Genomic DNA, 72089 nt, shown 5'->3' on the forward strand with positions numbered 1-72089 from the left:
GCAGGCATACGTTCAATCAGGTGCTGGAAGGTTTCTTGGGGAATGGCAGCCCATTCTTCATGGAGTGCTGCGGTGAGGAGAGGTATCGATGTCGGTCGGTGAGGCCTGGCGCGAATTCGGCATTCCAAAACATCCCAAAGGTGTTCTATACGATTCAGGTCAGGACTCTGTGCAGGGCTGTTATTGTCTTGTAACCAGTTCGCCACAGGCCGTGCATTATGAACAGGTGCTCGATCGTGTTGAAAGATGCAGTCGACATCCCCGAATTGCTCTTCAAGAGTGGGAAGCAAGAAGGTGCTTAAAACATCAATGTAGGCCTGTGCTGTGATAGTGCCACGCAAAACAACAAGAGATGCAAGCCCCCTCCATGAAAAGTACGACCACGCCATACCAGCACCGCCTCCGAATTTTACTGTTGGCACTACACACTTTGGCGGATGACGTTCACCGGGCATTCGCCATACTCGTACCCTGTCATCGGGTCGCCACACTGTGTACCGTGATTCGTCACTCCATACAACGTTTTTCCACTGTTCAGACGTCCAATGTTTACGCTCCTATACCAAGCGAGGCGTCGTCAGGCATTTACCGGCGTGATTTGCGGCTTATCACCAGCCGCCCGACCATGAATAAAAGTTTTATCATCTCCCGCCTGACTGTCATAGTACTTGCAGTGGATCCTGATGCAGTTTGCAATTCCTGTGCGATGGTCTGGATAGACGTGTGCCTATTACACATTACGACCTTCTTTAACTGTCGACGGTCTCTGTCAGTCAACAGACGAGGTCCGCCTGTACGCTCTTGTGCTGTACACGTTTCCACTTCAATAGAAACAGTGGAGCTAGGGATATTTAGGAGAGTGGAAATCTCGCGTACAGACGTATGACATAAGTGACGCCCAATCACTTGACCATGTTCGGAGTCCGTGAATGCCGCGGAGCGCCCCATTCTGCTCTCACGATGTCTAATTTTACTGAGATCGCTGATATGGAGTACCTGGCAGTAGGTGGCAGCACAATGCAAGAAACATGAAAAACGTATATTTTTGTAGATGTCCGGATACTTTTCATCATATATTGTAGCTAGGCACATTGTTGCGAGGTAGACAAAGGAAGTTCCAAGATGTTCGAAAAGACGAGACAGTGACCTAATGGTAGAGGATTACATGACGCGATCAACACGGATATTCATAGCTAGTTAATGTAATGCTTGGAATGGTCTGGAGGAGATCTTCATCCAGCAGTGGATGTGAAGTGAATGATGACTATGGTGTAAGTGTTGATGAAGAGTATTTTTAAATCGTTGTAGTCACAACTTAGGGACCAAAGAAAGTGATTTAGACGTTAAAACCATTGCGAAAAAAGCGTGGCGAATTGTCAGAAGGGAACACATTTCTGCTGCGTTATTGGTAACAAGTGTATCACAGCGTGTGAGTGAAATGGCACGGCAGGTGGAAACGTACTCCAGAGCTGAAGCCTGCGGGATATTACGACTCTTGTGGGCAAAACACACAGACTCACCGTCAATTTCTGGCAGTGTATGGACCATATGAAATGACACGTCCAGCCGCTATGATTGGTGCCAACAATTTGACCAATGTCTCACAGATCAGGGTGACGCAGACTGGGAAGGAAGGCCATCGACATCGACCATAAAGCACAATCTCCAGCCAATCGAGGAAGAAGACCATGAGAAAAAGAGATTTCCTAACAATGAGGTTCACGAGTGGCTCCATGACAAAGACGCGGATTTCTGTCGTCGAAACTGGTAGAACGTTCTGACCACTGTTTACACTGTTTAAGACTTCTGACAACGTCGGAAAATAGTGTCACTTATGTGTGTCACTGTGAAATGAAACATCCAATAAAAGTTACGTAGCTTGCAATAATAATGTGCACCTTACTTTCTGAAGTCCCCTCGTATGACTGCATACGACATCTCATAAAGAGAATATTAATGCTGCAGATGTTGAGCGTAATCTTCACGCATGACTTTTGACGTACTTGTTATCGCTAGAAGATGTCCCTTAGATTGTTAAAATATAGATACGAAACACGTCTTTTGTGTGAAATTCTGCCCATAGCCCTCGTTTTTGCTTATAGTCAGAAATACTAAGAAAAGAATGTTCTTCATTTTGATAACACTAACCAGTGACAATTTGGACGAGAAGTTTGAATACCAAGAATAATTGATGCGATGCTCTCGGAACAAATAATGAAACAAAAAATGAATGTAGTGTTCAATACACTTTAGTTCACTATAATGTTGATTTACTTGTTCTCCTTTAGATTCAAATTTTGTGATTCGAATATATTGTAGAAATTTTCTCTTGGGTGTTTCAGTTTTGCAGTCATGGTATAACCTTTGACACAACACCCCATAAACATCTTTTGGTGATCATATATAGTCAACAGACCCTGAATGTTCGCATTAAGTTAGCGTCATTTTCAGCTACGCCAAAAATGGAAATTGTTTTCCCATGTATAAGGAAAATCATGAAGGAAAGTTCTGTCTAGCTCCAGATGAGAAAATAGATATTGACTCTTAACTGACAGAAAATCATAAAAAGAAATGAAATGTGTAATACAGAATGAAACTCACCAAATTCCTGACACGATGACCTTACTGCACCTCCTACCCATGTGCAGATTCTCCCTGTCTCCTTTCCAACATTTTAATTTTGTATGCACATCATCATCATCATCAAAGATCGACAAGAGCGACAATTCCTGTAATGAATTCTATTTGTGACCGCTACATTTATTCAGAAATTCAGTGTACAGAAATGCGTCTTTCATTTCATACAATCTGCACCATTGTCAGAACAACAGTTGTTGACTGGGCGTTTTGACAGCTATAGTCCATAGAAAGTAGGAAGAAAAATAAAAAATGAAATTAACATGAATCATTGCAATAAAAGTTGCGTCATCTCTTAAACTCATATCCTACCCAGTTATAAGAAAGAGATTTTCTACCAATAAATTATTCTTGTCACCCACCTTGACTGATGCACTGCGTCAGGTGCCCAGATTTTCATTTTTTTGTCATTGGCTCCTCCAGGAAATATAACAGAAAGACCTATGAGTTCTTGGTACTGTGATCAATTTTCATCATCATCATGGAGTACGTTGCACAGCCTGTTCCAGAAATCATCCTGTCCACGCGTGTTCAAAGTAGGTGGCTAGGAGCATTTCGGTCCACTCTGCATTGTTGCCAGAATTCCGCCTCCCCATATGACATCATACACTGTTGCCTGATTTCTGACAAAGGCCATCTGTCCTATTTATAAAATGGCGGGGAATTCAGATTTTGGTGCGAAATTAAAAAAAAAATGACAGGAAATTCAAAGACATCCCAATTGTGCTACAATATTTTCCCCCCACTCCTATGACATCACTTTGGAAGTAGGGCTATCATTATTAGTATACCTTGGTGCGAAGTTGAAAAATCCAGGATGATGGAAGTACATCACTTGTGCTGTGTATAGAATTCAAGATGGCTGACCTGGAATACAAGTGCAGTCTGTATTGTTGCCAGACTTACTGCATTTTCTCCTGAAGACAGAGGATGTCTCTTTCTCCTACATGTCCACACCTGTACTTTTGGAAGAACGGGAAAGGTCACCCCCTTTCACCGCTGTACAAGTTCTAGAACTTTGCAGATCTAGTCCTGTCTGTTAGGCGATGGATGCCAATCTGAGCCTGAAGATGGTTTGCAAGCTTCCGGTTCTTTCAATTGCAAACAAGACTTTAACAAAATGGCAAAGGCAATGTAAATCAGAACACTGGGAGGAGTTGTGGTCTAAATAATAATTGATTTATTCATTCTTAACATCACATGACAAAAGATGGCTAAAGAAACACCTCACAAACATTTTTATCTGACAAACGCTTCCAATAAAATGCGGTCTATGGTCAACAAAGTGATCAGCTGGGGATGAAAAAGCCACACTAACCGGAACTAATCGCTTTATTTGACTACATAAATGTGAATCTGTGGCATGGCCCAAAAACTATGCCACTCTCAAGCATCTATACCCTACTATTCCACAAAGAAAAATATGGTTCGAAAGAAAAGGATGCTGAGAAGCATATATTGGAGGCCTATACTGTAACAGTGAATACTTTACTCTTCTGCCAGTGAGGCCGGCACAAGATGAGGTGCTCGCCGACTGCAATCATGGACAGCAGCTATCTGTTATCAATAACGAACACACAGAAATATGCAAGAATGAGGTCTCATGTTCGGCTGATTTGGATTGCAGATCCTTACCTCTGAGCCTCTGAAAAGCCCGTGGATTCCAGTGTGCAGGTGTGATGGTTCAGGTGGTGACTGGCACAAGCTCTAAGTGGCACACTAGCAAAGGACACAAGTCTCACCATATAGGTAAAGACCTGTCATTCTTTACTAGCGAAGCGCCAGTAGAAGAGTGTTTTTCTATTTCTCTACAGCTTTCCTCTGCAGCTTGGTAGCATAGCACATTTGCATGCTTAGACTACACTCACTTTAGTACAAGCCAATCACGAGCTGGAGTTCGGCATTCGAAGCTGGGAGACCGTCCCCCTGCTCTGTGTACACAGATTTGACCAATCAGCAATTTTAAAAATTAACTGGGAGAAAAGGAAAAAAGATTCAGGTTCACACTCTCTTTCCCACATATTTACACCGTGTCTTTGCTAAAAGCATGATTTGCATGGGACCGCAGCCCTCCATAAAAAGATCATTATCTGCCCTGTTGCATCCATTTCGAACTTTCCAAAGAATGACCATAAACTCGCTAAAAGCCTCGTGCCTTCACAAATATGTTTTGTAGCAGAGTCTGGACGCCTGGGTGCCATTGCCCTATTCCACAGAATTCGCAGAAACTCTCACCTGTCTCATCCGACCTAACAAGGGCCCATGGTCTGCTTTATTGGCAGCCGTCAGATCTTACAGTGCCCCGCTGGTGGCTGCAGTGACTCCTGGCGCTAGTCAGCCTACCTGGATGTGGCTGCCGACAGACCAGCGCCACCTAATGTGTCTGCACAATGAGACCGGGGGACTTGGCTGTCAGCAAACTTTTATCACCAGGTTCCACGGAGAAAAGCTCCCTTTAGCTCTCAGCCACCATACGCTTTTACTGCAGTCAATTAACTCGGCACCCTCTTCCTTCAAACACAGGTAAACCATACAGCTATGCCTTCAATAGAACACACAAGCAAGAGCGTTAACTACTTCCAACCACTTCAACATACAAATGAAGTCAGATGGTATCAAATATAGCAACCAAGTAATAAAGTTCACCTTACCTACGAAAATTAAGCAGCATGACACTGAATCAAATGTGAGAGTGCCCTGCAATGCCTCACGTTTTCATCCTACAAGTAGGAACCAGTCAGCTAACCTACTTTCAGTGACATGAAAAACCACGTAATATGATTTCCCCCCTCAGCTATCATTCATTCAGATCACTTGTTCTAAGTAAGTATAGAATTGAAGATGACCACCAGGTTCTGCCCTGACGTTACTCACAATCTGCCCCAATTAAAGCCCAGCTGTTAAAAGTTTAAACAAATGGCAGCACCCAACTGAGATTGCAGCTTCGACAGCTAAATTTGGAGCTGACTTGCTGTAAGTTTCATTCCACCCAGCATACTGCTAACACCTCTCAGTGTAGCACACTGCCGGCCGGAGTGGACGAGCGGTTCTAGGCGCTGTAGTCTGGAACTGCGCGACCGCTACAGTCGCAGGTTCGAATCCTGCCTCGGGCATGGATGTGTGTGATGTCCTTAGGTTAGTTAGGTTTAAATAGTTAAGTGCTAGGGGACTGATGACCTCAGAAGTTAAGTCCCATAGTGCTCAGAGCCATTTGAACCATTTTTTGTAGCACACTATCAGCTGGGAGGGGCGCAACCGTTAACCCATGACAGCTGGCTGCTTTCACGTTTAGCCACACATGGCTGGATCAGGCGGTGGGCTCTGAGTCCCACTCTCCCTGGAGTTGCATCCCCATCTGCCAGTGACAGCTCCATCCACACAGATGACACGCTCCTATTGTTGAGTAAAATGCCTAGCATGAAGTGGTGGATAGAAGTCCTGATCTTCGCCACTACTGTACTGTTTGTGTTAGTGCTGCAACCACACATGACACAAATTAAAATGACGCCAAATATGGAAAGTGCAGGAAACAGACATGTACTTTAACCTATATTGCAGAATGATGGGGATTCAAAATTCGTCTTAGTTAGAAATAACCTGTGACCCACACATATGTTCTGCAAGAAAACTGAAAATCAAGACATGCACATTCGTTGTCCTGATGTAGAAACTTATGCACTGCTACAAAACCAAAGAAATAGGTTCAGGTACTATGTCTGTAAAATTCACTACAAAAATTTGTGCTTGTATGCATGTGTGTGTGTGTGTGTGTGTGTGTGTGTATGTGTGTTTGCGCGCGCGCGTGTGTGTGTTTGTGTGTGGTACGGATGGTGGTTATGTCAATAACCAATCCCACAGATGTCTAAAGGAATGGCATTTTTATGAGAGGAATGCTCTGTAATGTAGTTGTATGCAGCATTTCAACGTGAAAAACTAATAAGATCGTATCGATATGTAATGTGCAAGCTTGTGGAGCAGTTCTTTAACTTAAGCTCTTTGGCATGCCGAGAGTGCATGTTGTTGCCAGGCCCCCACAACAGCACGAGTGGTCGACTGTGAGGAGCGGACAAATTGAATAGCTGGGCGGCGGCCATTAGAGTGGTAAACTGACACGCGGAGTTCGAATGTTTATACATCGCTTTTGGTTATAAAATGCCTTCCCTTGAGTTAGGTCACAAACATAATGCCTCATTTAAATACGTAACTACAATATACTTGTCAATTTATGAACAAACAGCAACTAGTCACTGTTTATGAATTTATCTTACGTACTACATGGAATCTGCCGTTGCTAAAAGTTATGTACTGGACCCCTAGCATTTTTCGTAGTTCATTTACGATAGATGTACGCAAAATGCATCAAAATACTCGAAGATTTGCCCACTATATTAATAGATATTTTCTGACTCTACCTTGCTTTAGATTTTATGACGAGAAGTGCTTTGGCAACTCACGACCAAATTATCAAGTTTCAACCTAACCTAGACCATGAAAACACTACCGATCAGCCAACTTTCTTAAAAATGATCAGAACATATAAAATGGTATTCTGTCGGTCGGAAATCTTGCCTCCTGACAGCGTGTAACCATTTTTGTAACAGCTGTGGTTTTGAGAAAGGAAACCTGCAAATAGATGCACAGACATTATGCTAATACCGTGTTACAAAAACATTTATTAAGCAAGTGAACTGACATACAAAACAACTTAAAATATCCACATACCTGTGAAATGTAATATTCGTTCCTTTCTCGAATTTATTTGTACAATTAATCGCTGCACAACTCTTCACCATTGTACTTCTTTTGATTGGAACGTACAGACAGTAGAATTACGAGTAACAAATATTGTATGTACGCCCCAACAAATATACAACGTTGAATCAGGGTTTTCATAAACAACAATACTACACAACACATTAGACTACGACCACTATATTGGCGTCCAGCCGAAGGTTCAAATTATCCCGCGACTGCAGCGCCGTAAGTGAGTCTAGTTATTTTTTACAAGGTTTTTGGTTGTTGCTGACAGCCGGTGATGAGACTCTGCACCAAAGAAAAAAAAGTAGAGAAGTGTTTTTCGGCAGTCTCCATGGCTGTTCCGGAATATTTGATATGATGGAGCCAGATTTTAATTCTGCCACGAATGTACTTCACTGAAGTTTATCTAGTGCGAGGCTGTGTGGCAGTGACTGATTACCTTCATATAATGGAAGTTAATGGTGGGCTGCCATCTGATATATTTCGATTTAGTAGATGAACAAAGTGAATGAACTCAGGGATGAGATGCCATGCTGACAGTAATGGAGGGAGTTCGGCTACCTAAGCACAGAAGTGGTCCTCGTTTAAAATTTCCAAAAGGGAGCTTCATTGGTAGCTTGCGCGTGCCTTTACTATTTCTCGTAACTGTAACTACGCACTGGCTGTATGGCACCTTACATTAGGCTGTTTTCGTGCTTAATCCTCTGTCCTGGCTCTGTTTGTTTGATAGATGCATTTGCGTTATTAAATGGTAAATGGAAAGGGCGCAGAATTAGTATCTTATTTAAGATTATATGTATTTATTTAAAATACTGTTTTATATGTTATCTTTGTTAACTTCCTGGTTTAGAACACTAAAACATAATTGTGTTCTATCCACACACAATGGTGGGAACAGCCTCTGGCTTCCAAAGCCGAATGCAAATATTGGGTTTTGATCAAGTTTCCAGGACGAGTCTCGGGCTGCCTCTTCAGTAAACCATGGGTCGTAATTCCAATTATTTTCCATTACTGGTATTTTAAAATAATTTCTGCTAAGTGGCCACAGCTTCCTTTAGGGGAGCATTTAAACAATTCTCAGTCTTGTGATTGGCACGTCTGAAACTATTTTGTATTACTTGTGTTCTTAAAATAAATTTTAAGTAGTCCAATCTATTCTCGAGGCCTTTAAATAGTTCTTTGACATTGTTACTTAATGGAACCTCTGAAATTATTCTGCATTTTAGTAGATGGCCTAATCAATTTTGGGCTTATTTAAATGATATTTGACATATCACTTATTGGCACCCCTGAAGAATATTGCAGTATTTGCGTCTTTAAAATAATCTTGCTAAACAGTCTAATTGTTTTGGGTACCTTTAAATGTTTTTGATATTGTCACTTACTGGTGCCTTTGAGGTATCTTGACATTACTTGCGTTTTTAAAACAATTTAGGTAAGTGGGATAACCGGTTTTGAGCGCATTTAAATGTTTTTTGTTTTATGTTATCACTGATTGGCAACGTGAACTATCTTGTGTTGGTTGTGTTTCAAAGTAATTTTGACAAGTGGTGTAATCTATTGTGCACATTTAAATGATCCCGTGTAATGTCCCTGATCGGCGCCTACGTAATATTTTGGTTTTGGAGCGTTACAGTGCGGTAATTCTGTTAGTTTAATAAAGGGGCCCAGGTTACGAGTGTGTGCTTGATGTAAATGTATGATACTGAAAGTAATTATTTAATTTTTCTGCTGAGTCTGTGCACAGTAGTTAGTCACTCCCGGATCCCCGCATCACAGTAAACCTTCAAAAGCAGGCAGCAGTTCCAGGTGCTAGACCGAGACACTTCTTGAAGGAACAGAAGCATGACTATGTAGGTGGCCCATCGCGAAACAATCGCTCCTTAAACGATCGCCTCAGAGAGTCAGGTACCTGGAGGCTCCATTGTGCAGCGCCACCTGCGGGCCGTCGGGACTGGCGGTGTTACTATCTGCATGAGGTGGAAGCAACGTAAACACTACACCCTGAGAGTGCAGCCAGAGGCCTAAGGCCTAACGGGAAACCACGTGGCGATGTCATGAATCACTAGCTCAGTAGAGATCTCCTCCATGCCGGTGCGGGAACTGAAGACGACACACGACTGTACGGCGTTCGCGCTTCGTCGTATACATTGCATGGGGGCTTAATTAAATAAAATGCAAATATTTTTAGTAGTTGTATGTCCGGTTACGAAGTCTCGTAACCGGTTGGTCCTGACTAGTATTAGCACGCAATCTGACTGCATAGAATAACAATAAAGAATGAAAGGAAATTTCCGTTAACACAATGGATTAATTAAGTCCCCAGCAACTATAAAAGCTACGAAACAACAAAGCACAAGTGTAACTGTTCTGTGTGTGGAAGTGTGATTCAACGTACATATCTGGCACGGTTCTTCCTCAATACGACAAGATATTTTAAACACCATTTACAATTAAGTAATTAAAAAAGCCAGAAATACTATAATTACACATATAAACCAGAATTACAGTCTAATACATGAACACAACCCAGATGCTTTGTTGACTGAACCTGTGACCAAGAGGCATTGTTATTTAGGAAATTTGAAATAAAAATTTTTTTGTTACCTTCATATATATTGACGAAAAATACACTGTGATCATTACAACATCCCCAATCGAACAGCACCTGCTGTCTCGTCCAACAGAACAACTGCACACGACATGCCCTCAACTAATACTGCTATCAACATCCTCTCAACAAGCACTGCCCACGGCAACCTCTGAACTACTGCTGCCCAGTGGAGGCGGCAGAATAATCATGGAGGTAAGAATAGAGGGTGACGCCGTGACGTCACAGCTGCGAAGCTATGTGAAGCCTAGGGTAGCCATCTTAATCCGACCAAAACATTGCTGCTGTAAGCTTGTGTGCATAGGCTTGTCGCTCGCTTTTGGAAGGATTTTGCGCTATTATGGTGACTTGTGTGGTATTCGGATGTACGAATCGTTCTGATTGTGATGCGAAATCGAAGGGAATAACATTTCATGTGTAAGTTGTCTCGTTAAGTGTGATTTTACAACTTCATTGTGAACGAACGTGTGCTACATCTGTACGTGTACTATAGCGTATTTTTCTCCTGTATGATTTTAGATTTCCTAAAAATGAAAGTCAGAAAGGTCTGTGGGAGAATGCCGTGAGGAGGAAGAATTGGCATGCGTCTAAATGGAGCACTATATGTTCTGAGCATTTTCAAGAAGAGGACATAGACCGAACTTCCCTTTCAACAGTAAGGCTGCGTGAAAATGCTGTGCCATCAGTTTTCCCTACACACCCAAAACATTTGCAAAATATATGTTAATTCAAAGAATTAAATTCTTAGTTTTCAAGTTCACGTTTCAGTATAATACGTACGTATCGTCGATAATCGAAGTGTTGAGTAACTCACTTTGTCTTCATCATGTGCGAAATTAAAAGCTAACACTACATTAACTGGCGTAAAGTATAGGCCTAAACAGAACACTGTGTAGATTTGCCATTCTATGTACCGTATTTCAGTAAATATTGGTGATAATGAACAGTGTTTCCCAGTAGTGTAACGTAACTGAAATGTTCCAGTACGTATTACAAACAAGATGTACTTATGGGGCTTTGGAGGGAGGGTATAGCTAACTTAGTTTCCAGTTGCTATTATTTAGCTGCAACTCCGAAAGTAATTGAATACACACGTGAAGTAAATATTATCAGTTATGTGAATATTTAAGGCTGTAGTTTGTGAACATCTCACTTTGTCTGGTCTACTGTGTTGTACAACATTTTTATTGCACTGTCTTTGCTAGTTAATAGCAGTTACGTTTTAGGAGTAATTGATACAGCTCTAGTTTTACTTACATATGTTGATTTTGGGAGGATTCCTTCAGGTAATTTGAATACATTAATTTCACTTTCCACCTCATTAGGTCCTTACACATAGCTTTTGCCTTGGAATGATTCCATGCTGAATATAGAATTTAAGAGGGGAGGTGCTGGAACACTGAAGTGTTTCTGCAGCTACACAGTATGTTATAAAGAGATAATCTGGCTCTCCACATTGTCATGTAGAAACAAATTTATGAAATTCCTTTTTGATGAGCATCAGCCTCTGCACACAAGAGAATATTTGAGAAGAAAATTCAGGTTCACTGTTTAGATTATGAGACTACTGAAGCTAACAAGTTTGTCTGGTATAATTATTTAGTGAAGTCACAGAAATTAACACTTGGGATGTGTTAAATATAACTCTGTATTTGGGTTAAGCACAGCAAATGAACATTTCTTTTGTTTGATGCACTATTCATTGACATTCTCCATTGAAAGGTATCATTATTGATTAAAAAGCTGTGGCACTACCTTCTTGTTAATATTATCCACTACTGTGGAACATTGAATATGCACCAACCACTAATGCAAAATTAGATATAACACACAATTTTATATCATTAACTGTTGGATCAGTTGTATTGAGAACTTGTTAACTGACAGCACCCATAGCGATACAGTGTGATAGTTAAACAAGACACCCCAGCAGAAATATTTTACATGTTCAGAGTTTATATTTTTTCAATAAGTGTGTATTAATTGTAGCTTCGCACATGGGAGGCATTTCAAGTTGCATGCTGAACACAACAATGGTTTTTGTTAGAGTAATGAGTATTTTATGAACAAGATAAATAGTTTCTGGAAAAATAGAATTTATATTTCTGGAAAGGACTAAGAATAGGCGTAATTAGTGGGCTATAACATGCTGTTCATGACAAAGACTGTAACACCTTCAACCATCTGTTAAAAACAGTTCTCAATGTTTTCCATCCGTTTATTTCACTTAGGGAGACAAGAAGAGAAAGCCACCATTGCAGAAGGAGAACTCTTCCTTTCCATCTTCAGTTTTGGCTGCCATCAGCAGAGTGCAGGATGAAGTAGTTCCTGCTCTTGTTCCTGATTACACTGCAGGACCACCAGAATGTAGTCAGACATCCTCTGAAAGTGATGAACTGAAGACGAAGTGTGAACACCTCATAAGAAAAACTGATCAGTACAAAAAACAAATTAAAACTCTTCAGCAGTCTAAGCGACGACTTAAGAAGAAAGTGGCTTCTTTGAGTGCTGTCATTAAGGTACTGAAAGACAAGCATCTTGTGGATGAAAGTTCACTAAATATACTAGAAAGCATACCTGGAATGCAGAGAGACTTGCTGCAGTGACAAACTGCGAAAGCTGGGGCACAGGCTGTACCTAGGTCATACAGCCCAGAACTGCGCTCCTTTGCCTTAACACTGCATTTTTATTCCCACAGGGCGTATAATTATATTAGGCGCTGTTTTAATACATGTTTGCCACACTCCTGAACATTAACAAAGTGGTACCAGTGTGTGGGTGGAGCACCTGGCTTCACATCAGAGGCGTTTAAGGCAATTACGGCAGAAGCTTGTCACCGTGAAACAAAGTTTCCAACTCTATGTAGCTTGGTAGTTGATGAAATTGCCTTCAGGCAACATATAGAATTTGATGGTACATGATATTACGGTTATGTTGACATGGGGTCATCTGTAGACACAGATAATTTGCCCATTGCCAAAGAAGCATTTGTGCTCATGCTTGTGGCTATTAATGCTTCTTGGAAGCTCCCAGTTGGGTATTTCCTGACTGCTGGTATAACTGGTAAGCAAAAAGCCGAGATAGTGAAACACTGCATTGATCTTGCCAATTCAAGTGGTGTGAAAGTTGTTTCACTCACATGTGATGGTTCAGCTAGCAATTTGTCAATGGCTAGATGTTTAGACTGCAATCTCAACCGTGAAACTTCGAAAAGTACTTTTTCAGTTGAAGGGAATGATCATGAAATTTCATTTTTCCTAGACCCACCACATATGTTGAAACTTGTGCGCAATGCTTTAGGAGATAAAAAATTTCTTTGGGATGAGCAAGGTGGTGTCATTTCTTGGCACTTTTTGGAATTGTTACATAAACTGCAGGTCAAGGAAGGGCTCCACATAGGCAACAAGATCACTGCCAGTCACCTTAATTTTTTTTAAAATAAAATGAAGGTGAAACTGGCTACTCAGCTGCTTAGCAATTCCGTGGCAGATGCCATACAGTACTGTTGTGATATGAAACTCCCAGGTTTTGAACAGGCATCTGCAACAGTAAAATTGATACGCATTTTCAGCTGTGTCTTTGATGTCTGCAATTCCAGAACACTTTTACAAAGTGGTTTCAAGCAGGCATTAAATACAGCAAATTTTAGTGCTGTAGAGGGATTGCTTTTAAAGGCACAGAGGTACATCAAGGAACTCACTGTTGGTCCAAATCCTCAAGCAATGAGAGTTGTTGACTCAAATAGAAAGACAGGGTTTATTGGATTCCTGGTGTGTATATCCAGTGTTTTACACATGTATAAAAAAAGTAGTGGGGACACAAACTCCTGCTCCTCTATTGAAGTTTCTACCTCTTTACAAATGTTCTCAGGACCACTTGGAAATGTTTTTAGTGCCATCTGAAGTCGTGGTGGTTGGAATAACAACCCCACTGCTCGCCAGTTTGTTGCAGCACAGAAGAGGCTACTAATTCATAGTGAGATCCGTGGATCAGAAAGAGGGAATTGTATAACTTTGGAAGATATTCCCATTCTTACTTTCAGCAGTTCCAATGTTGAAGATCACATAAATAACACTTTGGAACGGTGGCAGTTACTAAGCATGGAAAATAGTGCAGCGACAACTGACAACGACCACGATTACTTTGCTACTGGAACTTATCTCTCTGAAGTGGCAGTCCATATCGTAGTATATATAGCTGGATTTGTGGTGCGTCACTTAGAAAAAACCTTAAAATGTGAACCATGTTTATCCGTCCTGAGAGGGGATGGTAGCCATGTTGCTTATTCTCTCATTCATAGAAAGAGTAGGGGATGGTTGGTTTTACCATCGAATGATGTTGTTGACATCTGTGTGTCTGCACAAAAAGTGTTCAGGTGCTATACTACAGGTAATTCAAAAGTTCCTTTGAAAAATCAGTTTTCCAAATGTGTGTCTGAGGTGCTTAGTGAATTCATATTGAAGCCAGTGTTTAAGGAGTTAGCAGACCACATGAAAAAACAGCATCCCTTGGACAATCATATGATACTGATGATTAAAGCAATTGCCACACGATACCTCCTGACACAGCAAAAACATGCAGCCAAGAGAATAAGTGATGCATTGCATGAAAATAAAATCAGGACAACCTATACAAAACTGGTACTCTTTAAAGGTCAGTAACTGATATTTGTACACAGAGGTCTAGTGTGTGAGGCATCTTGTATAAAGCACTCATTATATTGAGGCAAACTGGGAATGTAACCTTATTGTAATTAATAAATGATGCACATTCTTCCTTTTCTGTTATGTCTATGTTGTTATAACCACCTACAAAATGTTTGTAATGTCTGTATCTTAAAACTAATAGTACTAGCATATTCAGTGTATCTATGAAAATTTGTTCCTGGTGTGTGATGGAGTCAGACAATTATAATTTTATGTGTGTGTGTAATACCTTTCAAATATATCTTCCTCAAACATACATTTGGAACTACATTATATGTAGTGTTTCCAAGTGGTTGATACTCCACCATACCAGTATGCAGTACTAGTTCTGCAATAGCTTGTGATCTGTGTGCTTCCAAATGGGACATACATTTCTTTTTGAAATATTTAGCCATTGTTTGGCAGAGTATGCTGTAGTATGTTCTAGCCAGTGTTGTTAATTAAGTTTCCACGATTGACAACATATTAATGAAAAACAGAATTGCCTCATTTTGGGCACATTGAAATGCATTCCCATCATTGTGTGGTATATTACGGTTTTTGCTTGTGTGTCATTACAAATTATATTTTTTTGTGATCTAGCCTGACAGTGGCTTATCCTTAAAAAATGAGAGATAGTAGTGTTCGCAGGTGAGCATTATTGGTTTTTCACTACTTCATTGGGCACTAAATTTTCTAGCAGTCTCTCCCCTAATCCATTGAAATGCAACCCATGTGTTGTACAGAAACTACAGCCCACAACATTTATATCTGTAGTAAGACATTTTATAAACGATTGCATATTTTCTTACGTTTGTTTACTTGACTACTTTCCTGGTTTATGCAAGACCACTGTGATAAATCATATGTATGTGGAATGGTAAATAGTATTACATTTGTATCAGTCAGGCGACTGAGACATTTCTTTCATTCTCAACAAGCAATGATGTGGACTTGTTACAATTTCATATAATACTTTTTTTTTACATAGAACTGTGTTATTTTTAAATTCCACAATATTGTGAAAAAGTCAGTTAACTGAAAACAGTCACATTGTAATAATTTTCTGTGTACCTGTTACAAGCAATTCAACAAAGTCGATAACAGATCAAGAAAAGCTTTTTTGCTGGAATAAAATTCTGAATATAGTACCTAATATTTATGCTTTATTTTATTCCCAGTTCCCATACTTTTTATGAATAAATAAGGAATATATAGCCTATATTTTTATTAGGACAATTATTTCAAAAGCAAATCCTAGTTTCAATGTTAGTAAAACTTTGTCACTGGCAAGCAATGAAGCTTCTGCTTATTGATTGAGACATTCCACACTTCTCAAATTATGATGTAGAGTTTTGCTTCATGATCTGTCGCAATCCCTCATCATTTCATTTTGTGCCACTGTAAATACCTGTCTGCTTGACAAGAAAGGTTTGCATTTAAAAGAATGAAAATTATAAAATAGGGAATGACATAAAAAAAAGCTCAATGTAGAATGGTTTATGTCCTGTTAAGAAATCTCTTCCATACCAAAATAAGAAATTGGAACCTAAGGTAAGTAAGCAATAAGTAGAACTCCTTACTAATATTAAAATGACTCCTATAACAGATGAAAATTGGAACACTGTTATACTGCTCTGGCTAACAGGCATGTCATGTAAGTGCTGCTGCCGCAGTTGATTTATTAGTTACTAAAAAAAGTGCCCTAGTCTCATACTAGAGCTGCTGCATACCACTTAAGAGAAGAAATGTGGGTATGTACTGAAGTGTGTATGAACTGTATGGCAAAGTGTTTTGTTTTCTTCCTCGGGGTCAATGTTATCCAAACTAAAAGTACCTTTTATGTGTATAACAAACACCTAAATTTATATTTCTTGGGATTCTCTGCAGTTCTATTCCACTTGACAACAGAATGAAGTTGTGCACAATGTGACAGGTTGTTGGCTAAACATTAACTCACATAGAGTTATTTTATCAGACTTATTTATCTGCTGCTTCATTGTTTAAATAAATAACAACACAGACAGATCATTTGGTTACCTCTTCAGATATATGTGGTGGTCAGAACCACAATCAGTCTGTTACACATTAGTAAATAGCTGCTACAATACATCATTCTGAACTCAAACAACTGAAAAGTTTTGGTTTGTATGTCACGAAAATCGGAAAAGACGTCATCACTTTTCGTAAATCTGGCATTGCTTCGTCCAATCAGATGGTTGTATCAGATGATCATAAGAATAAGTAAAGAAAAAACCCTAGTCTGTGATACACGTTTATTACTGAATTAACGAAATTGTATCGTTTACATTGAAGACTAGCTATTCGTAATATTACCTTAAAAACTATTTTTAATCAGAAGAAACGCGGAATTTCGCCATTACGAGATTTTATTTTAAACAAAAACTTTGAAACAACCAATTTGATGATGTTACATGCGTATATGGTTCAATTAGCGACTTTAATACATACAGCGCTGTAGCACACTGGCAATGTTTTGGTCAGAGTGTCATGGCAGCGAGCCACGCCCCCATGGCTTCAAAACATAGTACGGCTGGAATACGTAGCGCCACCTTATTCTTACCTCCATGAGAATAATACCGTTTGGCGCAATCTCTGGCGCTGTGACTCAGTGTAGTCACGTTTCATATGCCCCTCCTCCATGGGCTAGAATTTGATGGTATTTTTGCCAGCATTGGTGGTGAAAATACCACCAAATTCGTCCAAAAAAAATACAGACAAAAATAAAAGATAATATTAATAAGTAAATATCATATAACTAAATAAATTTTTGGCTTTGCACTGACCCTTCAATAACCTAATATATAAAATACAGTAAGGAATACAAATGCTTGCATACATGTGATTTACATAATAGTTTACACAAGTATCATTCAATCAATGGCACCAGCAATGACAAATAGATGTAGGTAAGAGTCTCACAACATTTCATAAACAGTAAATACACAAAAAATCTGTTTATACAAATATTCACAAAAAATCTTTTCAATAGTTCTATAAACAAGTAGCACTCCTCAGAGTAGTTGTCAGTTCCAACAGTGGCACCCAGCAATGGTCAACAGGTGCAAATAGCAGTCTCATAATATTTCATCAGCAGTATTTAAACAGCTCCAACAGTGGCACCCAGCAATGGCGAGCAGGCGCAGACACCAACAAGTGACATTATCTCAGTAGAAGCAGTTCCATCAGTGGCACCCAGCAATGTTGAACAGGTGCAGACACCGACAAGTGACATCATTTCAGTAGAAGCAGTTCCATCAGTGGCACCCAGTAGTGTTGATAGGTGCAGACACCAACAAGTGACATAATTTCAGTAGAAGCTGTTCCATCAGTGGCACCCAGCAATGTTGAACAGGTGCAGACAGCAACAGTTCATAATATTCACTATCACTAATCAGACAGTTCATAAGAGTTTATCAGCAGAAATTAAACATTTCCAAGTGGCACCTATCATGTTGAACAAGTGCAGGTAACAGTCCATAATATTCACTATCACTAATCAGATAGTTCATCAGAGTTCATTAGCAGAAATTAAACATTTCCAAGTGGCACCCATCAATGATGATAGGCGCAAGCATGAACAACAGTTTGAATGCACACATAATTGCTTTTACAAAATTATTATCAATGCTCTTACACTAAAGATATAAATTACAATAAACACACAAATGATATGTGATAATTGTCATATTAACTATTATAAATACACAAATATCAGTAAACCTATAATATTTATGCATGTCAGTGCAAGCCACAACAAACAAGTAAAATAATATTTAGGAGGTAGGTCGGTACCAATTATTTGGGATTAGGAAAGGAAAACACACTCACTCATCTTTCTAATTGAATAGTGTTAACTGTGTAAATGCAATTCTGTCAAAAATTTGATGTTCAACATGTGTATCAAGTAGTAGTGGCAGCAGTGTATAACAGTCAATAATAGTTAGTCAACGTCATAGTCATCACATTGAGACCAGTGTTTGCCAAGCCAAATCAAATGTACGGTTGCTGAACAACTGTCAGTGTGCCAAGATATGCAAATACTTCCTCTCTCCAAAAAAAAGTATATACTGCTTATTGATTTAACAAAGTGTGTGTGTAGACAATCTTCCTTCCACTTGAGTCTTCTAGTCTGCCATCTTCATCCTCCTTGTTCCATATAAACCAAAAAAAAGCTTCTCACTTACTTTACCTCTTATCCACCAAAACTCCAATAATCATCAGCATCATATAATCTTAATACTTCAATAATACCTCTTACGTCGATTCATATAAATCTTATCATCAATATCATTTACCTTACCTCTTGTCCACCAAAACTCCAATAATCATCAACTTCACATAATCTCAATACCTCAATAATACCTCTTCAATACGTCGATACATATAAACCTCACCACCAATGTCATTTCATTTCCATAACAACTCTTTCCTCTAGTCAGTCTCCTCGAACAAGTACAGATAAAATCCCAGTGCAAACTTCAATTCATCATCCCATACAATCCGAAGACGCAATGTCCACACACAACCTCTGTGTAATCCATCTGACCCAAATCTTCTACTCATTATGAATTATGAAATACATTTTGGTTACCTTGTCCATCATTAAATAAAAGAAATGCATACATGACCTCTAACATCCTTTAGTTTCAATAACTTTCAATAAGTGAGTACGAGTATGGAGTGTGAATGATCGTAATATTTCACAGTGTGTACACCACTTCAAGAATCATGGGAAAACAGAAGCAAACACTTGTGTCAAGTGTCACTTGCTATTTCAATTGCTCACGAAGAATGCAGTGTAATAACTGGCAATGGTCTAAACCTAGTGTTGGTATGTCATGTCGTTAGCTTCCTTCCTATTAGCATAAATTTATACAGCTTCAATAAAACCTCCAGCTCATGTGACTTCAATGACGTTTCTTGTACCAATGTCGTTCGTAGAATTATAGCAGTTCATTTTCTTATCTTAAAATATAAGGCACTGAGCGTAAGCAAAACATGCAATAGCGAGTAAATATACCAGTAGAGAACAGAATATTAACAAGTGGATGTAGCACAATCCCTATAACGAGCCTCTGCCAAGCGAACAATCTATAATTAATACCATAGTGTGACTTAAACCCCATGTTCGTACACCGTATATCAGCATTTCTATATACCAAATTAAAGAGTAGTTATGACAACAAAACAGAAATGTGTAAATATGCAATCCATACGCAAAGCAGCAAATATATATCTTACATAATGTACAGGTCATTAGCATCATACCAGCATAAGCAAATAAATGTTCATATGTAATCTTAATAAGTAAACATGAAGGCGCAAGCAGATAAATCACAAAGTATAACTTACGTACATAACCATATCAGCACAACTAATCAGGTGACAATTATAATTTAAATAAATAAGCACAGCAGGCACATAATAATAAAAAAAATGTGACATCAGTGAAAAAGCAGTGCAGCCAAGCGATGCATAATATACATAAGTAACAACCTTTTCATTAATCAATCATTGTCAAAATCACTTAACACAAAGTATGAATCATGTAATCGCGTGCAGCAAATTAAAGTACGTACCTAAGTGGAAATATGTTACCTGAAAAATAAACTCAATTAATAGTTACCATTTAGTTTATTACTTTCTTCTTCGAAATTACATTCTTCCTGGAATTTTCTCGACAGCAAGTCCTCTTAACGTCGGACACACACAGAATTTACCTAAAGTTCTTAAATATTTTATAAAACTGTATCCGGAAAAAAACTGAACGTTAATAACATAATTTATCAAGTCACTATAGCTTTATACTGAATTTAATCAGAGAAATTAGACTGAGTATTTGATTACGGCTGTCAGCTGTAGGTACGCGTGACGTAGGAAGTAATTGTTCTGGGGTCAACGACGACTGCTTTGTGCGGCGCGCGGACTTCACTTTTGCTTTGAGTATGTGCCGCCGCCAGAACACTGCGTGGTATCCTTATATTCTCTGCGTGTTTACGTATAACTGTTAGTTTCTCAAAAGTATGCCATTCCACAAAAATTTTAACGTTCGATATATGATATATTCTCTTAGAGCGCCGAGATTTAAGAGTTTCTACTTCGACAATGTTATCATGAATAATTTTGTGAACTCTATATGGACCGTTATAAAGCAGAAAAAATTTGCGACACAAGCCTTTTTCTTTGTGAGACAAATGGTGAGACTTAATTAACACCTTTTGACCAACTGACAAGGTTTTTAAACGACCATGACATTTAGCTGATTTCTCTCTTCTAGCAGCCGCAGATGCAATATTTTGTAGAGCCAGGTTGACAACTTCAGAATGCCGCAGTTTCCGTGAAGGCGGAAAAGGAACGATTTCAGAAATGCGATTTGTCGGTGCTTTATTTTGTAATATCAATATAGGCGGTTGTTGTCGTTGTGGTCTTCAGTCCTGACACTGGTTTGATGCAGCTCCCCATGCTACTCTATCCTGTGCAAGCTTCTTCATCTCCCAGTACCTACTGCAACCTACATCCTTCTGAATCTGCTTAGTGTATTTATCTCTTGGTCTCCCTCTACGATTTTACCCTCCACACTGCCCTCCAATACTAAATTGGTGATCCCTTGATGCCGCAGAACGTGTCCTACTAACCGATCCCTTCTTCTAGTCATGTTGTGCCACAAACTCCTTTTCTCCCCAATCCTATTCAATACTTCCTCATTAGTTATGTGATCTACCCATCTAATCTTCAGCATTCTTCTGTAGCACCACCTTTCAAAAGCTTCTATTCTCTTCTTGTCCAAACTATTTATCGTCCATGTTTTACTTCCATGCGTGGCTACACTCCATACAAATACTTTCAGAAACGACTTCCTGACACTTAAATCAATACTGGATGTTAACAAATTTCTCTTCTTCAGAAACGCTTTCCTTGCCATTGCCAGTCTACATTTTATATCAGTTATATCAGTTATTTTGCTCCCCAAATAGCAAAATTCCTTTACCACTTTAAGTGTCTTATTTCCTAATCTAATTCCCTCAGCATCACCCGACTTAATTCGACTACATTCCATTATCCTCATTTTGCTTTTGTTAATGTTCATCTTATATCCTCCTTTCAAGACACTATCCATTCCATTCAACTGCTCTTCCAAGTCCTTTTCTGTCTCTGACAGAATTACAATGTCATCGACGAACCTAAAAGTTTTTATTTCTTCTCCATGGATTTTAATACCTACTCCGAATTTTTCTTTTGTATCCTTTACTGCTTGCTCAATATACAGATTGAATAACATCGGGGAGAGGCTACAACCCAGTCCCACTCCTTCCCAAAACACTGCTTCCCTTTCATGTCCCTCGACTCTTATAACTGCCATTTGGTTTCTGTACAAATTGTAAATAGCTTTTCACTCCCTGTATTTAATCCCTGCCACCTTCAGAATTTGAAAGAGCATATTCCAGTCAACATTGTCAAAAGCTTTCTCTAAATCTACAAATGCTAGAAACGTAGGTTTGCCTTTCCTTAATCTAGTGTCTAAGATAAGTCGTAGGGTCAGTATTGCCTCCCGTGTTCCAACATTTCTATGGAATCCAAACTGATCTTCCCCGAGGTCGGCTTCTACTAGTTTTTCCATTCGTCTGTAAAGAATTCGCGTTAGTATTTTGCAGCCGTGACTTATTAAACTGATAGTTCGATATAGGCGGTAAAGAAGTCGAATCATTAGGGAGTTCATTCAGAATGTTTTGAAAAATATGAAGATACTTATCCCACGTTCTGTGATTCTGATGACAATAAAGTCGACACAATTTATTGATTTCCTTCATCCATCTCTCTGAAGCGTTAGATTGAGGGTGAAAAAGTGAAATGAAAATTGGTTTAATCTTACGACGCCGTAGAGTATTAAGCCAAATTTTAGAGCGAAACTGTGATCCATTATCTGATATAACCTTATCAACATGACCCACTTCTTTAAGAAAATGTTTGATGAAAGCATTAGATACTAAACGAGCTGTTGCTTTGCGTAAAGGTGTAAAACACACATATTTTCATGTCAATTCCACTGCTACCAAAATGTACGCAAAACCATTAGTAGAACGAACCACTGGACCGAAGAAATCGACTGCAGCCATCTCCTTTAATTTCGCTGGAATGATAGGAAACAACGGTGCTCTGTGAGAAATAGTTGGCGGCTTAGCCTTTGACATAATTTGCATTTGGCAAGAACAGATCGAATACGTTTTTCCATATTACTGAAGTAACAATTTTCTCGTAATTTATGGAAGCATTTTCTGGGACCAAAGTGTGCATAACTGAAATGTGTGTACCAAATCAATTTATTAACCCACTCATCAGGAATGCAAACTAACCAAACAGAGTTGTTGACCGATTTTCGTTTAAAAAGAATATCATTGCGAACTAAATAATACTGTCTAATCGCTACGCTTTCCTTACTCCTCCACTTCTCCTTAATGTCCTTCCAGATAAGATCCTTGTTTTTCTCCTTAGCGATGTCCTGGAGCGAAGACGAAATAAAATTTTCAAACGCAACACCTTGAATATACATCAAACAATAATTGTTTTCTTTGCAGCACTTTGTTTCAAACCCATAGGTGCACGTGATAAATCATCAGCAATAATATTTGAAGAACCCTGTATGTGAACAATACTAAAATCAAATTCCTGTAGATACAGCGCCCATCGTGACAATCTTCCATGTGTTAATTTTGTTGACATAAGAAATTCCAGAGCTCTGTCTGCCATACTAAAATATGCAAAATTTTGTGAAAACCCAAACAAAAGCCAAGGCTTCAAGTTCCGTAATCGAATAATTCTTTTCTGATTTAGAGAGAACACGACTTCCAAATGCAATAGTTTTATGTACTACAACGCCGTTTTCTTCTATTTCTTGAAATAAGTGCGCACCTAGGCCTTTGTATGATGAGTCCGTCGCCAAACAAAAATCTTTAGATAAATCCAGATGTGAAAGAAGTGGAGCAGCAACTAAAGCATCACGAAGTTGTTCAAATTCTGATTGAGCTTCCTCATCCCAACACCAATTAGAATTCTTTCCAGATAGTTCACATAAAGGAGGTGTGACCAAATTGTCCAATCTAACAAAGCGTCTAAGAAAATTACAGACACCAAGGAAACTACGAACATCACGTTTTGTAGTAGGAACAGCATAATTACGAACAGCGTCTAGTTTCCTCTGGATCAGGAGGAATACTTTCTGTAGAAATAATATGACCAAGAAATTTCACCTGAGAACGACCAAATTCAGATTTTTCCAAGTTCACTGTAATGCCAACTCTTGCAAAAATACGTAATAATGAATCAAAAATTTTGTTATGCTCACTCCAAGAACGTTTAGCAATAAGAATATCGTCAACATATGAAGTAATATTGTCACGAAGATAAACAGGTAAAATTTCGTTTAAACTACGAATGAATGCTGCAGAAGATATAGTAAGTCCAAATGGTAATTTCCGAAATTGATAACAGTTACCAAAAGCTAAAAAGGCAGTGTATTTTCTACAATCAGGGTGGAGTTCGATTTGCCAAAAACTTGCGCGCATGTCAATTGTGGATAAAACTTTAATTCCATGGAAATGTTGAAGAAGTTCATCTAAATTTTGTGGACGGTCTGTTTCAGGAATGATGATATTATTTATCTGTCTGGAATCCAGAACCAAACGAATTGACCCGTCCTTTTTAAGAACGACGTGTAATGGGCTGGTACAAGGACTGACTGCTGGCTCAATAATGCCTTGATCTAACATGCATTGAAGTTCACTTTTAACCTTGTCTCTATAAGCCAAATGAATAGTGTACGTTTTTCCGCGAAATGGTGTGTGTTCTTTTACTTTAAATAAATATTGTAAGCCTTGTATAGTTCCTGTGTGATGAATAAATACTGTAGCATGTGAAGTCAAAATTTGGTGCAGTTCTTCTCTTGCAACGTCATCTGGCACTTCAGCTTTGTTAACCTTTTCATTAATTAATAATTCGCTATTAATTATATCATCCATCCCTTCTCTGTATCTATTGTCGTTGTCATGAATGAACACAATGTCGTCATAATACTCAGCGAAAACATCAGAAGTAAGAAACCTTAAACATTTTGTGTCTGATTCAGATTTCGTTAAACACTCAAAAAATTTCAAACATATCGGCATTCCGGCAACAGCCAAGTTCACACTTCATTCCTTTAAGTTTAAAATTGACTTATGTGTGTTAAGAAACTCCATATCTAATATAATTTGTGTACTGAGTAATGGAACAATAATAAAATTAGCAGAAAATTCATATCCTTGACAAATGAAATTTAAGTTGGTCTGTTGTTTGACTTCCACACTTTTTCCAGAAATAGCTCCTCGAATTGTAGTTTTAGAAACAGGTAACACAGGACAAGCAATAGTTCTTACACATATACGAAAAACTGATTCACTGATAACATTCAATGGGCTCCCAGAATCTAAAACCGCAGTGAACTCATGCTGCATAATAAGACTATGTTTGACTCTGTCTTGCATGTTTTCGGACCAATATGCCGATAGAAATGCATGATAAAAATCATTTAAATTATTACAATCTCTAATAAGTGCGCGCATCCGCGTCTCCGGTTCGTTTTCTAAATATCCACACATAAATTCCAGTTTGTGACTTAGTGGCCAATTTGTTGGAAGTGCGTGCGTAAATTGATCTAACCATGAACATGGATGTATGTCATTCTTAGAATTGCGAAAAATCTTAAATTTCCGAACAGTTAAAAAGGGTTTATAGTCAAAGTTTTCGCCTCGTGGCGACAAAGACCTACCGCGTCCGTCCCAGTCCGAATGTCGATTATTGTCAAGTTCGCGCGCCTGGCGCTCTCTTATTGCATCTCGTAAATGAAATAAATTATTTCCTTCAAAACCCGCTGCTATCTGTGATTCTAAATTTCTTCTACTGTCTTTTCCTACGATTTCGCATTCAATTTGTTTGACTTGCTTTCGTAACGCCTCAAATTCCTTTTTAAGGCGTTCATTAAATTTTCCCTGGTTTTCAACATGTTTATTTATGTTCTGGTACTCTTCGGTTTCTGCAAATGGCAATGGAGCTGTATCATTTGAATCCCTGTCCTCATTTAAACTAAGACTTGTCAATTTATCTGAAATCTCCTCAACTCTTTCCGATAACCCACCTATTTGTTCTTTCTGTTTATTTACGTCTTCCGTAAGTGTCGTGACTCGGGTTTCAGTATTGACACATTTAATAGTTAACTGTTCATATTGTTTGTTAGGTTATTTATTCTGTCATTTGGTACGGATTCCTCGATTCTTTCAGATATTTCTTCCTTATCGTGTGCACGTTGTAAATTTAACTCTGAAAATTTTTGTACTATCACGCGATCTCTTTCTTCCTGTTCTCTATCCTGTTCCTTTTGTCTGATTTCTATTGAAATTAATCTATTATTGTGAGCATTCAAAATCGTTCGTACTTCTTCTCTAATTTCTTTTTTTAATTCATCTTTCATGTTTTTGAAACATGACCCTATTCGTGAGTCTAACCATGTTTCCATTGTTCCCATATCAGTTTTAATTGTTCTCATTTGTGAGTCTAACCGTGTTACCAATGTTCCCATATCAGTTTCTAACCGTGATCCCAAATTTAATATTGCACTCATCAACTGCTCCATATTAACTAGTTCGAAGTTCTTTTCGACCCTAACATTTCCTGTAAAACTAACTTCCTTCGTCATAGCTGTAAAGCTATCTGTATTCGATACTATTCCAGAATCTTCTGTCGTTAATTTCGTATTCTGAAAATTTTTTGATTGTGAGAAATTTTGAACTGGTTCCGGACTATTTTCCCTGCTTTGTAAATTATTTTCTACTTCATTATTCATCATACTGTTCTCCTGTGTTGGCGAGTTCGCCATGTTAACAATTTCGTCATTCTGACTATCCATCATTTTTGCCTGTTTCATCGCTCGCGTAATCATTTACAAAACATACAAAACTCGTCACTATACGAAAATTACACACAATATAACACTTTATCACCAACAATACCATTAACACGAAATGCTTCCCGACAAACACACCTAACGAACAATTAAAACCTACTCAATTGCACAAAATTGTCAAACCCGTATACGACTCATCAAAAACTTAAATTCCACAAAAATACCTTCAGAAGAATGACAAGACAACTACAAATGTTCAATTACAAAATCTATACGTGCAATATAGACTACAATTACTAAACTACAAATCACTACAACAATCCTACTGTCTGCTATTTTTACTATCAAAAGAATTCCAAGGGACGATCCGAAGCAGCGGTCGCAACGTGCATGGGGGCTTAATTAAATAAAATGCAAATAATTTTAGTAGTTGTATGTCCGGTTACGAAGTATCGTAACCGGTTGGCCCTGACTAGTATTAGCACGCAATCTGACTGCATAGAATAACAATAAAGAATGAAAGGAAATTTCCGTTAACACAATCGATTAATTAAGTCCCCAGCAACTATAAAAGCTACGAAACAACAAAGCACAAGTGTAACAGTTCTGTGTGTGGAAGTGTGATTCAACGTACATATCTGGCACGGTTCTTCCTCAATACGACAAGATATTTTAAACACCATTTACAATTAAGTAATTAAAAAAACCAGAAATACTATAATTACACATAGAAACCAGAATTACAGTCTAATACATGAACACAACCCAGATGCTTTGTTGACTGAACCTGTGACTAAGCGGCATTATTATTTAGGAAATTTGAATAAAAATTTTTTTTGTTATCTTCATATATATTGACGAAAAATACACTTTGATCACTACAACATCCCCAATCGAACAGCATCTGCTGTCTCGTCCAACAGAACAACTCCACAAGACATGCCGTCAACTAATACTGCTATCGACAGCCTCTCAACAAGCACTGCCCACGGCAACCTCTGAACTACTGCTGCCCAGTGGAGGCGGCAGAATAATACTCTTTGGCGCAATCTCTGGCACTGTGGCTCAGTGTAGCCACCTTTCAACACGGTTGTCATCCATCTCTTTATAGTTACCTGTAGGGTGTGGAGCATCTAGTGCTCTTGTAAAATTTGAAATTAGTGCAGTGATATAACAGGTTGTTAATGATTATTGCAATGAAAATTGTCGAAAGACATAAAACGTGATCATCAAGACTACAGTTTCTTCATCTGCGACAATGTAATACTTTCTAATGAAACAATCGGACGAAGTAACGAATACGTATGTGAATTTTCACGCCAGTTTTATGCTAAAATCAACGAATATTTTGCGTTGAACATAGTATAGTGAACATAGTATCAAAATCAATGAAATTTGTAGCTACAGAAGTGTAAAGTCCCTCCCCAAGTGTATTCTTATGCTTTTGAAAGGAATATTGTACCGACAACACTGAGTTTCTCGTTGAAAACAGCGAATATAGCGTCGAAATCAATGAAATTTGTACCTAAATAAGTCTAAAGCCCCTCTCTACATGTTGTCTTATGTTTTTAAATTGAATCGACAACAGTGGATTTTGCCTTGAAATCTGCGAATAAACCACCGAAATCAATGAAATTACTACAAAACCATTAAGGACAACATACTTTGCTATGAACTTTTCAATCACAAATCAGACATGCTCTTCAGTATTTTGATCATGTGGTGACATCTAGGTACACTATTTAACACCGATCATAAGTCACGAACACGTACTTTATGTTCCAACGCATACTTCACGATGGCATCAAAGAGCAGTTTAAAATATGCCTATCATAGACTGCGTCTTCCCTGTCGTACAAGTTCATAACACTTGGACGATTTAAAGTTACATGACAGAGAACACCCAAAGTACAAGGCCACATAATCATTCACCCATTACTCCATTTGCGAGTAGAATAGAAAGGGGAACGACCAGCAATGATATGAGATATACTCCATAAAGTGTTGTATGAAGGCTTGCAGAGTGTACATACTCGCTTTTCTAAGGTTTGTAGCTTAGTACAAGCATCACGAAAGCCTTTAACTTGGAATAATACAATAATTTCACATACTTCAACATTAAACTTCAGTCAGCCCGCCTATAAAAAGAAAGCGATTTATTGTACAGGCTATTTTACACTATTCTACACATAAATTACAAGTGTTTCACGCTTTACGTAGGACATACAACACCTCTGGCGGATTTATTAAGGTATGGTCTTCTGTGGTTTAACATCATTTGGACCTGTGAGCTATTGAGCTCAGTGTTATCATAAGGAAGATGAACACAGGTGCTTCACAGATAGATATCGTGAGAGCATATCTGCAGTTTTTGCCTCCTGCCTGTATCCGCTGAGAGCTACATTCCGTTTTCGAGGAGCATCACTAACAGAGTTATGCTGCAGTTCCTCGACAAGTGCTGCAAATAGATGATTCGTTAATGATGTGTATTTTAAATCACTATAAGTACCGAGGATGACACTTCATCCCCCTAAACAGATTTTTCAAACATGCTTTGGTTTTAACAATTGTCTACAGTAAACTACCAGCTTTTCACAGTTTGTTACCTGTTGTATTTACAAAAAAATGGCTAGTAAATATACACATTCAGTAGCCAATATGATGAAAGCGAGCTTCGTGCTCGAAATAGGCAAGTGCAAGGCATCAGCTTTTCACATCCGGATTCACACAGTATAGCGCACTACCGTCCGGAACAAGAACAGAAGAGGACTCTACATCACCACAACCTCTCACCGATGTAATAACTGTCAAGCAAATCATCAGAAAAACGTACGGGTAGAGCTGACTGAGCCTGACCACTGGCTGTCAGTGACTTAAAATCGCTACAGCTATAAAACTGAACGACTCTATTTACATCTGAAATTTGACAGGGAAACAGTGTACATACTTCACATCATCCCACGTGCATCTTAATTTGTGGACCCTAACGTCTACAAGGATCCAACTTGATTTTGGAGTTTTGTGTCAGAAACAAGTAATTCACTTTGAAATTGGTTTTCCAGCGGATTGTATGTAACCTAAAGCAAACGCAGTCCACGTAGTCGCTTTCTGAAGTTTCAGTTTTTGGCAGAACAGTCCTTTTAATATGGACATTGAATGTCCTATATCTCAATATACATAAACGACTGACACGTTTCTGATAAATTTTAAGGGTGCTTGTACAGGAAAATGTGCTATAATAGTTCCTACAAACAAGTGGGTCAACGTGGCGCACTTGGTACAGTACCAGTAGTTGTAGCAGAAGTAGCAGATTCAATAAATTCAAGCAGTAGGAGCCACAGCGAATTCAGTAAAGTAACAGAAGCAATTTTATATTATAGATTGCAATAGGTTCCCAGGTAGCTGTAGGAGATTCTTAACCATGGACTCTCAACCTGCGCACCCTTTTGATTAGTGACAGTAAAATTTTTTAACCAATACTGATTTTCGCTGTATTTTTGTCTTGGTGTGATAGAAATATCACAGTAATATAAAGGTTTAACTGCAGCCATCTTTCCTATAAACATAATTCGATCTGTTATCCAGACTGCTACTGCATTTTTAAGTGATCCCTCTCATAAATTACAAGTGATTTACGTTACACATATAGCATCTAATATTTCCAGCGTTTTTCTAAATGGTAACAGATGGGGTGATCTGAAGTTGTGAACGATATGACAAATATGCTCGTGATTGTCTAAGGGGTAGAGAGACTTCTATAAGTAAGAATACATGCTTCCATAGGATTTACAAATCGTTTTTCAGTGAATATCTGTATTAAATATTTTCTGGAACATTGTTCTAGGAAAACAGTGATCTTAGATATATCAGTAAAATTTTATACGACAGCCTTGATCGTGTAAATGTTTTATTTAAACTGGTTACCAGTTTCGATCTATTGTACGTCGATCACCTTCAGACCTTGTAGTTCATGATGGTGAGAGGAGCTCGGCTGGCAGAGTAGGCTATTGTGGAGAGATGAAATCGGCTCCCTAGAGCAGTCTACTCAGCCAGCCCAGCTCCGTTCACCATCGTAGAGTGTAAGGTATGATGTTCATCGAAGAACAATAGATTGAAACCAGTTACCAGTTTAAATAAAATATTTACAAGATCAAGGCTGTTTTAGCAAAATTTTGTTGAATATCTTATATTCCCCCAACAAGGGCTCTTGAGCAGGAGGTGTTTCTGCTGGTCACGACAATGGGTGTCATGTGATGTGAAACTATCCTGTATGTGTGTGGCCTTGGTTAAATTCTACAAGCCTGCAAGGGTACAGGGCACTGAAATATGTTCGACTGTGGTGAAATCTTTGAACCTAGAGTTATTCAAAGTCCTGAGGAGCTTGATTTCATAAGGCTATCCTGAAATATTTTGGGTGATATTTGGACTTTGAGTATTCTATATGAAGTGGGAATATGGTGGGCAATTGGACAATTTGTATGCTGCACAGTGGAGTGCTTTATCCCATATACGTATACGTTTCAGCAAAAATTATAATAAAATACCCTCCAGAACTGTCCTCAGTCATCTTGACTGACTTTTATTCAGTCTGCAGATAGCGATAATGACGGAAATGGTGCAGCCTACACGGTTCCGAGTTTAGAATTGAACACGATAATCGAAGATAACGATCCATGACATTATTAGTGATATATTCCAAAATGGTGATCCAAGATTGTGGATCTAGGGATAAGAGCGTACCCTACAATATTACAAGTCCAAAATAATTCTTCCATTTTCCATGGCGTTGCAGTCGCCTACCCCCACTACTCAGCTTAGTCCCAGGCTTAAAAGCCGTCAAGCAGACCCACCATTTATGCGTTGTACTCCATAGCGAAAGGTTGATCATCACCATGAAGTATCATCAAAGATGTACCACCTCCAACACAAAAATGACTAGTGTGGTCGATTTAAGTATTAAACCATTATTTGTTATGTTACTTTGTTTTGAGACAGATATCGAGTTCGTTAGCTACATTTTCCATGGATCATTTTGCATGATAGATCATAAGGATGTGGAATGAGTCATTTTATATTCACAGTGCAAATTAATTTGTACATACTGTTGCGTTCTGAACATTTCTAAGGTGTTTTGTTTTTATTTATCACAAAAGAAAAAAGAAACACAAGTCTTTTGTTGCAGTCTTGTGCACCCCTTTTTTAGCTAAAGACAACCTTAATGTGGAGTAATGATTGTCATTTTTCCTTCTGGTATTGTAATTATGTACCTCATTGTTCCTTTTGAAATTTAGTGTATTATTTACAACAAAATTGGCGTGGGAATAAATATACTATGAAGCAGTAGTCAGTAAGCCCGACTCCTTAAACAGATGACTATAAGACGATCGTGAGTGAACACCACATATTATTCTTCAGCACCTTTTCGTGCAATGAAAACTTTCTTTCTTAAAGATGTGGTATCCCAGAACACCATTCCATATGACATTATTCAATGAAAATATGCAAAATCTGTTACCTTACTGATTAGTCTTCCCCCAAGATTAACAATGCTTCTGTGAGCAAATGTGGCTGTACTAACTTGTTTTAGGAGTTCCAAAATGTGTTTTCTCCAATATAAATTCGCATCAATATGGATCCCTAAGAATTTTGAAGTTTCCATCCTATTTATTATTTCCTCATGATGTTTTATACTTATCATTGGTGTGGTGCCTCAAGAAGTGTAGAACTGAATATGTTGTGTCTTTTTAAAATTGAAGCTGAGACCAAAGGCAGAAAACAAGACAATGATACTTTTAAGAAGTTTTTTACCATTTCTTCTGTTTCTGTATGTACGATTGAATTGATTACAATACTAGTGTCATCTGCAAAAAGAACTAATTCTGCTTGTTATGTCTAAATGGAAGGTCGTTTATATATATGAGGAACAGTAGTGGACCTAAGATTGAACCTTCGGGAACCCTACATGTGATTTCTTCCCAGTAGGAATTATGTCCCTGGACTATATTGCTTGAAATACTTTCTGCATTTTTTGGTTAGAAATGACGTTATCGATTAGTTGGCTGTACCATCAATCCCATAAAACATCAGTTTATCTAGGAGAATATTGTGATTCACACATTCAAATGCCTTAAAAAATGTGGCAGAAAATACCAACTGGTGCTATTTCATTATTTAACGATCGTAAAATCTGTCGAGTGAACGTGTAAATGACATTCCAAGTACAGCAACCCATCTGAAACCCAGACTGTGATATGCTAAGGATACTATTGTTGCTAAGGTGAGATACTATTCTAGAATACATCATCGTCTCAAAAAGTTTGGAAAATGATGTCAGCAGTGAGCTAGGTTTGTAGTTACTGACACCTCTCTCATCACCTTTCCTAAAGAGGGGTTTAACAATGGTATACTTCAGTCGCTCTGCAAAAATACCTTGAGTTAGTAATGTATTACATATTTCTCATAAGACTGGGCTTATTACACCGGAACAAATTTTTACGACTCTATTGGAAACAACATCAAATCCAGATAAGCTTTTAGTTTTGAGAGAATTTTCTTAGTTTCAGAAGGATAAGTTGGTGATACATTCATATGATTGAATTTTATGAAAGTTGCATTTTCAACATACTGCTGTGATTTTACTCTTGAGCTGTTTGTTCCTTGCTTTCTACTATATTTAAGAAATGATTGTGATTCATCATTTATAGCCCTCCCATTCAGCTCAATAGTGATAGGAAAGGCGTCTAGCAAGTATCACGTAAACAGCAAAAACTTGACCATGTCCATGATGTGATGGAAGTCTCTAGCTGCTACAGGAGGTTCTGTGTTTTCCATGGTACTTGTTTGTAAACATACTGCTGACGATAATAGTTCAGTATTTTGCAATGACTATTGCTGTGTTTTTGGAACCCAAAAGCTCAGTTTTTTAATTTTTTTTAACAAAATAAGTTTCCTGTAACATCTCCAACTATTTCTGGTCGCTGTCATGTATCAGATAAACGTTCACTTTTCATTGTACTGACGGCAGTTCGACATCAAATCAATAAAAACGCCAGAAAGGCACAAAGTGATATTTTTTTTCTTTTTTCATTTCGTATGGTTATGGTACAACACCAAGGTTTTATAGAGGAGGAAAGGTGTATGTAAGGATAAAAGTAGGCTTCTGCGACAAAAAAACACAAGAGCTTGGTATTAAAGATGTTTACAGTGCTCTTTTGATAACGTTGATGTAATCATACGCCTATTTCTGTGGGACACAGAGACATGTCTAGTCTCATTCCTCTAGGGCGTTTGGGACCATCAAATGCTTTACAGCTGCAGCTCGGTAGTGGCAGATCTTGATGTAATGCATTTTTTATGTCAGCACCTACAGCTGCCGGAATGGCTGCGATATCCCGGGTGATGGCTCGCACGGCCCCATCTCCATGAACGAGCCGCCGTTTCTCACGGCCGTACACTTTGCGAGACGACTTTACGGCGGGGACCGCCCCATCACAGGCCGGCTGGCTTTTACAGTCGAGTCAGCTACCAGGGAACAGGTAGCGCCTCTCCCTGACCTATCCTACCCTAAAGCCGTCGGCACACGGACCGTGTATCCGAACGTTGAGCGTTGAGCGGCCGAGTTTCTGACGTCATAGCGCGGAACAGCACGATGGGAAGTCTTTCCGAACGTGCAGAGCAATATCTAGGATGTCAGATATTCTGAGCGTGCGTCTGAGCGTTGACCAATGAGACGACACAACGCCACCTACGTTACATGCACACCATCTCCCTTCAGCACGGAGTTGTGAGACGCCATATTGCATTCAGTTCAAGCCTATACGTATATAAAGGGTGAAAAGTATTTAAACCGACAAACTCTGTGTGGTTGTACGGGACATCATACAAATATTTTTCCCTAGTGTCATTTTTTCCTATAAGGAGTATTTAAACCGGTAGAGGAAGATTTATCTGGCGGCAAATTAATTAAACCAACAAACACTTTTCCATTTTTTTATGACCAAGAGTCAACAACAATGTAGCAGATACGGCCCAATAAAACAGTCTCCAACAACACCGTCGCACACATTAACGAAGAACCACACTGTGGCATGTGGGTTATCCTCACTCCAAACACGCGAATTGTGCATGTTGAAGACTCCATCACGCCCGAACGTTGCTTCATCGGTAAACAACACAGAGGATGGAAATGTAGGATGCATTTCACACTGTTCCAGGTACCACTGCGAAAACTGTGCTCTGGGTGGATAATCAAGTGGTTCCAGGTTGTGGACACGCTGTAAGTGAAATGGACGTAACAATTGCTTTCGAAGGACTGTTCTTACATTCGTCTGATTCGTCCCCATGTAAAGTGCAATTGCACGAGTGCTGATTGAAGGATCCCGCTCCACATGCTGCAAGACAGCTTCCTCACATTGCTGCGTTCTTACCGTGCGTCGGCATCCCTGTACAGGTGATCTGCTAAATGACCTGGTCTCACGCAGACGTTGGTACACAGCATCAAAGGTCGTATGATGCGGGATACGCCGATTAGGATATTGTTGCTGATAAACCCGCTGTGCAGCTCGTCCGTTGTGGTGCGCTGTGTAGTACGCACAAACCATATCAGTGTACTCACTCCAGGTGTATCGCTGCATTAGTAAACAGAGACAATGCACTACTACACTGGTGGACAGCAGTTCCTACAACTGAAGAGCGTAATACGGACTCCAACGGTTTATATAATCCTCGTAGGAAAAAATGACATTAGGGAAAAATATTTGTTTTGATGTCCCCTACAACCTCCCAGAGTTTGTCGGTTTAAATACTTTTCACCCTGTATGGCGTTACTGAGCACCAGAAAATTGAGAATCACTCGAAAACACGTTCTTAACTGTGTGATTCATCGCAATAAAATAATGGGAAACAACATATTCGTGACAAAAGAAGTATTGTAACTTGCGTATTATGAGAGTATGCTATTTGAAGCCAACGACACACTGAGGATCCACCTAAACCGAATTGTTTCTTGGTACAATTTGTTATAATTAAATTACAATGAGTAATGCCGGCACGGTAGCTCAGCGTGTTCGGTCAGTGAGCTGGCTACCCTCTGTAATAAGAAAAACTGAGTGAAAAGATCAACAACGAGCTTCTACGGATGTCATGTGACGTCCGCTGCGACGAAATACAACGAACCATAACGAACAGAAAGGAAAAAAAAAAAAAAGCGTAGTGAGTAGCGTCACTGCTCCCTGTGAAGAAAGGTAATAGGACCGTGGTATGCGTCTCGCCACATCTAATTTTTTTGCTAACATTTCCATTTTTTTTAGGTTCTGATACTATATTATTAGTTGAATATATGTTTATACTATAATATTTGATGTTATGTGTATAGGTTAACCCTTTTTGAGGAGTGAGTTTGTTCCATTGGCTTAATGTACAGGACAGCTTGCTCTACTTGTATAAAGATTTTTTGCTCCTTTTTCTATTACGTTTCGTAATTCACATGTTGCAAGGATTCTGCTACTGGGTAGGAACAGTGATCAAGTAAGAGTGACCTTGGGGCTTTACTAAAATGTGGGAATGATGAAATAACGTTTATCTCATGTGGAGAAGTATTGCAAATTTGTATGGCGCTGTTTGTAATGGAACTTTTATAAGCCTGTGTTCTTACTGTTTGAACGTGGTACTTTCCTTTTCGTCTTAAAACATGTACATGAATATTCAAGTTTTTATTTGTGTATATTACATATAGAACAATGTGACTAGCATATGGACAATGGATGAAATGAGCGTTTTAATAGAGCTGACGCGGTTTTTACTCGCGCCCGTTTAGTAAACAGTGTGATTTACGAACTAGAAATATCTCGTAACTGCCCCTAGACTGCGTTGTGATCGCGTATACCACGTTGGGGCGCTTGTATCGTATATACAAGTCGCATCATTTCTGAGCGTTCAGCAGCACGTTGACGTTCGACAGCATGGTCCGTGTGCTGACAGCTTAAATCGTCTCCCTCTGTAGTTCAGTTCACCAACCATTCCCAGCTGGGACCGCTCGCTCAACTTCGCTTCGTACAACCGATTTGACGCAAATATGGATGCTGAAAGACGTATACATTGCCGGCGACGGGCGAGGCATGACAGAATCTCTGACCAGAGAGTAGTTTATCGTTAGCTGTTGCTAGTCTGCGCTTGACCGCGCGAGTCGACAGTAGTAGCAGTCAGTCGACAGTAGTCGTCAGTCCGTGCTAGTCCGTGCTAGTCGGCGGGAGTCGGCATGCGTCGGCTGTGTGCTCTGCACGCGACTGTGGTCAGGACTCTGGAGGATAAATATTGTTGTAGAAGGTAAAGAAGCAGCCTTGCGCATATTTAATAATGTATGTTAATTGTAATTTAATTTGTTCAAAGAAATGCCCCAATAATAATTTTTATAATATAAAGCAACTCTTTTAAAGAAAAGCATTCATTTCAATTTAAAGACTATTTCAAATGCATGATCATTCCTTCCAATAATAAAAAAAAAAAAAATACGTCAGCAGTGCACGAAGCTGTGTCGAAAAATTTCAACTTAAGAGCAGATATAATTGCGGTTTTTATTGAGGTAAGAATTTTTGCTTTTTTATTGAGAATACAGGGCAGAAGGGCAGCGCTGCTGTCCTCGTAAAATTTATCAGGTTACTAAACTTTTTTATTATTGTTGGTGTTTAGGAATTTTTCTATTCCGAACTTGAGATTAAATGAGAAAAGAATTTTGTGGGAATATTAAGTGTGAATGCAGTCTTTGCACAGAGACTATAAATGGGAGCCAATTTTGTTCAGAGGTTACATTAAAATCAATTTTGTTCAGAGGTTACAATATTTAAAAATTCATTGAATTGTAAGTTATTATATTTTGTGGGAAGGTTACTCATGGCTCACATTTTCACACTCACATTTTCATTATTTTGTGGGGAGGTTACACTTGGCACATTTTCATTGACATTTTTCTTTGTGGGGAGGCTACGCTTGGCGACCCTGCCAGGATTGTATTTCTTTGTGAATCTTCTGAGAAGTAGTCATACATCTGCTCTTATTTACTTAATGTAGTTTGCATCTGGCGCAACGCATTTACTAATTTATCACTTTTTCTTTCACAGATCATCGGCAATTTGTTGCTCTTTCTTATGATTGCATTTGTTGCATTTTGCATTGTCCTTGTTCCGTTTGTGCTTAATTTTGATTTGTGAAAAATGCCGCAAAAAACTGTAACAGTACATCGCGATGTACAATGAGTGAAATAGCCGACTCAAATAATTTGACCGATAGTACTTGCGACACTCAGTGTAATGTTGACAAACCTCCATTTACAGACAATCAGTGCGTACCGACCACTAATATTGACTTTGATCCTAGTGACGAACAAACAAATTCAATTGTGTCCTCTGTTAATCTAACGACAATTGATGACGCGGCACATTCCATTACAATGAACACTGCCCAGTTTGACACACCCGGTTTGCAAAATTTATGTAACGAGCAGACAAATTTTTCTAATGAAAATCAACAATGTACTCAAAGTACGTCAAATTTCTTTGATTCGGATGTAGGGACCAACAGTGCACATCCGATTAGCAAACATTTTCGAGAATCACAAAATGACCAAATGGTTACACAAAATGTGACAAATGCACATACACCATCACACAGCACAGAGAATGCAGCAGCTAATTTTGGCACGGATCGAGTTGTGGTATTATTGGTAAATGAAAAACAAGATAACCTTAATGAATCGAATAAACCACTTAATGAAAAACTTGACAACAGTTCCAAACAGATGAATGAAATAATAGACAACTATTTCAAACAACTTAGTGAAATACTCAAACAGTGGTACGAAAGTTGCAAACAGTCGAATGTAAAACACGACAACCTTAATGAACAGAACAAACAACTTAGTGAACAGATTACAGCCGTTACCGTGCAATGTCATGACACTAAAGAACAATTACGTGAGGATACTAAGACTTGTGCTACAAACAGTAGTGAAGAAATTAGATCTGTTGCACAAGAATTGAATAATACGCATTCAGTCACAACAGAGTCACTTAGAGATGAAATTAATGCAGTCACTGAACAATGTTCAGAAAACGCAACACAGATACGCGACGAGTTTAATTTAAAGTCACCAGTACTTTCACACACTCTGGATACGGAAGTCGGTAAGAAATGTGAACAACAGAACAAGCAAATTGACGAACGTATTAAAGTGACAGAAATGAACAATGTTTCAGTCACTAACACGTCACAGCATACGGCACATTCCGATCATTTGTCACACTCACACAGCCAGTGTAACTTAAGTAATTTACAGAGACTACGGGAGTTAAAATCAGAAAAGACACTGACAAACAGAATCTTATGCAATCGTGAACCTGTTCACACATTCAGTGACGATAACGTTGATTGTAAGCAATTTCTATTTGTAAAAAAATCTAAGGTATTTGAATACCTAGCACAGGTACACGCTTTGAACTGGATACAATTTATTTTTGTACTTTCACCGCCTTTACCTGTAATGCAGAAACTAGAATTAGCAATTTGCTTTTGAATTTTTACCAGCATTGCCTATAACGCAGAAGCTAAAATTTACTTGCAGCGTGTAATGACCTCAGGGGATTCATTACGCTTCGATGAATATGTGCCGTAGCGTGCACAGGGCCCCGAGCTGTAGTAGTGCTGTTTCATCTTTAGTTTTCTGCACTGCTGCCTTCTCTTCTACTATCCTTTGTATCTATCAAAACAGCTCTTTAACTATCGCTCTATCTAGGATTAAGAATGAGTAAAGAAAACCTGATAAGACAAGTTTTACCGAAAGTGACAGTTACCATTAGACGCTCCAGAAATGACAACCACGAGAACTTTAATACCCGACAAAAATTTAATCATCAGTATGTGTAAAATTATCAGCAAGAGGAATCACATTTTGGTAACAATAGACGTTTTTCCCAACAACAGCAACAAAACCAACCGGTTAGCATACCTAACCAACAATGTAATGTATAAGGTCAACCGAGCTTTAATGTTTCGCCGCGTGCACGTATAGCGTCAGTTCCAACAAATAGTAACGCACAGCAAGGAAATCAGTATGTACAGAAAACACACTATTTCAATTCCTATCGCAATGCACCGTATAGAAATGACTATCACGACAGACGTAAAAACAATGATCACAATTTTCAGCGTACATTTAATAATAGTCGATCTCATCAGCAGCAAGATGATCAGCAACAACATATTATCATGAATAAACCAGACAGCAGGTATCATCCAGAACGTAATACGTCAGGAAGAAATAACAGAACAGTTCAAATAGTCGAAATGCCGCAGCATCCTCCTGAAAATAATAGCACGTCAGAAAGATTTTAACTAGATACAGTACAGGTTGCATATTCCAGTAACGCAAGCAATAATTTTGACACGCAGAATCTTGTTCACGAGAATGTTATTTGAAACATGCTTTGTTGAATGCACCACTTTTATCGCACCCAGATCTTACCAGAAATTTTTCCATTGCCACCGACAGTTCTAACACCGCTTTAGGCTTACATATTTTTCAGGAAATTGAAGAAGATGGTTGTACAGTAATTAAAAACATCGCTTTTGCAAGTCGCATTCTGTCACCTGCTGAACGTAATTATTCTGTTACAGAACTTGAAACATTATATGTTGTTTGGGCATTTACGAGATTTCGGCATTTTCTTTATGGAAGACACACTACCGTTTACACAGATCATAGAGCGATACAATTTTTACTTTCGGCTAAATTTACCCACGACAGATTAAGTAGATGGAAACTTTATTTGCAGGAATTTAACTTTACAATTGTTCACATTCCCGGCACACAAAATATTGTAGCAGACGCACTATCCCGTTCTCTTAACAACAATCAGTAAGACATCACAGCCAACTTCTGCAAAGCAAATTTCAGCGTCATGTACATTCAACAAGTTGCATTTGAAAATTTCATTTCGTCGTCATTACAAGACGTAGCACAAGAGCAGAGTAAAGACAACGTGTGGAAAGAAATTAAACACCTTTGGCAAGATAAGAATAATGTTACCATTAGAAACCATTACACTGTACGCAATGATATTCTGTTTCACCGCTCTCATCCTGACAGCAACAATTGGTTATTATGCATTCCTGACGAGCTTGTTAACAAATTAATCTGGTATACTCATTTAAGTTACGCACATTACGGAGCCAGAAATTGTTTTCTTATACTGAGACAGGACTGTTATTTTGCCAACATGGAGAAACATATTCGACGAGCTTTAGCGTCATGTAAAATGTGCCAGAAAGCTAAATCAGACACGACTTCACATGTTCCTCCATTACATCCCATTGTACCTGTTAAATTGAGACATATGGCCGCTGTAGACATTTTTGGTCCGATTCCCAGAACTAATAGAGGTTTTTGCTACATCTTTGTCGCTGTTGAACTCACTTCAAAATTTGTTACCTTCACTCCGTTACGCATGTAGGGCATGTGTTGAAAGTAATTTACGACAATGGATCACAGTTTCGATCTGCTATATAGACACGTATGTTACGAGCTAGAAACATTTCTCCGATCTATATATCCAGCTACCATGCTTCTTCGAACCCTTGTGAACGATTGATGAAAGAAATTGGTAAACTGTGTAGAATATACTGCCATAAAAAACATATTGATTGGGACACACACATACTCTCACTCCAGGATGTAATTAATTCCATACCAAATGAATCTACTATGCTATCTCCGTCTGTTATACTGAAAAATGTTGAACCACCTAACAAAATTAAAGAATTAGTAACCTTTCCTACATCGCGTCGACTACGACACCATGAAATAATTGATATTGCGCTGAACAACATCAAACGTGCCGCAGAGCGCTGGAGAAGACAGCAAAAACAGGTTTGTACACGTCGTGACTTTCACATTGAACAGAAGATATTAGTACGCACACTTTATTTATCTAATAGAGGAAAAAGTAGATGTAGTAAGTTTGAGCTTCTATACGCAGGTCCATATCGGATTCGCAGCATTCCTCACCCCAATGTAGTACACGTCAAAACTTTGAGAACCAGAAAAACCAAAGGGAACCACCACGTGTCCAACTTAAAACCTTTTATTGAATGAACATACTTTATGATTTATCATATTGTAATGCCATTTCCTAATTTTTTTTATGATCACTTATGCAATTATATTCACATGAACACTTACTGATGATTGTCGTATTTTTTCTTGGCAAGTGCCCGGTAAGGTTAGCAGGTCGCTCTTCTTGTCGATACACATCAGACCGTGCATATTTTTCCAGATGAACTTACACATTTTATGACCACTTATGCCATTATATCTATGTGACTACTTACTGATGATTATCGTATTTTTTCTTGGCAAGTGCCTGGCAAGGTAAGGTTAGCAGGTCGCTCTTCTTGTCGTTACACATCAGACCGTGCATATTTTTCCAGATGAACTTACACATTTTATGACCACTTATGCAATTATATTTATGTGACTACTTACTGATGATTGTCGCATTTTTTCTTGGCAAGTGCCCGATAATGTAAGGTTTGCAGGTCGCTCTTCTTGTCGTTACACATCAGACCGTGCACATTTTTCCAGATAAACTTACGTATCTTATGAATAATTATGCAATTTTATCTATTGACATATTAATTTTATTAAATTCTCTCTCCATTAAAGTCTTCAATTCGCGCCTCTATTAACTACACAACATACAAGCTGAACAAAAAGGAGGTCACATTTCTTGTCATAATTTTTTATGTATGTATGATTGTTTTCCTGTTTTGTTTGTATGCACTATGAAATATTTAAGATATAACAAACACCAGTTGACTTTAACATTTTTGCCCTATGATATCTCAACATCGTAACTACTTTACTTTTTTTTGCTGCTACATTGTGATACATTGTGTACATTTTTGCCTCTGAACACTGTCTATATTTTTGACATATTACGTTTTCTGTCATGCTCTGCTGTATGCTCAATTATGTTACTATAAACCAGTTTTTATTTAGTGGATATGTGATTTAAATGCAAGACATTAGTCTTTGTTTATCTTTTTCAGAAAGCAATAACGTGTAAAAAAATGTAATTTAAACAGACATGGGAATTTCACCTCCGGAATGAACGAAAGAAGATGCAATACCTCGTGAGAAAGAGTAAATGGATCAGAATTAACAAGCATTAACAAGAATATACTATACACATCGTAGAATAGCAGTCTTAACTAATTTTTTCTTTCAGAATACGAGGCGATTGATGCAGCCTGTCAGACAGAACTACACATCTTAGTTTTAGTAATGAAATATGCTAGAAATAAGGAATAGTTGTATAATGAATAATGAAGTGACTTTTTTGCAGATGATAATGAATGGTGATGAATAATGCTGAAGAATATGCTACTATGGATAATGAAGTTTTTCTTTACAGGTGATGATAACAATGGAGTTATGATAATATGGATAATGAAGTTTTTTTTCTCTACAGATGAGGATAATGTTGAAGTTTATGTATTTATGCTATGTAGTTATTTAAGTATTTGTTGCAGTTCGTTTTGACAGTATGTCTTATATCGCATAGAATGATGACTGAAGGTTTTGGAAAGGACAGCTAGAGAACATATATAAATTTTTATACACATTTCACTACCTGTTAATTCGAAGTTCACTACTTTTCAGCATAATACGCATTTCTTCTTTCAGTTTAATAACCATTTTTGTATATTTTGCAGGAGAAATTATTCATGAAATTAATGTGCTATAAGCAGTTGTTCATTAAACCTATGTCATTTATGAATGTGATCACATATACTCTACTTGTTTCATAACCTTGCTACAGCTGACTCATGACGAATGACGTTACACATCTTCATTTGCAGCAATAACTCAAAAGCAAATATTGTTATTAATTATCGATCCCAAGGCAATGCATTGCTACCACAAAAAAAATGCTTTGTAACTGGCCAATGAATGCCATTGATTATTGTAATAAGATGACCTATGATGCGCAATGATTACTATAATTAGATTAATTATGTATAAATGCTATGCCAATAATTAACTCATTTTGAATGATGACTTCTAATGGTTTGTAGCTGGGCAATTAGTGCCAATGTTCTCTGTAAACAAACGATTTATGAACATTATTCTGTAACATTATGTCATTTATTAGCTCCTGTTTTGAATGATGACTTCTGATGGTTTGTAGCTGGGGAATGAGTGCCAATGTTCTCTGCAAACAAACGATTTATGAACATTATTCTGTAATACTATGCCATTTATTAGCTCCTGTTTTGAATGATGACTTCTGATGGTTTGTAGCTGGGCAATGAGTGTCAATGTTCTCTGTAAACAAACGATTTATGAACATTATTCTGTAATACTATATACATGGCACAGAAATGTTCAGTAACTGGGCGATGAGTGCCACCAATTACTCAAATCAGTTGTTAGACTAGTGTAATTCTCAATGAAAACTAGTATGTGACTTAATGTCCTTCAACTTCTGACCTAATTACCTGGAATTACTGCAGTATCCGTTTGTCCTGTGTATCCTCATGATCATGGAGCACTATATTTGGTTTTTGCACTAATTCTACGTTGGGGTACCTTACAAGAACGTGGTGTTGACATGACATGCTGTCCACCACCTTGAGCGATGGAGATGTTATAATAGTTCCACTATTTGGTGTACCTAATGTACTACCAAAATGATAACATGAATATTACTACGACAGTTCAGTGTCTTGGCTACACTGATTAATACTTCAAGGAAAAGAACTTCAGATTGTCTCACTTGGTGTTGTGCTTCTATAGAAAGATATGGACTTTCAGTGCAGCTGCGTGCAACCTAAAGTGCTACAACCATGACGCAATCCTTCCCATTCCTTTCCTAGTTCTTATAAAATGGTAAACACTTATACAATGGGTTTAAATTCTTGTAAAATGATAAAGACTTATACAGTGCGTGTGCACTTTATTTCACTCCATGATGTGTTATGTAAAAATGCTAAGAACTTATACAGTGCGTGTGCACTTTATTTTACTCCATGATAGGTAAAAATGCTAAAGACTTATACAGTGCGTGTGCTCTTTATTTCAATCCATGTTATGTTATGTAAGAATGCTAAAGACTTATACAGTGTGTGTGCACTTTATTTTACTCCATGATATGTAAAAATGCTAAGGACTTATACAGCACGTGTGCACATTATTTCACTCCTTGATATGTTTATTTGTTGTAAAAATGCTAAAGAGTTTTACAGTGCGTGTGCACTTTTGTCATTTTGTTAACATGATTTGTATTCATTATGTATACATTTTGTGATTTGCTGATATGTTCTGAACTATAGTGCGTGTGCACTTTTGTCATTTGTCAATATGATTTGTACTCATTATGTTTTTTTGTTGTAAAAATGCTAAAGAGTTCTACAGTGCGTGTGCACTTTATGCCATTTGTACTCATTACGTATACATTGTGTAATTCCCAGATATGTTCTGTACTACAGTGTGTGTGCACTTTTGTCATTTGTCAATATGATTTGTACTCATTATGTTTATTTGTTGTAAAAATGCTAAAGAGTTTTACAGTAAGTGTGCATTTTTGGTATTTGTTAATATGTTTTGTATTCATTGTGTATACATTTTGTCATTGCCTGATATGTTCTGTACTCAGTGCATTTGCACTATATTTTACTTCATGTTCTGCACCTATATATATGTATATATTCTGTGATTGTAAAGTTAGATAATTAAGAAAAAATTTGTTGCTCATGGCAAGTCCAATTGACTCACCATCGCTGCCAAATTTTTGCCCCCCCCAGTGGAGGGTTATGAAAGACGTATACATTGCCGGCGATGGGCGAGGCATGACAGAATCTCTGACCAGAGAATAGTTTATCGTTAGCTGTTGCTAGTCTGCGCTTGACCGCGCGAGTCGACAGTAGTAGTTGTCAGTCGACAGTAGTCATCAGTCCGTGCTAGTCCGTGCTAGTCGGCGGGAGTCGGCATGCGTCGGCTGTGTGCTCTGCACGCGACTGTGGTCAGGACTCTGGAGGATAAATATTGTTGTAGAAGGTAAAGAAGCAGCCTTGCGCATATTTAATAATGTATGTTAATTGTAATTTAATTTGTTCAAAGAAATGCCCCAATAATAATTTTTATAATATAAAGCAACTCTTTTAAAGAAAAGCATTCATTACAATTTAAAGAATATTTGAAATGCATGATCATTCCTCCCATTAATAAAAAAAAAAAATACGCCAGCATTGCACGAAGCTGTGTCGAAAAATTTCAACTTAAGAGCAGATATAATTGCGGTTTTTATTGAGGTAAGAATTTTTGCTTTTTTATTGAGAATACAGGGCAGAAGGGCAGCGCTGCTGTCCTCGTAAAATTTATCAGGTTACTAAACTTTTTTATTATTGTTGGTGTTTAGGAATTTTTCTATTCCGAACTTGAGATTAAATGAGAAAAGAATTTTGTGGGAATATTAAGTGTGAATGCATTCTTTGCACAGAGACTATAAATGGGAGCCAATTTTGTTCAGAGGTTACATTAAAATCAATTTTGTTCAGAGGTTACAATATTTAAAAATTCATTGAATTGTAAGTTATTATATTTTGTGGGAAGATTACTCATGGCTCACATTTTCACATCCACATTTTCATTATTTTGTGGGGAGGTTACACTTGGCACATTTTCATTGACATTTTTCTTCGTGGGGAGGTTACAATGCGATGCACGATACTTGTTGTGAGTCGTTTCTGCTGGAGGTCAACTACTTATTAGCCATCGACTCTTCTCGTGGTACCTGTCTGATACACGTAGGCCGTACATGGTTGACAAGTAATTAGGGGACCATTATCAAGCCTGAAAAACATATCTTTAATGGAGGTTGGAAAATCTAACGTTTTTAGGAACAGTTGAGCATATCTGCTTATAAAGTGCTTATCAGTAAAAGCGGAACAGCGGCAAGGAGAGGAGGAAACATAATTAAATATCACGGGCTGAGAGGGTATGTGATGACTATTTTTTTGGCATTCCGTAAATCTTGGGACTTTCCTTTGAATAATTGGTTTTGGATTTTCAGGCACGAAAATATCTTACTGAAAGTGCAGAAGTAATGCATTTTTTTCTCAAATTTGTCTCTACAGGGTACACAGTGTAAACGGGTACTGATTTTTTTTTTATTAAGCAACCGTGAAATACCGTTAAAAAGCACTTGATGATCACAGCCAAGTGCAGGGTAACAAGGGACCGCCGGATTTTTCATTTGTTAAGAGCGGCAAAATAGTTTTTAACGTGTGCACAACTCCGACAATAGTTAACTGCTCAAATTTCTGTTGTATGTGATTCTCCGTTGTTCATATATGTTAAAAAGTACCATTGCACTTATGTATGTGTATACTGCAGTCCCTACCATACACGTAGCATCTGCAAAATGTAATGTTTTCTTGTATTTAAAATTTCGTCATGCTCATGCTTGTCTGTTAAAACTACGGTCGCCCTTATGAGAGTGATTCTGTGATGATGTTACAAATTTTCAGGGATACTGGAGAAGGGTAAAGGTTTTAACTTGAGGTAAGGACCCCTGGCTGAAATCGAAAGTTACAAGCGAAAATAGTTTTCACACCTCTGGCCGTGGAATACATGTGTTAGTACTATTATTGCTAAGGTTGCAGGGTACGCAACTTTCATTGGTGGTATTATGGACCAGCCAAGAAAAAGATGTCTAGTAAACAGGGGCTCTAAAAGGCATACTTTAAGAGCTATGAGCACTTGCTCTTCTTCGATACTACGAAACACATCTCTTCGACTGCAGTCTCTTTGGTTTCCGTATTTTTGGAGGAGGTAGTATGGAACAAATAAGAGAAAGATGTCTAGTAAAAGTGGGACTCTAAAATGTTTACCTCAATAGTTATGTGCATTCCTTCAGTAGAAGAGACGTGTTTTGCGGTAGCGAACATGGACGGCTCCTCATAGTTCTTAAGGTATACATTTTAGAGCCCACATTTAGTAGACATATTTTTCTTGACTGTTCCATACTACCATCTCTGAAAGTTGCTTACCCTGCAGTCTTAGCAGAAACAGTACCGGTACATTCTACGGTCAGGGGTGTTAGAATAATTTTCGCCTATAGCTCTCGACCCTGTCATTTCCGGACGAGGGTTTCTTACCTCAGTTTGATACATTTAGCGTTCTCCAACGTCCCTGAAAGTCTGTAGCATTATCACGGAATCACTGTGTACATGTGCGTGCATCACATCCTGCCACGTACTTCCTCACAACGTTATGTTTTCTGGTGTAATTATTTTCGACCCTTGAACTAATTACATTTTTCGTTGGTTAAATGTAAACTATATTAATGATACGTTCTTTTGCGCATTTTGTATTAACGTGCCACAGCAATGCCTAGGCGACGTGCATGGCGACGTCGCTTGCGGCGCAGCGTTCCTGTCTATCGTGCTTTGAAGGCAATAGACGTTGATTTAGCTGGACAGTTTAATAAGCAACAACTGATTGGAGGTCCAAATGTGTTTCGAGGACTCCGCCTGAACTTCACATGTGATGTACAAGCTCTGTTTGGAGGTAGTACATGGCTCACACTTGCTGTAGTGTGGGGCAATCATTGTGATTATGGTGGCCTTGAAGCATTTCCAGATGCTAACATTTTAACTTGGAAAACATGGAGGTCTTCTATTAGGAAGCTTCTCGATGTTTTCTTATTGAAGACTTTGGCTTGTGTAAAGTCGTACGTGGAAGAAGTAGTTGCTCTGCGTGCAGTACACCTCACATAGAACAGTAAAAATATAAAAATAAAGAAGAGCCATCGTATAACTAGGGACGTTTGCCAGGGTCCCATTTGAGACGACGACACATCATTGATGCGGGCAGCATGATCGTCGTGAGACCAACTGTTCAGCTCACACCGAAAATGATTTCTGCATTAACGGTGGACATTATCTCTTATTATGAAGTTAACCTGTGTTATTCCTCTTTCCATGCTGCTAAAAAACACACTGTGTAAGCCTCCATCAAATTCAAAGTTACAAGGCATTTCAGGCTAAGAGCTCTGCTTTACGTAAGAAGAGTAACTGTTCCCGTAGCGGTACGTCGTTGGATATCGCGTCTTATAATCGTTTGCCCCAGCGTAGTTTTGGTTACTTCACTGAAACCACTGAGCGAGGTGGCGCAGTGGCTAGCACACTGGACTCGCATTCGGGAGGACGACGGTTCAATCCCGCGTCCGGCCATCCTGATTTAGGTTTTCCGTGATATCCCTAAATCACTCCAGGCACATGCCGGGATGGTTCCTTTCAAAGGGCACGGCCGACTTCCTTCTCCGTCCTTCCCTAATCCGATGAGACCGATGACCTCGCTGTTTGGTCTCTTCCCCCAAACCAACCAACCAACCAACCACTGAAACCAGTTTCCAGTTGTGCATTTTCAACTTCTCGCGGCGCAATGAACAGTCCATTAAATTTCTGGAATGCAGTTGCGCAAATAAAATTTCCTCTATTGATATTTCGGCCGCGTATCGTCTGGCCATCCTCAGAGTGAGTCAAGAGACTGACGACAAGATGCCAAGCGCGACCTTACATGCGCCACCGCGGCGGTACTGCGCATGCGGGTCACAGATGCTGGTCGGCGGCAAAGAAATACACTTACACATGCGCCGCCTGTGGCGAAGGCGTACGGACATTCGATTCGCTTATCGATGTATATCCGGCGGTGGTGATACCATGACAACTTCTCTGCAGTTTAATTACCCCAAGAGCCGGATTCCATGCTTTGTCCAAATTAAAACCATTATCTCTGTTTATTAACTAATCTAATCTCTATAGCTTCCTTGAAGGCAGATTCCCAAACGGAAGAGGTGGATGCTAAAATCTTCACATCACTGTAATTCATGGAACGTCCTGTATCAATACAATGTTATGCCACAGCTGACTTGTCTGGGTGTGACAAGCGTGTATATCTTCGATGCTCCACACATCTCCCATGAACGGTGCGTGTTGTCTGACCTATGTATGTCTTCTCCCAATTTCCACATGGAATCTGATACACACCCGCTTTACGAAGGAGTAAATCGTCCTTTACAGAGCCGAGTAAAGGAGCAATCTTCGTGAGGGGCCGGAAAATCACCTTAACACAGTGTTTCTCAAGAATACGGCCTACCTTCGAGTAGGGGACACCCACATAGGGCTAAAACGCACTTGATCTGAAGGAATTACTGTCTTCTTCCCCATCAAATACCTGCATACCCCTGATAACGCCCATCCCTGCCCCCGGATGACGTCACGTGTACCCCAGCCCCAGCCCCCTCCGCCTACTCCCCCTCCCCACCCCCCAACCTATCCTATTGGCGGGAATTTCGAATTTTGGCGGGAATTTAGAATTTTGGCGGAAATTTCGAATTTTGGTGGGAATTTCTTTGCCCCAGGGGCTGTTCTGATGTGACCACCCATCTCCTACTCGGAAATTGGCGGGAAATACAAATTTGGGATGGAAATTGTTTTTCTCCCCTCACACGACTAGAATTGGTGGGACACGTCCAGTCTTTGCTGAGCTGTCGTTGTGGAAGCATCGTGATGTGTTGAGATCAACCAGATGAATGTGAAGGATAGAGCAGGTTTCGATAGATGCATTACTTACACGCATTCGAAGGAGGACTGTAGCTACAGTTCACTATAATGGGTAATAGGAGACTATGATAATGGAAGAGTGTAGGAGAAAGAAGCAGAAGAATTCAGTTCATCAGATTGTGACAATGCAGAGGGATGGAGCGAAGATGCATGCTGTAACTGATACATGCTCATGCACATGTGCAAACGGCCAAGATATTTCACATGAAGTATTTACTCTTCCAAAATGAAAGAGGCGGGCAGTTGACGCCAATTCGCTTCAGTGGAAACATATTCGTATACGCGATGTATACCACTGAAGAGCAACTGCTCATCCCCATCCAGTTCCACGCCACCAACCCATCCTCATGGCTGTGCGGAATATGTTCAGTCGAAGCGCTATTGGTGTCTGACTGCGAGGAGTTTAACAGCCATGTTGCCTGTAAGCATACAGCCGAGGACTCCCCCCACAGCCTCCTACATGCAGAATGGAAAGGAGTTATGTTGGCTGCGTGCCTGAAGAAGAAGAGGAATACTGTTCAGCAGATAATGGCTATGTAGCAGAATGGTACCAAGATGCATTCTCTATGTCAGCGGACCAATGTTGGCGTTACAACTGTCATCCACTTTTGAAATTCACAGTCTGTTATCCACCTTACAAGAGACGTTGTGGGGCGGTGGGATTTTATGTATAATGTTAGAGTTTAGTTTTTAATTGTACAGTTCGCCGTCTTATTCACGTGAGCCTGGCAACTAATTTTGTGGTCAGCCAGAAAGCGAAGGGAAAAATACTGACCTTAATTTCCAGTCTGCATGGCCACATTCTGGTCCAGCCCACTAAAAGAAATGTTTCTATTCTCCTTCTACTTAGCGGGATCAGGACTATGATTTTAAACGAAAGTATAAGGTTTTAGTTGGTACATATATTGAATAAGGTCTCTCATTTACAGCACTTTGAAATTCACCTATGTTCTGATGTGTGATCTAAGGTTTTCCCAGCATACAGAAATCTTGAAAATTTCTCGCGTATCAGCCAGGTAGCGTCGTCCAAAATGCGCGATATTTCGGCAAGCCGACTTCTTGCCATCTTCAGGACACCTGAAGAAGAAGAAGCATTGTCACCATGACGGCAGTGTTCCGCAAACAGCCGTGGCCGCGGAAGGACTGTGGCCCATGATCTGACACTGGGCGCCGCGCTTCCCCCACCACCCAGCGCCGCCCTTCCCCCACCGCCCAGCGCCGTGCTTCCCCCACCACCCAGCGCCGCCCTTCCCCCACCACCCAGCGCCGCCCTTTCCCCACCACCCAGCGCCGCCCTTTCCCCACCACCCAGCGCCGCTCTTCCCCCACCACCCAGCGCCGCCCTTCCCCCACCACCCAGCGCCGCCGTTCCCCCACCGCCCAGCGCCGCGCTTCCCCCACCACCCAGCGCCGCCCTTCCCCCACCACCCAGCGCCGCCCTTTCCCCACCACCCAGCGCCGCTCTTCCCCCACCACCCAGCGCCGCGCTTCCCCCACCACCCAGCGCCCCCCTTCCCCCACAGCCGGCCACGAACCACTCGGAAGCGCCCAGACGGAGGCTGCGGGAGAGGCATGGAGGTTATATAAAGTCAGCATCCATCAGAGATCAATCAGACACCAAGAATGCCTGAAGATGGCAAGAAGTCGGCTTGCCGAAATATAGCGCCTTTTGGACGACGCTACCTGGCTGAATACCCAAGAAATTTTCAAGATCACTATGTTCTATTGACAGTAAATCTTTCTATCGTAAATAGTACAAGTTGCAGTTCAGAAGCGATCTGTACAGTACGTTCCAACCAGATTGTCTTTCTCCCTGACTAATAATACTCAATTCAATGTTCAAAATTAATGCTCGCCACAAAAGTGTAAATAATATTCACCACTTGCCATGCGTATTTGTAATTCTCACAGAGGCACACCAACAGTTACTTTGGCGAATTGCAAGCGATGAAGGATGGTGTACAGTCTTCACAAGTTCACTGTCCGTTTTTACCGCAAATACTTGGTTTGTCACAGTCAGGCTCTGACATCATCTGAGGCAGAGCGTGATCCGACGTTTAACAGACGCGGATCTTACAGTGGCCGAGTGCGAAGTGAACCTTTCTAATGCCTCTCGGCTCTATTTACATAGGTGCTGCAGCGGACGGCCGTGGGAACATCTGTTGTCTACTGCTTTAACACACGGCAGCAGCCTCAGAACGACCGCATATAATCTTTAATAACATGGTTATCAATTAATTCAGAACCTTCTTAATTTTTATTTATATTTAGGTAAGTTGTTTGAAAGCACAGAAAAAGTTTCAGCTCGCTAGAATAAAAACTTTCCCTTTTGGATTTTTTATAGTGGAACTAACGGTAGATCAGTACCTCTGAACCATACCTTTACTAGAACTTGTATTTATTAATACTACAACTCTAAAATTTGGTGTAGCTCTATTATTTGGTATGTTTTATCATTTGTCTTAACCAAAATTCTCTATTTTTAAGATCACAGGTACTTAACCTACTACAAGTAGGTATATATTAGTTACAAATCCGGTTTTTAGTTAAGTACTCAAAAACTATAATAGGTAGCTTAACGTGGACCCTCAGCTATGAATTTTAGGGTGAACTGAGGCATAAACCAATATTTAGCGCCACTTATTTTTCCTAAAAACGTGGATTCCGATTGTAATTTTCTTTCTTTGCTTTTGAAACTTGCACCACTTATTTATGAGTTCTATGGGCACCTTCTGACCAAATTCTGGCTTTCTACCTTTATTATACAGCGCCACTTATTTTTCTCTTAAAATTGAATTTTACGGAAAGTATCAAATCTAAGTACATAACGACTTGATATTTGAAACATTATAACACTAATATATATGTTAAGAAAGTTTTAAACATAAATTTTGACTTTTAATTTTATACTTAATTGTGGTGCAATACTTGGGCACTACGCACATACGCGCTAAGGTGACGTGGCGCTACCAGCAGTGAACTGGGGCAAGTCCCTGCATACTCGCTCGCCTACGATACAGTGCTTGCTTTGCTTCGACGTCTACCTCCGAACCAGAGAACCAAATAACTCGTGTAGTTCACACTTATACCACCAGAAGCACTTGAAATTGGTAGTAGCCAACAGAAACGCAGCACCCGATCCGAACGGGGATATAAGGCGGGTCCAGCAGCTCTGTAGCCTCAGTTGCAGTCGGTCTCGAAGAACGAAGCGCCAGTCGAGATCGTCCAGCGCCGTCCAGCCACAGCAGCAACGGAATACGAAGAATCCGTGGAAGAGTAAGCATGCCCTGCTTAATGTCTGTGTTTACTGCCGAGTGAGGGTCTTTGTGCTTCTATCGTCGCTTGTAACGGGTTTTCGTCTTCGCTCATCAGTGGATGCGACATCCTCCAGCCTGTCAGGGTCTGCAACAGCAACGTGTCCCAGCCCGTCGGGATCCGCACCAGAGGCAATATCGTGGGATCCTGTGGCGCACCTGATCAGATGAATGGAGCAGGACAATCAGCCGTTATTGTCGGTTGAAGATACCCAGCCAGCCCTTGACTCGCTGAAGTGTACCAGAGGTCCTAATCAGCATGACTGGCCTCCATCATACGCACCGTGGTAGAATATTCCAGTGATACTGCATGGACAGAGTGAGGATTTAGTGGATGAGAAGACACCATTTAAGCATTGTGCACCTCTGCTCTTCTCGCCAGTGTATAATTTAACCGCTAGTGCTTCGAAACGTTTACATATTGGTATAGAAGCAGCCACAGACAGAGAGTGGCGTATTGTGATAGAGATCGAGAATGCATCTAAAAGTATTAAAGTGCGGTTTACGGAGGCGGAATGGGATGAAGTCTGTCGTGCAAAAGCATGTATCATGCAACAGTTGACCGCCAAGTATCTCCCGAGCTGTCCTCCTCCAGACATTTACTATGCTGCTCTAATTCTATCCATTACAACTGTGCACAATGACTCTGCACTCCGTGTGAAATCAGGTGACACATCCGTTTATCTACAGCGCTCCACTGTTTTTTATTTTCGATCAACAGATGGTGCTATCCATTGTGTTGCAAAGACTGCACAGATGGCTGCCTTGTGTTAAATCTATGTATAGAGACGTTACAGAGTATCTAAGTATGAACAGTTTGCGTGTAGACGACCTCGAACAGTAGGTCAGTATGGTGCCGGCGAAAACTAATTTACTGTCAATAAGTTTGAGAGAAATACATGCTGAATTCGGTGCTTACAAGAAGACATTATTTTCTATATTCTGTACTAGCGATAAGGTAAAGAAAGAAGCAGTTGATGTCGTGCATCCTGTGTTTGATTACTGATTAAAAAAATGTATATAACCATGTATGTGTTTTTTATTTCTTACCTCTTATTATATTTCAAGTACTAAAGTAAAATGGAAATGCCGTGTGGCTACGGCCTCCCGTCGGGTAGACCGTGCGCCTGGTGCAAGTCTTTCCAGTTGACGCCACTTCGACGACTTGCGTGTCGATGGGGATGAAATGATGATGATAAGGACAACACGACACCCAGTCCCTGGGTGGAGAAAATCTCCGACCCAGTCGGGAATCGAACCTGGGCTATTAGGTATCACATTCCGTCGCGCTGACCACTCAGCTGACAGGGGCGGACAGTACTCAAGTTATTGCCCAGTATTTTCACTGGAAACATACAACAGCAGAAAATTGTGTCATTTAACAAAGTTCTCCATAAAAGCCCATTGAACGAACGCCAGTACCTCAAATGGTTGGTATCATGGAGAGGACATAGCATTAATTATTTTCTACAAAAACCCATTGCACGTCAGTACCTGACGTAGTAGGTGTGATTGCAGGGTGGGTGAAGCATCAAGACTTTGTTGTAAGCGACTTGAGCTGTCACAGTGCGCAAGAAGACCGGAAGAAGAAGAATGGCGCACTCCTTCTCGACAAATGCGTGCAATAGTTGTAGGTCCATGCAACTGTGGCAACACAAATGTTCTCAGGTCGTTGCTAGCACATCCAGATGGAGTCCGCTTTGACCATGTATGTGTATTTTCTAAAACACTTTTCAGCCCAAATACTGACTATTACCCGAGATTCTGCAGGGTGTAGATGGTGTGACATACATGACATTCAGTGAGAGCAGCGATATCCCTCCACCGGGAAAAGTAAAGCCAAACACAGTGTTCATATTTGACGATGTTGCTGTGGAAAACCAAGATCAAATTAGGCGATATTTCTGTTTCGGTCGCCATATGGCTGTTGATGTATTTTATCTGAGTCAGACATATTTCAGAATCCCAAAACAGATAGTGAGGGATAATCAAAACCTAATTATAGTATTCAAACAGGACAATCTCAATTTAAAATACGTTTGCCAGGCTCACGTACAACCGACATGTTGTTCAATGATTTTGTAGAGATATGTGGAAATTCCTGGAATCAGTCACAGTATGGGTTTCTCGTTATTGATAAAACAAGAAAACTGAATGATGGCAGAAACAGATGAAATTTCCATCAGTCCCTACTCGTATATATATATAGCCACGCAAAGAGGTTAATACACCAGTATACGCATCACCATGGATAAATTCGCACGCATGTCAGTAGCTCGCTGGGTGTACATAGACTAAACATTCGCTTTTAAGTGGACGCGAAAATGCAAACTCTCGAACAAAAAGTTGGAGGTGTATGCAGGGAACTAGAGACTTATAGTCAAACACTTCTGAGACTGAACAATACACTGAGTGATCGGGTTAATGCAATCGAGAACAAAGTAAACGGTTTAAATGAAGGGGGAATAGCTGTCATTGAGAACAGGAGATTGTACGAACGGGTTAACGCAATTGAAAAGAAGATATGCAATTTAACTGAAGGGAAAATGGCTGTTACCGATAAGGGGGAACAGCATAAAAAAAAAGAAGAGCGGACATATAAAACCTCACGCTGCACAGTGGTCCGATTAGTATACACCGAGATGTCGATAAGCATAAAGTCATCGCGGCACTGAAGGCTGTTCGCGAGAGGTAACGGTTGCTGAGGTTAGGGCATCTGAAGCGGGAGCAGACACTGCGAGGAACCTTTAAACTACACTCAAGCTCAGACTTTCTGGCAGATTAAAACTATATGCCGGACCGAGACTCGAACTCGGACTTTGCTTTTCGCAGGTAAATTCTCTACCAACTGAGCTACCCAAGCACGACTCAAGCCCCGTCCTCACAGCTTTACTTCCGCCAGCACCTCGTCTGCTGTGAGGAAGGGCTGTCAGACGTGCTTGGGTAGCTCGGTTGGTAGAAGAGCACTTGCCGGCGAAAGGCAAAGGTCCCGAGTTCGAGTCTCGGTCCGGCACACAGTTTTAATCTGCCTGGAAGTTTCATATCAGCGCACACTCCGCTGCAGAGTGAAAATCTCATTCTGGATACATTCAAGCTCATAAATTAAGGAAAAGGCTGATATATGGTGAAACAATGCTCTCGGTGGGCAGTTTGAGGGCTTAAATCACCTCGGGATACGATCATGCGGTGCATTTGACCTGCGGTCGTCGCATGGTGGCGTTGGCAGCAGTCCACATACAAGGTATGTTGGTGCATGTCAAATGGTTCAAATTACTCTGAGCACTATGGGGCTTAACATCTGAGGTAATCAGTCCCCTAGAACTTAGAACTACTTAAACCTAACTAACCTAGGACATTACACACATCCATGCCCAGGGCAGGATTCGAACCTGCGACCGTAACGGTCGCGCGGTTCCAGACTGTAGCGCCTAGAACCGCTCAGCCACAGCGGCCGGCATCCACAATGTACAACACCACAAGAAGACCGATATCTCACCATCAGTGCCCGCAGCCAGCCATGGAGTACCGGAGCCACTGGAGCAGTTGACTCCAGACATACAGTCTACAGACGACTAAACAGACATGGTTTATTCGCCCAGAGACCTGCAAGATGCATTCCACTGACCCCTGGTCACAGGAGAGCCCGTAAAGCCTGGTGTCAAGAACACAGTACATGGTCATTGGAACAGTGGTCCTAGGTTATGTTCATGGACGAGTCCAGGTATAGTCTGAACAGTGATTCTCGCCGGGTTTTCATCTGGCGTGAACCAGGAACCAGATACCAAGCTCTTAATGTCCTTGAAAGGGATCTATGTGGAGGTCGTGGTTTGATAGTGTGGGGTAGGATTATGATTGGTGCACATACACACCTGCATGTCTTTGACTGAGGAACAGTAACAGGTCAGGTGTATCGGGACGTCATTTTGCACCAGGATGTCCGCCTTTTCATTGCTGCAATGGGTCTCACCTTCTTCCTGATGGATGATAACGCACGGCCCCACCTAGCTGCCATCTTGGAGGAGTACCTTGAAATAGAAGATATCAGGCGAATGGAGTGGCGCGCCTGTTATCCAGACCTAAACCCCATCCAGCACGTCTGGGAAGCTCTCGGTCGACGTATCGCTGCACGTCTTCAAACCCCTACGCCACTTCAGGAGCTCCGACAGGCACTGGTGCAAGAATGGGAGGCTATACCCCAGCAGCTGCTCGACCACCTGATCTAGAGAGTAAGCCAACCCTTTATGCGGCCTGTGTAGGTGTGTGCATGGTGATCATATCCCATATTGATGTCAGGGTACAGGTGCAAGAACAGTGACATTTTGTAGCACATGTGTTTCGGGACAGTTTTCTCAACCAATACCGTGGACTTACAGATCTGTGTCGTGTGTGTTCCCAATATGACTATGCTATTAGCGCCAGTTTTGTGTAGTGCGATAGTGCCACGTTGTGTGCCACCACCTTCTGCAATTGGCCTTCATTTATGAGCATGAGTGTGGTTACTGAATATCTTGATGAACTTCCGCAACGACAACGATGACGCTATTCCCGATTTCATTAAGCGTCACAGCGACGCTAGTATAGACAAAACATTCGGTGTTGGTGGTAAGAAACCATACATGTTGGGCACACAGCCTATAACTTTAAATGAAAAAAACATACAGATCGGTAATGAACAATTTCAAAGAACACCCGGTCTACTGAATCTTATCTTCATAAGATCCACAAAAACTCTAAATTATTCGCCTAAAGATCTGGAAATGTATCGTGAAATATTGTATTTTAACTGATCTGCATAAGAGTGCAAAAAGTCGAAGCAATGTGAAATAAAAATCCATTATAAGACCTATTTTGGATGGTGAAAGAAATAGCAGTGGTGATGGTATTGACATTCAGCATAAAAGCGTGAGCAATCGACTCTCGCAGTATATATATTACGACGGCCCCAATGAATAAATAGACCGGCTGCGACTGCTCATGGCATCAGCTGCTGCCGGTAATAGAGTTCATTCGAATGAAGTTGTTTCAATAATTTCTGAGCTTAGAGAGAGAGACATCATCGAATAAGTATGGAGACTCTAGTTCAAGAACTGTACAAACCAGAACGCTAAACATACCCTCGAAGATATGTTATGATTAAAGGTTTGGACGACCTGTGGCAGGCGGATATTTCAAGGCTGTGATGGAGCGTTATGGAATATATCACTACTCGACGTTCACCTGAACATCTGAAGGCGAGTATCGTGGAACGTCTGAACAGAACAGTGAAAACCCAGATGTGGATGCAATTCACTCTTCGTTGCTCACACAGATGGATCGATAATTGCACAATATAATCGAACCAAACATCGCACAATAAAAATGAGACCAATCGATGTTCGTGATAATAAACTTCTAGATACAGTAAACAAACGTATTATAATGGTAGATCGGAGCGAACAGCAATTTAATGTAGGTGATTTAGTACGTATTTCAAAACACAAGACAACGTTTAAGAAATCATACCTGTCAAACTGGTCAACCGAGATATTCACAGTTTCCAAAGTGCAGAGAACCGAATCCTAGAACCTACCTCCTAAAGGACAGCAGTGGTACTGATATTGCAGGATGTTTTTACACCCAAGAGTTACAGAACAACTCGGAACCAGATGTGTATCTCGTAGAGAGGATCATACGGCGTCGAGGGAATAGAGCGTTGGTTAAAGCCGGCCGCGGTGGTCTAGCGATTCTAGGCGCTCAGTCCGGAACCGCGAGACTGCTACGGTCGCAGGTTCGAATCCTGCCTCGGGCATGGATGTGTGTGATGTCCTTAGGTTAGTTACGTTTAAGTAGTTCTAAGTTCTAGGGGACTGATGACCTCAGATGTTAAGTCCCATAGTGCTCAGAGCCATTTGAACCATTTTTCGTTGGATAGTAGCTTGGTTTTCCCGCATCACAAAACCGCTGGACCGACGTTGACGATATGTTATATAACAGAGAGCGCAGACCACAAGCACCTCAGTAACATAGCATGCGTGATAGGGGACGCATTAGAGGAGGAGGCGGTACGCTCGACAAACTACCAGTCGAATTACACATTCCTGGATATAACTACTGTGAACATGGAACTAAACTTCTAGAGCTACTGGCACGCGGTGATAAGGGAATGAATGTACTCGACAAAGCATGTATGGAACAAGACGTCGTTTACGCAGTAAATAAAGATCGTCACACCACCGATCGAATTTTAGCTGATAAACCTAAGGCAATACGTGCGAGAAAGTAAATAAAGATCGTCACACCGCCGATCGAATTTTAGCTGATAAAGCTAAGGCAATACGTGCAAGAAAGGATATTGGTATAGGTCAATGCACTGCAGCATTTGCAGTTGAAAAAACTATGCGTGGTAAAGTTAAGTTGGGTTGGGGTGTGAATAAGTTCAGCCAAGGTATGAGTGCTGCACATAGGGCGCTAAGGAAGAAGATGAAAACCAAAGGATGCATGAACAACTTCATCCTGACAGAGTTGTATGTAGCTAAAAGCACCTTGAAGCAGAAAGGAGTGAGGAAAAGAAGTTCGATTAAACCATCCAGAGTTCTACCAATACCCAAGACGTCGGGTGGAATTATTACCTTCCTTATTCCTGCCTTAGCCAGTCTCTCAGCGGTGGGTTCACTTGTTCGGGGTACAGCGGCAACTGCCAGGAGCCGGCCGGAGTGGCCGAGCGATTCTAGGCGCTTCAGTCTGGAACCGCGCGACCGCTACGGCCGCACGTTCGAATCCTGCCTCGAGCATGGATGTGTGTGATGTCCTTAGGTTAGTTAGGTTTAAGTAGTTCTAAGTTCTAGGGGACTGATGACCTCAGATGTTAAGTCCCATAGTGCTCAGAGCCATTTGAACCATGTGAATTGCCAGGACAGTCAGGATGCACAAAGCTTTCAGGAGCAACTGCAGGAGGCACGAAGGCAGAACCGCATGATCGAGGCAGCAGCCATCGGAAAAGGGCTATACTTGAAATCATAAAAAATAGGACTAGGTCTCTTAATAAAAAAAAGCCCCCTAGCAGTCCTGCTAGACAGGGCGCTTACAACTACAAATCTGCTTAAGTTTGTTACGAAGAAATTAAATATTCCGAGGTGTGTTTATGCGGAATACATTACCGAAGACTATGTGAAAATCAGGAGAATGCGGAATTGCGAATCTGGGTGTAGCAGGAGAACCTGGAACTCAATGGGTAGAACATGTTAAAAAAAGAAATACAAATAAAGTCTACTATTTCCCCTAATTCGTCGACCCGCAACCCCCAGAAGAATTACAACGATACTTCACAGGCAGAAGACATGTGTTCTACAATTTTCGACGCTACCAAGACTTTGATACATTCCTGTGTGGTCATCTATGCATCATGTTCCTTTTGAGTTTTACGAATTATGTATAAGGCCAGGTATTAAGCACGCATTCAACAGTCGACGCTTAGATGCAACCTCATTTGCTCTGACATTAAAAGAACGATCGTCTGTAGTACATGCGAATTACTTCCCACCAATTGATTTAAGCATTGGAGATTGGAGCATCGCGCTGATTGGACTGGAGACATACAACACCATCCCAAATATCACAAGGCTAACAATAAACTCCATCTTGAAATTAATGATAAAGAAGAAATCGTAGAAATTGAATCTGCTGCATACGATATTGACGATTTAAACGAAGTTTTAATACCGTCTGGAAACGGGGTTGAGCTCCTTACAAACATCAGTACACTTAAATTTGAACTAAGGACGGCGAATCCTTCGACTGACTTTAAGCAGAAAGGTTCAGTAGTCCCACTACTGGGTTTCACAAAGGGACAGGCTTTGAAGATGGATCCCAATAAATTTTAAAATCTGATCAGACTGTGGATATTCTCTCTATATGTAAAACATTCTCGGTTTTCTTGCGGCGTCAATTCGGGATAAAATCTCAAACTTTCGACGATATCCTCCATCGTCATCATCAGGAGCGACTGACTGTCTTCATTGCTGCTGTGGTAGCCTTTTGTATAGCCCGTGGACGGCTTCTGATTGGTCGGCTTGTGATTGGGTGGCGATTACGTAGTGCTGTCGCAGACGGTGTCAATGTGTGCGCTGGTGGCGCCACCGCTTCCGTGGGAAAGTAAACATTGGAAGGAATGTCTCGGCTGCTTCTCTGCCTCGTGGCCTCGTTTCCATGCACCGCTCAGATAGTATCCGATATCACGGTTAAAGTTGTTCTCGCTCATTCTTATTTCAACTGCCTCCTTAATAACAGAATCCCATTATGTGGAGGCATGGGACAGAATTTTTGTTTCATCGAACAGTATTTTATATTTGTTCGTGAGGCTGTGCTCCGCAATTGCCGATTTCTCCAGTTCTCTATTTTTAAAATGGCACTGGTGTTCTGCGCAGCGGTCGGAAACGGTACGAATCGTCTGAGCTATGTAACTGCTTCCACACTCACAGGGGATATTACAAATTCCAGGGATCCTGAGGCCGAGACTGTTCTTAACAGGGCACACCCCATCTTAATTTTCTTAGGAGGATGAAAAACTGGTCTTATATCCCGTCTACCCAGGACTCTTTCTATGTTGCTGGAAAAAGCACCACAAAAAGGAAGAGCCGCAATCGGTGTTTCATCCTGTAAGTCTGCAGCATTTTCACGTTTCCTTTTCTTGGTGAACGCTGCCTTTATATAGTGTGCACCATAGCCATTCTTCCGGAACACCTACTTCAAATGGTTAATGTCGGACTTAAAGTGGTCCTCGTCAGAAACAGTTTTTGCTATATACACCAACGTGTTCAAAACGGCTGTCTTCTGAACGGGGTGATGGAAACTCTGTGCGTTAAGGTGTAAATCGGTATGCGTCGGCTTACGGTACACAAAGTGGCCGAGACGCCCGTCCTCCTGTCGTATTAAAACGTCTAAGGATGGCAGCCTTCCTTCCTTCCTTCTCCATCTCGACAGTGAACCGGATGATCGGAAATATGCTATTCGTGTATTCCATGAATTGTTGTAGACCTTCTGTTCCTACATCTTCACGGGGAACTCAATACCACCAAAGTTATAACATCTACGAATGTTAAGACCTATCCCATATCGAGATGTGCGCTCTGGACGGTGTTTAATTTTTTTCTTTGACAAGCCAGGATTGACCATGCAAAACAAGCGTTATTTTTTCCATTTTAAACATTAATGCAAGCCCACTTCTACTTAATACAACTGTACTTACTTTCTTGCTGCATTTCAGGCTCCAGCAGCAGCAGCTCAACGTGCATGAGCTGCTGCTCTAACGCTACAACAGCGAAATCAAAAGTTGTATATAACACTTGATATTATCTGAATAAATCAAGAGCTGTTTTCTGAACATGTAAACTACGACACAGAATTTGGAGATGTAGTTGCACGATGCTAGCACAAGTTCTTCCAGTTGATGGGGACTTCGAGTTTCCAATTGCTGCTGCTAGAATGCTAGAACAACAGTAGAAATGTTATAAGCACTTGTTACGATTTGAGGCGCTTTCTGAACATATAGCTATCACACACAGAGCTATCACACACACAGACTTTCAGCCTCCAGCTAGCGTTCTAATTCCAACAGCGTTTCGTGAATGAATGCTGTAATAGTAAGAAAAAAGAACTTTTATAACCACTTGTGATGCAGTAAGTTATTACAAGAAAACATTCGTTGCAGTAAGGCTCGCAGCCATCTAGCAGTGCGGCTGAAGGGTGGCTATGTTTTTTTCGCTCTGTTCACAGCACAGCTGACGCTGCCTGCGGTGAGAATTGCATAGCGTAACTTTTGGTCGATACGAAGATTCATGCCCTCTACGAATCTAAATAATCCATATTAGTTACACTCCTGGAATTGGAAAAAAGAACACATCCACCATACTTGCTCCGGACACTGCGAGAGGGCTGTACAAGCAATGATCACACGCACGGCACAGAGGACACACCAGGAACCGCGGTGTTGACCGTCGAATGGCGCTACCTGCGCAGCATTTGTGCACCACCGCCGTCAGTGTCCGCCAGTTTGCCGTGGCATACGGAGCTCCATCGCAGTCTTTAACACTGGTAGCATGCCGCGACAGCGTGGACGTGAACCGTATGTGCAGTTGACGGACTTTGAGCGAGGGCGTATAGTGGGCATGCGGGAGGCCGGGTGGACGTACCGCCGAATTGCTCAACACGTGGGGCGTGAGGTCTCCACAGTACATCGATGTTGTCGCCAGTGGTCGGCGGAAGGTGCACGTGCCCGTCGACCTGGGACCGGACCGCAGCGACGCACGGATGCACGCCAAGACCGTAGGATCCTACGCAGTGCCATAGGGGACCACACCGCCACTTCCCAGCAAATTAGGGACACTGTTGCTCCTGGGGTATCGGCGAGGACCATTCGCAACCGTCTCCATGAAGTTGGGCTACGGTCCCGCACACCGTTAGGCCGTCTTCCGCTCACGCCCCAACATCGTGCAGCCCGCCTCCAGTGGTGTCGCGACAGGCGTGAATGGAGGGACGAATGGAGACGTGTCGTCTTCAGCGATGAGAGTCGCTTCTGCCTTGGTGCCAATGATGGTCGTATGCGTGTTTGGCGCCGTGCAGGTGAGCGCCACAATCAGGACTGCATACGACCGAGGCACACAGGGCCAACACCCGGCATCATGGTGTGGGAGCGATCTCCTACACTGGCCGTACACCACTGGTGATCGTCGAGGGGACACTGAATAGTGCACGGCACATCCAAACCGTCATCGAACCCATCGTTCTACCATTCCTAGACCGGCAAGGGAACTTGCTGTTCCAACAGGACAATGCACGTCCGCATGTATACCGTGCCACGCAACGTGCTCTAGAAGGTGTAAGTCAACTACCCTGGCCAGCAAGATCTCCGGATCTGTCCCCCATTGAGCATGTTTGGGACTGGATGAAGCGTCGTCTCACGCGGTCTGCACGTCCAGCACGAACGCTGGTCCAACTGAGGCGCCAGGTGGAAATGGCATGGCAAGCCGTTCCACAGGACTACATCCAGCATCTCTACGATCGTCTCCATGGGAGAATAGCAGCCTGCATTGCTGCGAAAGGTGGATATACACTGTACTAGTGCCGACATTGTGCATGCTCTGTTGCCTGTGTCTATGTGCCTGTGGTTCTGTCAGTGTGATCATGTGATGTATCTGACCCCAGGAATGTGTCAATAAAGTTTCCCCTTCCTGGGACAATGAATTCACGGTGTTCTTATTTCAATTTCCAGGAGTGTATTATCCGATTTTGTTCAAATTTGGTACACGGCCTTTTGTTATTAATGGAATGATGGTGTCAAAATTTCAGATTTTGATGTATTATAGCTCCGGAGATAATGAGTGTAAGAGGTCCATGAACAAGGAATTTATTTATAGCGCACTCGAGCAGATGTAACTTCGATGGAATGCTCACGCGCTGCCTGCGATATGTATGCTACAATAGAATCGCAGACCAGAGAGTGGTGCCAGCAGCTCTAGTAGTTAAAATGGTTCAAATGGCTCTGAGCACTGTGGGACTCAAATCTGAGGTCATCAGTCCCCTAGAACTTAGAACTACTTAAAATTAACTAACCTAAGAACATCACATACATCCTTGCCCGAGGCAGGATTCGAACCTGCGACCGTAGCGGTCGCGCGGTTCCAGACTGAAGCGCCTAGAACCGTTCGGCCACACCGGCCGGCAGCTCTAGTAGTAGTAGGTCGCAGTCGGGCGGTGGGGCCGGTCCTGGAGAGCGATGGCGATGCGTGAGCGATGCAGTATAAGGTAAAACCAAGAATTACTATTCATAGCCGCGCGCATATGTAATTTGCAACAACTGATTTTGTGCTAGTGTTCTATCAAGTCCAATGTAAATGTTTTTTAAAAAATCTTTTAGTAATAGTCTTTCTCATAAAATTAACTTTTGACAATCATTCATCTGAATTTCAAGATTTTAGTAATTTCTCCTATCCATGGTCATCCCGATTATCGTAAAGAAAAATCGGTTGTTTCTTTTTATACATGACAAATCTAGCGGCCAACATTGAACTTGGCTGTGCCAGAAAAATTTCTTATAGGAGCAGATATATACGCGTTATCCGGCGACTTCATTGAGGTAATAATTTTCAGTTTATTCAGAATGATCTTTCACGGCCATGACGCAGCTCTACTTACGTCCAAAATTTGCCAGTTTAAATTAACAGTCAGTTAACTATTGAAAGGTCATATGTGAGCCACAATTTTCATTGGAAGGTTAGTCACATTTTTATTCCGAGGTTACGGAAGTAAACTGTTGGGAGGTTACAATAGAATTACCTAAAAATCCTAATTCCTACTCTTGTGTTTTAAAACCAAGTTAGGAACTTTCATTATCATTTGAAGCCATTACAAATTTGTCAGTTTCTCTATAGACGTTAAGAAAACTTTCTGAATATTTTGTCTTAAAAGGACTCGATCGACTTCCTGTCCCATCCATCTGCCTTCTGTACTCGAAGTCGACGTAGACGGGACGTACAACAGCGGCGTTCCTTCCTTCTTATGACATAAATCTGGGTTCTAAGCACAGTGCTTTCACCTACTGAACTCGTTCCAGGTTTCACGTATCCCAAGAACATCAGAACTTCATTACTGAATCAAAAGCGCCTTCCTTCTAGTGAGTGACACGTGCAAGGGGGCTTAATTAAAAAGAAAAAAAAACTAATATTAATGAATGAATACAATAATTTTACTAGCTGTGTGACTGGTTACGAAGTCTCGTAACCGGTAGGCCGTGACAAATATTAGCACGCAATCTGACTCCATAAAATAAAAATAAAGAATGACAAGGAATTTCCATTAACACAATTGATTAATTAACTCCCCTGCAACTACAAAAGCTACGAAACAACAAAGCACAAGTGTAACTGTTCTGTGTGTGGTAGTATGACTCAACGTACATGTATCTGCCTCGGTTCTTTCTCAATACGACAAAATATTTTAAACACCATTTACAATGAACTAAGTGAAAAACCAGAGATACTATAATTGCACATAGAAACCAGAATTACAAGTCTAATAAATGAACACAAGCCAGATGCTTTGCTGACTGTACCTGTGAGCAAGAGGGACTGTTATTAAAGAAAACTGTAATACCTTTTTACCTCATTATATGAAGGCCTCGGAGAGATATAGTCATAAGCCACAACTTTCACGAAATTGGGTTATTCATGTTGCGGCATTCTTCACAATGTCTTCTTCACAATGTGTTGAAAAAGTTTCGTGTCACTGCAACAGTTGGCAGGCTATGACGGAGTGCAGTTCTATGCTGTGCCATCTGGTGGTAGTTTCAGAAGATACATAGTCACAAGCCACGGCAAAATGGCAGGTGGGTCAGGAACGTCTGAAGCATCTTTGGGTCTTCAACGCATTTTTGACACAGGCAGTAGTGGAAGTGAAGAGCTTTACCCTTTGGATCTTGACAGTGATGAATCTTGGCATCCATCGACCAGCAGTTCCAGCTCAGGTTATGTTTCGGTAAGTATATAAAACGGTTTATTTCTGGTGATTAATTTCCTGTGGCTTGTGACTTTGTTTCTCTCAACATTGCCAACGCATTTGACAGCCATCCTGTGTGCTAATGATGAAACTTGATGGGCACATTTATATTACTGCTTAATGGTGCAATAATGTAGCTTAAAAGGCAAAAGATCTGTAAAAAATATTTTCTCATTAATGTGATTTTAGCGAAATTTCATGTTTTGTGTGGCTTATGGCTATATCTCACACAAATTCTTAGACTATTTTGCTCTTCATATTATAGCTTGAAATAAATAGAATAAATGAAGAATCACCCAAAAAACCGAAGTCTTCACGGAAAAGAAAGCGAAATATTGATCAGTGAAGAAAAATACTGCTGCCCACCATTTCGTCGACGTTTTGCTTTATAAGTCTTTGAAAACCCACAAGACTGTTCAGGCTGCTACTATAGGAAGTCCTTAATGCCCAGAATACTTACCTGATGAGCTGTATGAAAATGGAACTGATTAAACGGAGGTTTGTTCACTATTTAAATACAAATCGTTTAATATTTTGTATATTTATTTAATTTTTTTATATTTGTCATAATTTCTTTCTACGCTATCCAAAAAAGACCTCCAATAAAATATCATCCAGGGATGTTTCATTTTCTTATAATGTGAGTGTATGCGGAATTGAAGTCATGATCTGCAAGGAAGCTTTCCTAAGGGTTCATGGCTTACAGATACATGCACGAAGAGAGAGGAATTTGCAACATCAAATGAAGCAGGGATTTGCAGTGCCAAAAGAAGATAGAAGAGGTTTGCATGTTACTCTGTGCTATAAGTTAGGGATGTACTCAAACTGAGTACTATACAAATATTTCTATTAGGAAGAGGAGAAAAGCTCATCTTTCTTTTCGTTCAGGAAAACATGAAAACTACCCACGTAAATTTCAAGACTAAGCTGTACAAAATGTTAGAGAATTTCTCAACGTCATACCGAAATATAACAGTCATTACAGTAGGCAACAGAACCCCAATAAAGTGTATTTGGATTGTGATCCCACAATTGCTTCTTTATTTCAAGATAAATACTCAGAATACCGCAAGGGAAAGCAGGTTCCTGCAGTATCTGAAAGTAAATTCAGAGAAATTTTCGTATCTGAATTTAACATAGGCTTCAAAGTAACAAAACGTGACATCTGTTCAAAATGTGATGGATTTGTAATTGCAATAAATAACCCAGAATTATGTGCAGAAGAAGTCACAGAAAAGAAACAACAATATGAACTGCATCTCAAAAAGGCTGACAGAGGACAAAATATGATTGCGTCTTTAACTGCTCTGGCTAAAGAAAATTCGAAAGAGCATCATGTGATAGCAATTGACATGCAGCAAAATTTCCCGACACCTAAACTAACAGTTGGTCTAGCATTTTACAAGAGGAAAATATGGACCTACAACTATGATATGCACGACTGTGGGTCAAATAAGGGTTATATGTTTCTGTGGAGCGAGAAATATGTAGGACGGGGTTCAGATGAGGTCGGGAGCTGCTTATTGAAGTACTTGGAGATAACTAATCCTCAGGCAAAACATCTCCACATAGTCGCAGACAACTGCAAGGGTCAGGAAAGAATTGGACTATTATTGATTTGGAAAGGTCCCTTGTTGCTACCAAAATATTTGATTCTGTCCAGCATTCCTTCCCTGTGGTAGGTCACACCATGCTACCTTGCGATCGTGATTTTGGTCGCATTGAACGGTATGCAAGAAACAGACGTCCAGTAGTGTACACTCCAGATTAATGGGCAGAAGTAATAAAATCTGCGAGTCCAAAACATTTCATTGTAACTAAAATGGAAAGAGACGACTTCAGAAATTTGGAAAGCCTGAAGACATAGATCTCAAAACGTACAGGATCCACGTCTGGAGATCCCCACCATTTTAGTGACGCTACTTAATTTATGTTTGAGTCTGGAGATCCCTTCAAGCTAAGTGTAAAGCACTCTTATTCAGACATAGGAGCTTTCACGTCAGTGGATATTCATGTCAAAAAGAAAGGAGGCTAGTTGAACCAAATCCATATCAGCTGCCAATAAAATACAGAAAGCCACTACCAATTAACCAGAAAAGAATTGATGATGTACTGTCTCTTATGCCATACATACCTGCGGCAAATCAAGATTTCTTTCGGTCATCTACTGGAAATTACTGTCCAATGATGAGGTAGAGGAACTTCCTTAATGTAACTATATCAATGAAAAAGTAATTTATACATCTCAGATACCTGATATGTATATATTAATGTGTAAAAAATATATATTCTGCTTGCTGTGTAAGAGTAGTTAAAATAAATTCTTACAAATTCATACTTTATGTTTTAAACAATTTTTTGGGAGATATAGTCATAAGCCACCATTGACTACATCTTAATTAGAATCATTCTAAAATTTATATTTTATAGCATGCAGAGAGCTGACAATTTAACAACATGCTTCGCAAGTATTAAGCAAGTGTTTCCAGTAGAAACAAGGTTTTTATTTTGTATTAAACGTTTTCAGACCTCGGTGGAACTTTAAACTCGTTGTATCTCAAAACTAGTTCGATGTGGCTTATGACTATATCTCTCCGACCCCTTCATATATTGACGAAAATATTCCATTACACCAGCATCATAAATCAAAAGCCCATTTCCTTTCTCAAATATATTCTGACAATTGCATCTTCTTCCGTCTATACATTACACCAACCGAACAGTACAGCATTTCAGTCAACGCTCAGATCGTCTACTCCCTCGCCCAACAGAACAACGACTGCTCTCGACATCCTCTGAACTGCTACTGCCCCAGTGGAGGCGGCGGAATAATAATCTTTGGCGCAATCTCTGGCGCTGTGACTGAGTGTAGCCACCTTTCACACGTTCTATCCTTTTATGTCGCCATAGGGAAAGTGGTACTGTCAGAGAGTCGAGAAATGGTGGTTACGTTAGCGTGGCTGTGCGTTCACAGTGCTCAGGCTACCTGTCAAGCTGGTCGGGCGCCGAGGCCTCAGCCGGGTACAAACTCACAGGTGGACCGTACGAGGCCGCCGTGCCCGCAGCGCGCTGTACGTCTGGGCTGGGACGGGCGGCTGGCTCGGCCGCCTCTGGGGCCGGCGGGGGCCGCTGTCCACTGATTTCCCTGGAGAGGGGCGGCGGGGGCCACGTGCGCGCGGAACCGCGCATCACACGGCCATCGATCCCTCCTCTCGTCTCGTGTTATTGCGGATTAACACGTCGCGCTGCCACAACGACATCATGTCTGCGGCGGGCTGTGGGCCAGCGATCAGCTCTCGTATTCCCCTCACGCTTACAGCATGAGGACATGATAGGCTCACAGCGACTGCACATCAGTCCCCCCCCCCCCCTATTAAAAGGCACACAGGACGCTTTGAAGTACTGTAACTAACGCGGAGCCTGTGCCACGCTGTCACATGATGGCCCACCGCTGACATGTCATGTCTGACAGATGTATGGAAACGCTAAAAGCAAAACACATTATAAAGCCTAATGTGGTATAGGAACTCCAATTGGCATTCAAAACAGCCTCCAGTCGTCTCAGACTGGATAAAAAATGGCTCTGAGCACTATGGGACTTAACATCTATGGTCATCAGTCCCCTAGAACTTAGAACTACTTAAACCTAACTTACCTAAGGACAGCACACAACACCCAGTCATCACGAGGCAGAGAAAATCCCAGACCCCGCCGGGAATCGAACCCGGGAACCCGGGCGTGGGAAGCGAGAACGCTACCGCACGACCACGAGATGCGGACTTCAGACTGGATAAATACAGGTCCTGTATGGTTCTCGATGGAAACTTACAGCATTCTTCTTCCAGAATACTACCAAGTACAAGTAACCGTGATAGCTGTGCATAGCGATCACGCACCCTTCTCTCCGAAGTGGACCACACAGGCTCAATAACATTCAGATTTGGTTACTGTGATAGTCAGGGGAGGGGGTGAGTGAGTGCGACGGTCTATCGTCGTCCCCACAAAACCAGTCCTGGTCTGGATAATACGAGCTGTGTGAAGAGGGCTCCTGTCGTCTTCTTATACAGCATCACATCTACATCTACATCTACATTTGTACTCCGCAAGCCACCCAACGATGTCTGGCGGAGGGCACTTTACGTGCCACTGTCATTACCTCCCTTTCCTGTTCCAGTCGCGTATGGTTCGCGGGAAGAACGACTGCCGGAAAGCCTCCGTGCGCGCTCGAATCTCTCTAATTTTACATTCGTCATCTCCTCGGGGGTGTAAGTAGGGGGTAGCAATACATTCGATACATCATCCAGAAACGCACCCTCTCGAAACCTGGACAGCAAGCTACACCGCGATGCAGAGCGCCTGTCTTGCAGAGTCTGCCACTTGAGTTTGCTAAACATCTTCGTAACGCTATCAAGCTTACCAAATAACACTGTGACGAAACGCGCCGCTATTCTTTGGATCTTCTCAATCTCCTCTGTCAACCTGACCTAGTACGGATCCCACACCGATGAGCAATAATAGTCAAGTATAGTTCGAACGAGTGTTTTGCGAGCCACCTCCTTTGTTGATGGACTACATTTTCTAAGGACTCTCCCAATGAATCTCAAGCTGGTACCCGCCTTACCAACAATTAATTTTATATGATCATTCCACTTCAAATCGTTCCGTACTCATACTGCCAGATATTTTACAGAAGTAACTGTTACCAGTGTTTGTTCCGCTATCATATAATCATACAATAAAGGATCCTTCTTTCTATGTATTCGCAATACATTACATTTGTCTGTGTTAAGGGACAGTTGCCACTCCCTGCACCAAGTGCTTATCCGCTGCAGATCTTCCTGCATTTCGCTGCAATTTTCTAATGCAGCAACTTCTCTATATACTACAGCATCATCCGCGAAAAGCCGCATGGAACTTCCGAC

Source organism: Schistocerca cancellata, chromosome 7 (genome assembly GCF_023864275.1).
Source record: "Schistocerca cancellata isolate TAMUIC-IGC-003103 chromosome 7, iqSchCanc2.1, whole genome shotgun sequence".
NCBI classification, from domain to species: domain Eukaryota; kingdom Metazoa; phylum Arthropoda; class Insecta; order Orthoptera; family Acrididae; genus Schistocerca; species Schistocerca cancellata.